This window comes from Pongo pygmaeus, chromosome 6 (assembly GCF_028885625.2).
Source record: "Pongo pygmaeus isolate AG05252 chromosome 6, NHGRI_mPonPyg2-v2.0_pri, whole genome shotgun sequence".
NCBI lineage: Eukaryota > Metazoa > Chordata > Mammalia > Primates > Hominidae > Pongo > Pongo pygmaeus.
Genome location: NC_072379.2, coordinates 13,956,027 through 14,025,495, shown reverse-complemented (window position 1 = coordinate 14,025,495; position 69,469 = coordinate 13,956,027). Strand labels below are relative to the sequence as shown.

At 54.7% G+C, this 69,469-nt stretch overlaps 1 protein-coding gene across 48 annotated transcripts; it reads left to right on the top strand.

Moving 5' to 3' along the window:
- Window positions 1–28,414: 28,414 nt before the first annotated feature.
- ELN (elastin) lies at window positions 28,415–69,230 on the top strand. Of its 48 annotated transcripts, none has more exons than XM_054495927.2 (33): window positions 28,633–28,819; window positions 35,958–36,008; window positions 37,165–37,194; window positions 38,336–38,368; window positions 42,608–42,700; window positions 42,978–43,037; window positions 43,106–43,171; window positions 43,896–43,943; window positions 45,230–45,301; window positions 46,490–46,519; window positions 46,997–47,068; window positions 47,975–48,016; window positions 48,439–48,498; window positions 48,800–48,853; window positions 51,658–51,747; window positions 51,832–51,891; window positions 53,108–53,254; window positions 54,664–54,717; window positions 55,968–56,132; window positions 56,369–56,410; window positions 57,070–57,156; window positions 57,328–57,384; window positions 59,450–59,632; window positions 59,724–59,768; window positions 59,959–60,084; window positions 60,684–60,722; window positions 62,710–62,781; window positions 62,867–62,926; window positions 63,177–63,251; window positions 65,271–65,309; window positions 65,521–65,574; window positions 66,312–66,356; window positions 68,207–69,230. In XM_054495927.2, the coding sequence occupies exons 1-33, from the start codon at window positions 28,738–28,740 to the stop codon at window positions 68,248–68,250; spliced, it is 2,277 nt and encodes a 758-aa protein (XP_054351902.1). In that variant the 5' UTR covers window positions 28,633–28,737; the 3' UTR covers window positions 68,251–69,230. The 48 variants fall into 48 exon arrangements, with proteins under 48 accessions (XP_054351914.1, XP_063523335.1, XP_063523338.1 ...); XM_054495928.2 differs by having other exon boundaries at window positions 28,636–28,819; window positions 43,121–43,171; XM_063667257.1 differs by lacking the exon at window positions 47,975–48,016 and having other exon boundaries at window positions 28,454–28,819; window positions 43,121–43,171.
- The last annotated feature ends 239 nt before the right edge of the window (window positions 69,231–69,469 follow it).

Here is a 69,469-nt window from a genome sequence, read left to right as displayed (position 1 = left end):
GAGGTTGAAGATAAGCTCCCTGAGCTGCTCACCTTTCGGGTGGCTGGCCTGGCCCAGCTTCTGTCCAGGAACCTCCTCAACCCCGATCCCAAGGGGAAATGCCAGCCCAGACCCCACTCTTCCTTCAGGCCAGAAGGGCCCCCCAAAACCCAGGCCCACCCTCCCCAGCAGCCGGGCCACGAGCCGTGTCCCGCCCTACCCAGTCCAGGGTGAGAATTCCGGCCACACGCCCCTGTGATGTGGTCACGTTGGAAAAATGTTAATCAAATATTCTCCTCCGTGTTTCTTTTCTTTCCCAGGCTGAATTCCTAGAAGACAGGAATTTATGGTGTGAGAGCTCCAGTCCCCGCAGACCTACTGCCAAGGTCAACAGCACGAGGCGGGCATCCCTGCCAAGTGGGGAGTGGAGTTGTGGCTTTAGGAGTTGGTTGCATGGAAAACCAAAGTACGTGCATTAAAAAAGAAAAAAAAAAAGAAATCCCTTCTCTCCCTCAAGTTCCCAAACTGGGGCTTAAACAAGGTCTCCCAGCATGGCCCGGGCAGGCCTCTGGTCTGGGAACAGAGTTTCCCTTGGAGACAGGGCCTGCGACTCTGTCAGGGGGCCGTCCCTCGGGTCCCTGGTGGGTCTGGAAGTTGCTCCTTCTCTCAGACCCAAGCTCAGCAGCTCAGCCTCACGGGGTGGGGGCAGGATCTCCGTGGTGATCCCACCTCTCTGGCCAACCCAGGGCAGTTGACATGAACACAACACATATCATCCTGGGACCTGTCACCAAGCCCCCTGAGGTGGGAGCCTGCTTCATCTCATCTCCCCTCTGCCATCTTGGTTTCGGGGTCTTGACTCTCCAGACAGCAAGCTCTTCGCAGACCTGGGCACCTAGGTCTCTGGCAGCAGAGAGACTGGGGATGCTGCCTGTGGTAGCAGAGGGGAGGTGAGGAGGGGGCTGGAGACCACCCAGACTCAAATCCAGATGACCCGATGCTGGGAAGATAGCCTTGGCCCCAGCCCCGAGCCCCACAGGTGTAACTGAGCATCCACGTGTCACCCATCTGCCTGACACGTACTGAGTTCCACTATGTCCCGGGCACCTGGAAAAAGGGGAAACCAAGGCGGAGGAGGCTTCACCGCTAAGTGGGGCATGGAGGAAAGACTGATGGAAAAATGGAGGTGACTGTCACATGAGAACCAGGGGGCTGGAGGGACTGTGGGTCCCCGGAGGAGAGAGTGGCCGCCCTGGGGCTGCATGTCAGGATGCTGGTTTGAGAAAGCTTTCTGAAGGGAGTTGCACCCTGAGAGGGGCCAGAGTTCACCAGGCGGACACGCAGTGGGAGAGGGGGCTTGCTTGGAAGGAACATTCCAGCTGAGGCCCAAGCATGTGCAAAGGCCCAGAATGTTTATACCTTGGTAAGACTTTTCATATAAATAAATTCTCAAATCCAAAAAACAAAACGGCCTCTGGCAAGCCACATGTCTGGGTTTCTTGCTTGGAAAAGGAAGCCCTGCCCTGCCCCAAGGCTGGGGACCTGACACCTCTCAGGTCCCTGCCCCCTTCCCTGGCAGCCACACACAGACAGCATCACACCGTGCACCCCCAAGAGAGTCCTCAAGCCCTGTTCTGTCTGTCCCCTCCTCACTGCCTCACACCAACAGCCTCCCCACCGTCGCCTCACTCCTGCTGGGCGCCTCCTCAGGCCCAAGCACCAACTCCAGCCTGTTCTCTGCCCTGTACCAGGAGGCTGGGGAGTAGACGAGGGGCAGCCTCCTGGGGTCCAGGGTCCTTCCAGGGTCTCTACTCCCTGGGTGCATGGGGTAGAGAGATTCAGAACCTCCAGCTTCTGTTTTATGTTGTTTTGGTTTGGTTTGGTTTGGTTTGGTTTGGTTTGGTTTGGTTTGGTTTGGTTTTCCCAAGACAGGGTCTCACTCTGTTGTCCAGGCTGGAGTGCAATGGCTCACTGCAACCTCTGCCTCCCGGGTTCAAGCAATTATCCCACCTCAACCTCCCTAGTAGCTGGGATTACAGTTGCCCGCCACCACATCTGGCTAATTTTTATATTTTTAGAAGCAGACCCTTAAGGGACCCTGGCCAGGCCCCAGGGCTGGGGGTGGCAAGAGGTTTGTGTCATCACAGTGTGGCCCGGTCAGGGGAACAGGGACAGGTGCACCAGGCCAGGGGAGAGAGGGCCCCAACCCCAAACACCTTCCAGAATCTTATTTCCAGGGGAGAGAGGGCCCCAGAGTAGAATCTCCGATCTGAGCCTGTCCTCACTCCCAACCCCTTCCAGAATCTTATTTCCAGACGGGGTTTCACCATGTTGGCCAGGCTGGTCTCAAACTCCTGGCCTCAAGTGATCCACCCGCCTCGGCTTCCCAAAGTGCTGGGATGACAGGCGTGAGCCACTGTACCGGCCTGTTTTAGTTTTTAAATCTCTTTTTAGCCCTGGAGTACAGAGGTTTTATTTATCTAGTCCCTTTTATTCCCATCATTCCTAACCCACCACCCACACCCACAGGCAAACTTTCCAATGCATTCAAGGTGTGCCCATTCATTCATGTGCATTCTTGTCAAACAAGGATCACTCATGGCTACTAATGGGGACAGGGCTTCCTTTTGGGGTAACGCACATGTCTCAGAACTAGATAGAGGTGAGTGTGCTAAATGCCACTGAATTGTACCCTTTACGAGTGGTTCATGGTTAACTTTATGTTATGTGAATTTTACCTCCGTTTCTTAATATGTGTATCACTGTTTTGGAGGGGTTTTGATTTACCCAAGTGGAACTGGGCTATGGATTATATTTCTGTCTTACTCTTTCTTCTCAGAGTCTGGTGTGTTTTTTTTATTTGTTTTGTTTTTCTGAGACAAGGTCTTGCTCTGTCTCCCAGGTTGGAGTGCAGTGGTGTGATCCTAGCTCACTGCATCCTTGAACTCCTGGGCTCAAGCGATCCTCCCGCCTCAGCCTCCTGAGTAGCTGGGACTACAGGTGCATGCCACCACACCGGCTAATCTTTTTAAAAATATTTTTGTAGACATAGGGTCTCAATACGTTGCCCAGGCTGGTCTTGAATTCCTGGTCTCAAGCGATCTTCCCACCTCAGCCTCCCAAGGCACTGGGAATACATAGCAAGACCTCATCTCTACAAAAATAAACAATTAGCCAGCTGTGGTGGCTCGTGCCTATAGTCCTAGCTACTTGGGAGGCTGAGGTGGGCGGATCACTTGAGCCCAGGAGTTCAATGCTACAGTGAGCTAGGTCACACCACTGTATTCCAATCTGGGCCACAGATGGAGAACCTGTCTCTAAAGACAAAAACAAACAAAAAAGTAAGATTCTGAAGTTGCTAGAATAGATTGTGGGAGAAGATCTTTTGACATAGAAGTGAAGGACTCCTGAAACAAAACCTCAAAAAATGCATAAACCAGAAAGCTTCCCCCGCCAGCCTCCTGCCTCACCCAGAGGAAGTGGCGTTTCCTCCCGGACGCCGGCCTGGGCGCTGCCCACCTGGTGAGTCATGGGCCACTCTCTTCCGAGGCTGGCGGCCTGGCCCGCCCTTCCCGTCAGTACCCAGGAGGGAGCACAGCCTGCAATGGCCGCCTTATCTCACCCTCGCCCATGGCCCCGCAGACATGAGGTCAGGGCCAGGGATGGGATGAGGGTGGGAGGTGGGAGGTGGGAGGCAGTGGAGGGTCAGGGAGAGGTCAGAGGTCGCTGGCAAAGCTGTTGCTGCACTTCGGAGGTGAGGGTGGGGGGCAAAGCAGACCCTTAAGGGACCCCGGCCAGGCCCCAGGGCTGGGGGTGGCAAGAGGTTCGTGTCATCACAGTGTGGCCTGGTCAGGGGAACAGGGACAGGTGCACCAGGCCAGGGGAGAGAAGGCCCCAACCCCAAACCTCTTCCAGAATCTTATTTCCAGGGGAGAGAGGGCCCCAGATTAGGACCTTCGATCTGAGACAGTCCACACCCCTACCCCTTCGAGAATCTTCTTTCCAGGGGAGAGAGGGCCTCAGATTAGGATTTTCTATCTGAGACAGTCCACACTCCTACCCCTTCCAGAATCTTCTTTCCAGGGGAGAGAGGGCCCCAGATTAGGATCTCCGATCTGAGACAGTCCACACCCCTACCCCTTCCAGAATCTTCTTTCCAGGGGAGAGAGGGCCTCAGATTAGGATTTTCTATCTGAGACAGTCCACACCCCTACCCCTTCCAGAATCTTCTTTCCAGGGGAGAGAGGGCCCCAGATTAGGATCTCTGATCTGAGACAGTAAGCACCCTCTACCCCTTCTAGAATCTTCTCTTGTTTCTCCAATGGCCCTTTGAGGCCAATCCCCTTCCGGCCAAAACACATGGCCAGACAAGAAAGCCATTGAGAAAACAAGCAAGGGTGTGTCTCTGCCCACTGGGGTGTCCCTAGAGCTCTTTGGGCATCTGTGTCTTACCCCTTTCGTCATCCGACAAAGGGTGACTCAACACCAGCGCCAGCCCCGCGCCTTCGTCCCGGGAGGGCTGAGTCCTTCTGCGGTGTTGGGTCTGGGTCCCAGGGCTTGCCGGTTCTGCCAATGCCTGTCACCTGGGTGCAAGCCTGTGTGTGGGCCCACGTGTGTGCCTGCAGATGTCTCTGCATGTGACATGTGCATGCCAAGTGTCCAGCTGTCTATCCCGTATGCTTAGTCTCTGAGTCTGGGCTGACTGTGCTGATGGCACTTTTTCCGAAGGTTCCTGGTAACTGGGACAAGTCAGTGTGTCCTCCAGCCTGTTGTCGGGGGTTCCTGGGCAATGCTAGGCAGCAGCTTGTGGGTGGGCAGTCAGTCGGTCAACATATGTTCATTTTGGGGTGTATATAGGCGGTCCTGGGGGCTTGCTGTCTGGTCTGCCTCCATCCACCGGTCTGCAGGGACTGCGAATGAGGACATAGTTGCCCCCTCTGGCCGGTGTTGCTGTGTGTCTCTGTAGTTAAAGGTGTACCCTGGAGCCCTTCCCCTTCCCCGGGTGCCTGGTTTGTGGGGTTTCTGTCCTAGGTTAGCAGGGGGCAGGGGGACCTAATCCATAGTCAATACCTCCCTCTACCTCACTCCCCAGCAGAAAACCCAAATGTGCATGCAGAAAGAGCACTGGCTCAACTGTCCCCAAAGTATAGAGACAGATGATTAACAGATGCATACATACATGTGTCTATGTATGTATATACACACATCCATCCATCCATATGCATACATACACACACATCCATACATGTACATACACAGATATGATATCACATAGAATAAAATACTCCAACTGATGTCTGAACTTTTAATTAATTTTAATTTTTTTTTTAGTATTAGTATTACTATTTTTTGAGACAGGCTGTCACTCTTTCACCCAGGCTGGAGTGCAGTGGTGCGATCTCAGCTCACTGCAGCCTCCACTTCCCAGGTTCAAGCGATCCTCCCACCTCAGCCACCCAAGTAGCTGGGACTACAAGTGTGCTCCAGCATGTGTGGCTAATTTTTGTATTTTTTGTAGAGACAGGGTCTCATTATCTTACCCAGGCTGGTCTTAAACTCCTGGGCTCAAGCAATGTACCTGCCTCGGCCTCCTAAAGTGCTAGGATTACAGGTGTGTGCCACAGTGCCTGGCCTGAACGTTTAAATCAAGATTTTATTTATTTATAATTATTTTATTTTATTATTTTATTTTATTTTTGAGGCAAAGTCTCACTCTGTTGCCCAGGCTAGAGTGCAGTGGCACAATCTCAGCTCTCTGCAACCTCTACCTCCTGGGTTCAAGTGATTCTCCTGCCTCAGTCTCCCGAGTAGCTCAGATTACAGGCGCCCGCCACCAGGCCTGGCTAATTTTTGTATTTTTAGTAGAGTCGGAGTTTCACCATGTTGGCCAGGCTGGTCTCGAACTCCTGACCTCAAGTGATTTGCCTGCCTCAGCCTCCCAAAGTGTTGGAGGTTACAGGCATGAGCCACTGCGCCTGACCTAAGATATTATTTATACAGAGATGTGCACACAGCATATGTGAACTTGCATCAAATCGAATGGGAATTTTCACAAACCACACACATTGCTGTTGACAGCACTCAGATCAACATACCAGCCCCTCTGACCCCCATTTCCCTTATTCCCCTCCCAGTCCCCAATCTCCCCCTGAGAATAACCACTGCTCTGACTTTACCATAGATTCCTTTTGTCATTTTTTGATTTGATGTAAATAGAATCCTAGATTATCTACCCTTATGTTTCAGATTCATCAAAGCTGTTGCATGATTTACTTTATTTTATATTATTTTAGCCTGTGCATTCTCACGACTCTGCCCCTCTCCCGCCGAGTTCTCAGGAGCCCACCACTGGGAAGAAAATCCTAGGGGAGGCCAGGCATGGTGGCTCATGCCTGTAATCCTAGCACTTTGGGAGGCCGAGGTAGGAGGATTGCTTGAGGCCAGGAGTTCGACACCACTGTGGGCAACATAGCAAGACCCTGTCTCACCAAAAACTACAGAGAAAAGTAACCAGGCTTTGTGGCATGCGCCTGTAGTCCCAGTTACTCGGGAGGCTGAGGCGCGGGGATTGCTTGAGCCCAGGAGGTTGAGGCTGCAGTGAGCTGTGATCGCACCACTGTATCCCAGCCTGCGCAACAGAGCGAGACTCTGTCAAAACCAAAAAAAAAAGAGAGACAGAGAGAAGGGAAGGGGAGGGGAGAGGAGACAGAGAGAAAGAGAAAGAGAGAAAGAAAGAGAAGAGGGAAGGAAGGGAGGAAGGAAGGAAGGGAAAAATTCTAGGGGAAGCCTTTGCAAGGAAACAAACATCTCTAGCTCTGTGAAGCTGTGATCCACCAGGACAGGATATGGCCACTGGGGCTTCTGTTGAGCTCCCAGATCTATGCCTCGGGCAATGGGGAATGACAGACCACAGGGACGGGTCTCAAGCTTCCCCAGACCTTCCTTCGTCCTTCCAGGAATGTGCCAAGCAAAAGCAAGCTAAGAGCAGGTGCTGGGAGCAAACAGCTGCCTTGCAGGCAGGACAAGGAGCCTCTTCAGTCTGCAGCCCTATTGGAAAGGCTGGAAGGGGAGAGCTCCCATGGATGGAGATGCAGCCTCAGACCCCCAAACTGTCTGCACCTCTCTCTAAGACAGGATGGTATCCGTGGGACAATCAAACCATGTGCTCTCTTCCCAAGCCCTGGGTCTGTACCATGCCCAGGGACACAAATGTGGGCCACATTCCACTGTCCAGACAACTTTCTTCTTCTCCTCTAAGGCCCAGATTGAATGACACCTCCCCTGTGATGCCAGCTTGACCCTCTGTCCCCATCCCCCCAGACCCCTGCAGCTCCTTCTCTAGGACTGCTGGTACCTGTTCCCGATTCTGTTTCTTACGTAAGAAGTGATGCCCCCAGGGTCATTCCAGGATGCAAATCTGTCCATGTCACCCTCTGTGGAAACCCCCCATGGCTCCCAATGACTTCCACAAACACACTCCTCCTCCTCCGTTCAGCAGGATCTGGGCCCCCTGGCCTTGTTTCTTTCCACTCTCCCCTCCCAAGCTCCCACCCCAAGCCTCGCCTGCTATTTCTTGTCTTTGTACTTTCTGGATTGGGGCCAGCTGATTGCAGTGCTCCCTGCCCGCCTTTAAACTAGCAAAGTTCTCTTTGTCTTCAAAGATTCGGCTGAAAATGCCTTTCCTCCAGGAAACCTTCCTCGATGGCCCAGGCATGGCTGGTGCCTCATCTGACCTCTCATACCCCCCATGCATGGGCCCACAGGGTCTGGGCTGGCACAGGACCCTGGTTGTGTCCCTCCATGGGGAGATGTCAGGGAGCCCTGGTCAGATGGCCCAAATGATGAATGCCTCCCAGGGATGTGCCAGCCTTTCCTCCATACTGGGCCAGCGGGTGTCAAGGCAGTGGTGAGGCTTTGGGGCCAAAGCCAACCTTGGATAGCTCCTCTGATCTGAGCTTCCTCTGAGCCCTCAACTGCCCCCCTACCAGGATCCCACAGCCCCCTAATAGGGCTCCCCACCTCCCTCAGCTCATTCTCCACTTGGCAAGCACAGAGCACCTGCTCACATGCAGATCTGTGATGCTCCCTGCCTCAAACCCTCCATGGCTCCCCAGTGCCTCAGGACAAAGTCTTGTCTGGTTCCCAGCGTCTGCTGCCCCATTCCCAGCCCTCACTCTATCGGAGAAAATAGGGGCAGGTCCCCAAACTGTCACCCCCTTGAGCCCTTGTCCCCGACACTGCCTCCACCTGGAGAATTCATCCTACCCAGCCACTGGCCGCCAGCACTCTATAAACCATTCCTGTTCTCTCTGACTGCTCCACCTCAGTCCCCCTGCAGTACCTCTTGCCACCCGTCCTGGGCCATGAGACACTTTGGGGCACTGCTTTTCACTTGTCTATCACCCACTCCAGGCTGTGGACTCAGGGCCAAGGCTCTACTTGGCTCATCTCCATGCCTGGGCCTGGCACACGGTAAGTGTTTGTTGAATGAATAAATGAACGCACCTATTTTATAGACAAGGCACATGAGTCCCAATAGAGCAGCGACAGTGACTCTGGGCCACAGTGGAGTGCAGGCACGGGGCTTCTACGAGACATCCTCTGAGGGCGTGAGCTGGTTTCTGGGCCCCCTGAGATGTGGGACCATGATCCACCCACTCCCACCTCACTCCGGGTCAGGCCCCAGCAGGGAACAGCAGAGTCGACCACCCCTCTAGGACCAGGAGGAAGGTGACCCCTGGAGCCATCTTTGGGGACCTTTGAGAACACTTCTAGGGCCTGGATCACCCGGGGCAACTGTTCTGCAGAGCCAGGAGCTTCTGGACAGGCCTCAGGCTAACCCCAGGGCCCCTCTCTGCCTCCAGGCAGGGCAAGGGGGGCAGCACCAGGAGGGTGGGGTAGGAGCCGGAGGCGTTGGGGAGAGGCCAGCCTGATTTATGAGGCAAGCAGGGATGGGATCACTTGGCAAGGTGGGCATGCACGACAGACCCTCAGAGATAAGACCCCGGAGGTATGCAAGTGATGTAAACAGCTGGGAGCAGGCACCCCATCTCTCCCGTACCAGCCAGAGACACCCAGACTGGGGAAGGGCGAAGCAGCCATCTCAGATGGAAGAAGGCCCCATGGCCTCCCAGGACCGGGCCTCACCCCCGCTCCAGCCAGCCTGGACCTCTTGTTCCACATCATCATTTCAACCGTGCCCAACTCTGCATCCTCTCTCAAGGAAAACCTAGTCTCAGAATTTTCCCTGAGTCCTTCAGGGTCCATCATCACTGCACCAGAGCAGGCCACCCCACCTCTCACCTAGACCACCGCTTCCATCTTCCAGACCTAATTGTGTCACTTTGCCGCTGGGTCCCTGCTGCCTTCAGGATGACACCAAAGCCCCTTAGCCTGGACGTGAGCCCCTCGTGATCAGACCCTGCCAGCCTCTCCTCCTTTGCAGTTCATCGTGGCCCTCCGTAAGCTCAGCCATCCTGACCTCCTGCACTTTCCTGAGTGTGCCCAGCACTTCTTGCCACCTCTGGGCCTTTGCAGACATGATGCCTTGGCTCTAATAGCCTTCTCTGCTCTGGTCTGCTGGCGAACTCCTATGCAACCTTCGAAACCCATCTCATAGGTGCCCTCCTCCAGAGTCATTCCTGCCTCTCTAAGGTAAGGTAGGGGCTGCCTTCAGCTCCTGCAGCACCCCCATCCCAATCCAGTCCTCTCAGTCATAGTACTCAGCATTCTTGCAAGCCTGCTACTCTCTTGATGGGGGCTCTCCAGGGCGAAGGCCTCAGGAATGCCCTCTGCAGGTCCCTGACCTCCACCTTGGGCTGTTGAGGACTCAGAATCTCCAAGTTCATGGCTGGGCGTGGTGGCTCATGCCTGTAATCCCAGCACTTCGGAAAGCAGAGACAGGAGGATCTCTTGAGCCCAGGAGTTCAAGACCAGCCTGGGCAACAAAGTAAGACCCCATGTCTACAAAAAAAGTTTAAAAAATTAGCCAGGTGTGGTGGTGTGTGTCTGTGGTCCCAGCTACATGAGAGGCTGAGGTGGGCGGATCACTTGAGCCCCGGAAGTCGAGGCTGCAATGAGCTATGATTGCACCGCTGCACTCCAGCCTGGGCGGCAGAGTAGAACCCTGTCTTAAAAAAAAAGAATCTCCGAGTTCAAAGCTAGAGGCTCCCACCTTTTGTGAAGAGGCCCTGCGCCAAGAGGAAAAAGATCCAACATCCAACATAGTCCTCCCCTCCACACACACACTCTCTGCAGTCTCCGTTAACTCAGCCCTGGGCCAACAGACAAAAGGACCCTGGCTATGATCCTTCCTCCTGCCTCAAGTCAGGTGGATTGCTTGAGGTCATGGCCACAGGCCATGTGAGGGGAATGACCGGGCCCACTGACAGAGGAGGAAACTGAGGCTGGAGGTGGGGAGACATATCTACGCACGCCTACAGCAAACAGTGGGAGAGCAAGCTGTTTGACTCCCTAAAGCAGCCCTTTGTCCAGAGTAGGTCGAGGACATACCCACTCCGGGGACATACCAGCTGGTGCCTGGGCAGGACAATTGGCAAAGCATGCTCAGTCAGGGGACTGGCAGTTGCATAGAAGGACCCGGAATGCACCACTGCCTGCCCAGGGCTAAGGACACACACGGGCGGGGTCATACCAGCTGTCCCCGTGGAGCAGGGAGATGGATGTACAAGCTGAGCGTCCTGGCAGGAGGCAGAACCAGGGCATGGGCTGTGTCATAGGCCGGGTGGCCACAGACCGCCTGTGTGGACGGGAACACAGCTGCGGGCCCACGGCACAGACACGCGGCGGTGTACCCAATGCAGACCCCTGTGATTGTGTGCGTGGCCCAGACTCCACTGCAGATGGTGGCAGAATGTGGCCAGTGTCACCCTGGAGGGAGACTAGGGGGTTGGGAGCAGGTGGGAGCACGTGACCCAGTCTGGGGTCCCTAGAAGCAAGCAAGTCCTGAGCGGGATGTAGGAACCACATTCTACCCAGGGAGAGTCAGGGAGCAGAAGCCCCTCCACAGGGGGAGGTGGAAGAGAGAGAGCCCCAGGAGTTCAGGGACCCCTACCAGACCCAAGCTGGAGACCCTCCCCCCAGGGGCTGGGCAGACGCACACAGCCCTCTGACACCAATCACCTCTGCCACAAAGCCCAGCAGCCACAAGGCAGGACTGTGCGTGCCGCCGCAAGCCCCCGACGCTGCAGACAGCTGTGACCCCCTCCACGCTGCCCTCTCACCGGAATGCACGACTTTGGAAGGAGACTGTGTCATCCAAGAAACATTCTATGTTTTCCTTGGTGCGTGCTCTGGGAACGGGGCAAGAACAGCCATCCACATGGCTGTTTGCATGCTTGGGCGGCTGCCGGGCCGAGGGCCACCCATGCCAGTCGTGTCCTCATTCTGGTGGGGCCTGGCCTCAGCAAAGCCACTCCCTGCACCACCTGCCTGGGAAACCTGGGGGAACATCTCTGGGGATGGGATCTAGAGGGAAAGAATTTGCAGGGAAGAGAGGTCACCCCCCACCCAGCCCCCAGCGCTGCTGACCAAGCACTGTCTTTGACAGAGAGACACCCTGGGAGACAGACGGGGTGCCATAAGCACAGCCCTCTGAGCCTCAGGCTTCCTCTCCATACAATGGGCCCCCTCAAGGCTCTGAGTCTCGGCAGTGGTGGGCTTCCTTGGGGACCCAATGGTGGCAAGGGAGAGAGTGTTAAGGATCGAGCAGCTGCCAGCCTTTCCCCCCACCGCCCCTCTGTCCCTCAGAAATGCCTCCCACCTAGGCAGCAGGTCTGGGTGTCACTGAGCCCAATGCACGAGGTGGCTGACATCGTGCACCCACCGACCAGCCAGTCCTGGATTTGCCAGCAGTAGAGCCTGCAGAGGGGTGGCGGGTGGTACCTGCCCCCCAGCCCCCAGCCCTGGCCGAACACCTGCTCTTCAGGGGTTAACTGCACACTCCAGCTCACTCCAGTTTTCAATTTGGACACGGTGGATGGACCAGGCTTAAGGATTTGCACGTTTCCTTGAACATTTCTGGGCTGGGGCCCGAGTCAGGCAGATTGCTTGAGGTCAGGAGTTCGAGACCAGCCTGGCTAACATGGTGAAACCCCCTCTCTACAAAAAAATACAAAACTAGCCAGGCATAGTGGCACACACCTGTGGTCCCAGCTACCCGGGAGGCTGAGGTGGGAGGATTGCTTGGACCCAGGAGGTTGAGGCTGCAGTGAGCTGTGATTGTGCCACTGCAATCCAGGCTGGGTGACCAAGAAATAATATTTCTTTATTTTCTTTATTTTTATTTATTTATTTATTTATTTTGAGATGGAGTTTTGCTCTTGTTGCCCAGGCCAGAGTGCAATGGCACGATCTCGGCTCACTGCAACCTCCGCCTCCTGGGTTCAAATGATTCTCCTGCCTCAGCAAAGTAGCTGGGATTACAGGTGTGCACCACCATGCCTGGCTAATTTTTTGTATTTTTAGTAGAGATGGGGTTTCACCATGCTAGCCAGGCTGGTCTCAAACTCTTGACCTCAGGTGATCCGTCCGCATAGGCCTCCCAAAGTGCTTGGATTACAGGTGTAAGCCACCATGCCCAGCCAGAATATTACCGTTATCAAGCCTCTAGATATAACAGCCAGCTTCTCAGAACACAAATAATAGAATTATATATTACTCCGGGGGGTGGATGGTGAAGCTCTGCCCCCAAGACCAGCAGCACCAGCTGCCCCTGCCTGGGTGGCCACTTTACAACAGCAAATCTGGGGGTTGTCCTGGCCCGTGGGCTCCCAATGGAGCCCAAACAGTGGCTTTCACAGATGAGGAAGCCGAGACCCACTGAGCAGAGGGAGCTTTCTTAATGCCAGGGACACCCGGTGCAGAGCCCAAGTGGGGAATGGGGAGCCCAGGGGACTTGTCTCTTGGTCTTCTGCTGAGCAGCTTTGAAGAGGGCGCATCTTCTGGGAGTTAGAGACCCAGGCTGGAATGGGCCCATCTCTGCATCTCTGGGCCTCGAGTCCCCTGCCATGCAGGCACAGGTGTGTATCTGGGGCCGAGGGGATACTGAGGCTATGCCCTTGGAGACTGGCTCTCTCCAGCTGGCAATCTCATTCAGGGATTCTGGGACTGAAAATCCTCCAGGGCTGGGCGCGGTGGCTCACGCCTATAATCCCAGAACTTTGGGAGGCCGAGGCAGGCAGATCACTTGAGGTCAGGAGTTCGAGATCAGCCTGGCCAACATGGTGAGACCCCCGTCTCTACCAGAAATACAGAAATTAGCCGGATGTAGTGGCAGCCGCCTGTAATCCCAGCTTCTTGGGAGGCTGAGGCAAGAGAATCACTTGAACCTAGGAGGAAGAGGTTGTAGTGAGTCAAGATCGTGTCACTGCACTCCAGCCTAGGTGACAGAGTGAGACTCCGTCTCAAAAAAAGAAAAAAGAAAAAGAAAATGACGCCTCAGTGCCTAAGATGGCAGCCCCCAGGTTCAGGCCCTCAGCTGGGACCCCTGCAGCTGAGAATGAGGTGTGAGGAAGGTGGGGCCTCCAGGCAGCTGGAGTCCAGGAAGGAGGCTGGGCTGGACCTGGGATCTCTGGACCCGCCAGGGCTGCCCGACCTGCCTGCCCCCTGCCCAGGGTATCTACCTTGGCCTGGCTCTCACCAGGTCAGTGGAGGCCCAGGGGCCTGGAATCAGTCACATCCGGCCCAGCCGTCTAAACAGGCCTGAGGCCCCAGAGCCTGCCAGGCCCAAGGGGAGCCCAAAATAACATCTGAGTCAGCATCCCTGCAGACACCCCCATCTGCCTGGGCCCGTAGGGAGGGGCCTAGAGGCGGCCCAGACGGGGACCAGGCCAGGTCAGGCAGCCACCTGCTCTGGTGGGGCCCAGCCAGAGGCCAGCATGGCCCAGGGACATTGGGACTAGCCAAGTGGGGAGAGGCAGACTGGGGAGAAGAAAGAGAAGGGGACAGCCCTGCCCGAGGTGGGCTCCAGTGTGAGAGAGACAGGGCTGTCTGCAGATGGTAGCTGTTCAATGCAGCCAGTTGGAGGGAGAATAGGGGTCTGGGAGCAGGTGGGAGCACATGGCCCAATCTGGGGTCCCTAGAGGCAAGCAAGTCCTGAGTGTGGGTTGGATTTGGACAGGACAGGGATGCGGGAACCACATTCTACCCAGGGGGAGTCAGGGAACAGAAGCCCCTCCACAGGGGGAGGTGGAGGAGAGAGAGCCCCAGGAGTTCAGGGACCCCCTACCAGAGCCAAGCTGGAGACCCTCCCCCCAGGGGCTGGGCAGACACATATAGCCCTCTGACCCCAGTCACTTCTGCCACTACAGCCCAGCAGCCACGGCCAGGCCTGTCCGCCCCACACTAGCCCTGCCAGACACAAAGGTGGCCCCAGCAGAAGGGACTCTGCACTGAGCCATCCACGTCATCCCACCCATCCCTCCAGGTGAGCACAGCCCCCAGGAGACCCAGAGGAGCTAAGATTCCAACACCAGGGCAGGGCAGGCCTGAGATCAGGGACGGGCCCTAGGCCACAGTCCTTCAGCATCAGTCCACGTGTTCTCCACTCATCCCCAGAGGCGGCCGCAGGAGCGAGCTGGTCCAGGCCACGCTGTGTCCTCAGGTCCCCGGGTGGGAGGCTCTGGTCAGTCCCTTTGCTTTACAACTGTGAGACCGCCCTGCCTCCCATGGCCAAGCTGGGGCAGAGGACGGATACCTGAGTCCCTGCTGGCCTCCCAGCTTAATCCCTCAGCTTTCCTGAGAATGGCTCTGCTGTTCTTGGCCAAGGGCCTCAGCTGAGCCTGGCACGGCCTCGGCTTGGCCCTCACCAGCGAGTGAGGGCTTGGCTGGGGCCCAGCCAGGGCGGTGGACATGATTGAAGCCTAGAACACGGGGCCTGGTGGGTAGTGGAGGTTCACTTGGACCCTAGGGAGTGGCTCTGCCGCAGGGTCGGGACTCACCTCCTGGGGCCCCTCTCATCCGACAGAAGCTGCAGGGCCTTCTCCGAGCCCACCTGGTCCAGAAAACATACAGATCCCGCTCCTTCACTCCCCTGAAACAAATCTGGGTTTTCCCACGGGGAAAGAAGCAGAAAGTTGAGAACAAAACCCTGGTTCTCCCTCCCGTTACAGGCCTTGATCGAGTCTCTACCACATCTGAGGCTCAGTGCAAAGCTCCACGTAGAGGATGCAGAAATGAATTTTCTGTGGATCCCCAGGACGTGGCCACACCTCTTCTTACTGCCCCAGTTTCTCCAAACGGCCCTGAGCCAGGGATCTGAGCGGGGCTGTAGCTAAGATTTTGCTGAGCAGCTATTTTGTGCCAGGCACATGCAATGTGCTTGAGCTCCCTGACTCCCTGCCACAACCTCTCTAAGAGATGAGGAAACTAAGGCTCAGGGAGGGTATCTTGCCCAAGGTCACAGCGCCCAAAGTGGAACAAGAGGGACTTGAACTTGCACCATGTGGACCCAGAACCTCTGCTTTTAACCACAGGGGTGTAGTGGGAAGGGTGTGTCTGGGGAAGAGTGGAAGGTCCTGAGGCCGGCTCAGAGGGAGACAGGCATTGCAGGTGGGCAGAACCAGGGCAGGACTGAATGGTGCTGAATGGTGCTGAATGGTGCCCGAACAGTCTCCAAGGACCATCATAGAAACCCAGGAGCCCCCCTGGTCCATTTCATTAGTGATTTGTGTTTTCACATCCTTTCATTTACAGGCCTTATTTGGGGACCTCTTTTTGCAAAGGTACTTGGATAGAAACATTACGACCTCAGAACCCCGGTTACCCACCAACTTCCTTTTTTTTTTTTTTTGAGACAGGGTTCAGTCTGTCACCCAGGCTGGAGTGCGGTGGCACGATCTCAGCTCACTGCAACCTCCACCTTCCAGGCTCAAGCGATCCTCCAGCCTCAGGCCCGCCAAGTAGCTGAGACTACAGGCACACGCCATTAAGTCTGGCTAATTGTGTGTGTGTGTGTGTGTGTGTGTGTGTGTGTATTTTGTAGAAATAAGGTTTTGCCATGTTGCCCAGGCTGGTCTCGAACTCCTGGACTCAAGTGATCCGCCTGCCTCAGTCTCCCAAATTGCCGGGATTATAGGCATGAGTCACCACACCTGGCCCCAAGTCCCATTTTTTAAAAATTTTACTATAATCCCACCCTAGGAACAGCTGGCTCACCAGATGGTAAGTGACTATCCCATGAGATGGCTCCATTAAGTCCATACATTGAATATTGGAGTCAAGGGAGAAACGCAGAACTAGGCAGACATAAGACTAGATAGGGTTCACCGTCATATTCTCAATGCTCAGCACAGGAACAGAAATTAGTAGTTGCTAAATCAATATTTGCTGAATAAACAAGTAAGTGCCTTTCTGTTAAATGGGTAATAGCCAAGCTTCTAAACTATCTTATTATCATTATTATTTTTTTTTCTTTTAGAAACAGAGACTGACTCTGTTGCCCAGACTAGTCATGACTCACTGCAGCCTTGAACTCCTGGACTCAAGTGATCCTCCTATCTCAGCCTCCTGAATGGCTGGAGTACAGGCATATACCACTATACCCAGCTAATTGTTTTGTTTGTTTTTTGCAGAGATGGAGGTTTCACTATGTTGCCCACGCTGATCTCTAACTCCTGGCTTCAAGGAATCCTCCCACATCGGCCTCCCAAAGTGCTGGGATTACAGGCGTGAGCCACTGCGCCCAGACAAACCATCTCTGTTAATTAATGCCTGAGTACCATTGAATGAATCATTTAAACTTTACTTTGGATTAATCCTAATAAGGGATTTAGGCTAGATCAGGGTCATTTAAGACACAAAGTATAGGCCGTACCGCCCACCCCTTGCTCCTAGCAGACATGACCCATTGACTGTGTGATTCCCATCTGCTGAGCCTGGATATCCTCAGAATCCTTCTTAACACCACTTCTGATGGCCATTGCCCATCAAACACAGTTGGTGACGGAACCTATCTGCCATCCTTGTTGGAATGAGCTCCCCCAGCCCGTAAGAGAGAGGCAGCAGGAGAAATCCAGGCTGCAGAGTGGGTTTAGGGAGGAGTAAGGAGGGACGAGATAAGATGCTCTTTTTTATTTCTTTTTTTTTTTTTTTTTTTTTTTGAGGAGTCTCCATCTGTCACCCAGGCTGGAGTGCACTGGCACGATCTCGGCTCACTGCAACCTCCACCTCCCATGTTCAAGTAATTCTCCTGCCTCAGCCTCCCAAGCAGCTGGGACTATAGACATGCGCCACCATGCCTGGCTAATTGTTGTACTTTTAGTAGAGACGAGGTTTCACCTTGTTGGCCAGGCTGGTCTCGAACTCCTGACCTCAAGCGATCCGCCTGCTTCGGCCTCCCAAAGTGCTAGGATTACAGGCGTGAGCCACCTGGCCCAGCCAAGGCTCTTTAGAGATTCCTAATTCCGGGCTGGGTGCGGTGGCTCACACCTGTAATCCCAGCATTTTGGGAGGCTGAGGGGGGCGGATCACTTGAGGTCAGGAGTTCAAGACCAGCCTGGCCAACATGGCAAAACCCCGTCTCTACTAAAAATACAAAAATTAATGGGACGCAGTGGCAGGCGCCTGTCATCCCAGCTACTCGGGAGGCTGAGGCAGGAGAATCACTTGAACCCAGAAGGCGGAGGTTGCAGTGAGCTGAGATTGTGCCACTGCACTCCAGCCTAGGCAACAGAGTGAGACTCGGTCTCAAAAAAAAAAAAGAGAGAGAGAGAGATTCCTTATTCCGGTCTGGGGACCCTCAGAGTTCCATGAATGGGTGAGCTTCTCCACCACCAGGAGTGGGAACACAAAAATCCACATGGAGAAAGGATGGTGGCCCCCAGCTTGCTGCCTGAATCCTAACAGGCGTTGGAACCAGCTCTCAGCCTGAAAACCACAGACAGCTCAGAGCTTTTATTAATTCCAGGGCCTGGAGGAAGGGCTGGGGCCCTCGAAAGAGGCTGTGCAGCTGGCGACCCAGGAGGGAAGAGTTTTTTTCCAAACGCTGAGGCCACCATGCTTTGGGAAGGGTGAGGGTAGACAGGCCAAGTCCTGGCTCTGGGGAGATTTAAAATGCTCTATGTCAACGTAGGTCATAGACCTAATTGTGAAAGGTAAAACTATAATGCTTCTAAAATAAAGCATAAGAGATTATCTTCGTGACCTTCGGGTGGGTGCAGATTTCTTAAACAGGACAGATGAAGCACTAACCCCTAGAGAAAAGACGGATACATTTGACTTTGTTAAAATCAAGGAATTGTAGTCATCAAAAGACAAGCCAAGCCGGGCATGGTGGCTCACGCTGATAATCCCAGTGCCTTGAGAAGCCAAGGTGGGGGGATCGCTTGGAGCCAGGAGTTCAAGGCCAACCTGGGCAACATAGCAAGACCCCCATCTCTACAAACAATCAAAATAAATATAAATAAAGGCAAGCCAAAGATTGAGAGAAGATCTTTCTCATACATATAGCTAACTGCAGAATTGTATCAACATAAAGAACTCCACGAATCATAAGGAAATATCAATCCCATTTTCAAAAATGTGCATAAGATGTAAAAAGTCACTTCACAAACAAGGATAATCAAATGCCCAAAAAGCACGTGAGAAAGTGTGTGCCATCATTACTCATCAGGGAAATTAAAGTTAAAATCACACGGGGAGCCCAACGCAGAGGCTCCCGCCTGTAATCCCAGCACGTCGGGAGGCCAAGGTGGGGGAATCACTTGAGGCCAGAAGTTCGAGACCAGCCTGGGCAACATAGTGAGACCCCAACTCCAAAATATTTAAAAAGTAGCAGGGCATGGTGGTGCACGCCTGTTGTCCCAGCTACTCGGGAGACTGAGGCGGGAGGATCACTTGAGCCCGGGAGGCTGAGGCTGCAGTGAGCTGTGATAGCACCACTGCACTGCAGCCTGGATAACAGAGCAAGACCCTGTCTCAAAAATAAATAAAATACTCTTATGAGTTGCATTAGCAGTTGCGTGAGCAGATGTCATCTGGAAAAAGTCAACATGACAACACGCACACACAGTGCCTCACATCCACAGATATACTGACACAGCAACACACATAGACACACTCACCCTCACTGCTACATCCCCAGCAGGCTTCAGTCTCCTCTGGGAGGGGCAGGGGGCAGCAGGAAGACCATCCAGGCTGCCCCGGTGATTTCAAGGATAGAGCACAAGGCAGAGAAAAGCAGTGTCTGCCCAGAGCCAAAAGCCAAAACCTGCATGAGGGGCCAGGGGGACCACCCCACTGAGCATGCTTCCTCCTCTGGGAGCTGGAAGGAGAGTTCAGGCAGCTGGATCTCCTCTGGATAAACAATGTAATGCAAACCCAGGGAATGAGAGCCTCAGACCCTGTAGGAGTAGACCCCGGGGTGCAGAGAAAGATGCAGACAGGAACACGTGGAGATGGACAGAGAGGAAGACGGAGATGGACAGAGAGGAAGCCAGAGATGCAGAGAGGGGTGGAGGCCGGGCGCGGTGGCTCACGCCTCTAATCCCAGCACTCTGGGAGGCGGAGGCGTGTGGAGTTCGAGACCAACCTGGCCAACATGGTGAAAGCCCGTCTCTATTAAAAATACAAAAATTAGCCGGGCATGGTGGTGGGCACCTGTAACCCCAGCTACTCGGGAGGCTGAGGCAGGAGAATTTCTTGAACCCGGGAGGCGGAGGTTGCAGTGAGTGGAGACTGTGCTACTGCACTCCAGCCTGGGTGACAACCTGGGTGACAGAGTGAGGCTCCATCTAAACAAACAAACAAACAAACAAACAAAAGAAAAAAGATTGAGGGGGACAATAGCACTACTCTGCTTGTCTGGAGATTAAACCAGTTATTGTAATAGAGGCCCCTAGCATGGTGCCTGACAATGGGTAGGAGGGCAGTTCAGGCTGAAAGCTAAAGCCATTTCTCGTCTCCTCCAGGAAGCCCTTCTGGACTGACCCCATCTGGCACTGCTTCTGCCTGACCTCCCGCCCTAATCCCCATTATCACTTTCAGGTGGTTTTTTTACACCAGTGAATTCACATACACAGTTCAGGGTAGGGGGACAAGGGCTCCCACCAATCTGGGCTGATGGAAGAAGAGTAGGTAGCCCAGCCTGAACGAAAGAAAGGGCCGGGGACAATCACATGTCCCCGGGCATCCTACTCAGACCGTCTAGTAACACAGTGTGACCGGGAAGGACCTCTTGAGAAGTCAGTGCAGGTGGGGGCTTTTCTCCTAACCAGGATATTTTGAATATGGATCTGGGAGGAGCCCCCAACTCCGGAAACCCACCCTTCCAGCCCAGGCACAAACCTAAACCAGAGAGGTTTGCTTTCAGGAGAGGGCAAGGGAAGGTTTGCAATGAGCGTGCTGATGGTTGAGAAAGGAATCAGGGCATCTGCTGGTCTTTGCTCCAGAATATTCCCTTACTGCACTTGGGGCTGGGAGGAAGAAGGAAGCCCCCTTCCCTATCCCAGGTTCCCACAAGCCTTCTGTTATGAGCTGAATTGTGTCACCCCAAAATTCACATGTTGAAGTCTTCTGAGTCCCCCAGGACCTCAGAATGTGACTGTATTTGGAGACAGGGTCTTTTTTTTTTTTTTTTTTTTTTTCTGAGACAGAGTCTCATTCTGTTGCCCAGGCTAGAATGCAGCAGCACAATCTCAGCCTCCCAAGTAGCTGAGATTACAGTTGTGCACCACCATGCCCGGCTAATCTTTGTATTTTTGGTAGAGACAAGGTTTGCCATGTTGGCCAGGCTGGTCTCAAACTCCTGACCTAAAGTGATCCACCTGCTGTGGCCTCCCAAAGTGCTGGGGTTACAGGCGTGAGCCACTGTGCCTGGTCCCGTCCTCGGGATTCTGAGGACCTCAACCCATTGATTGTCCCCCTGGGAGTCTGGAGGGCTTATGGGGCCAGGAGCAGACATGGCCCCACCTGAGAACCATGACCCCACCTGTGATCCAAGCTGAGGGCCCAAGACCTCAGCACCCAGCTCTTATCTGCTTGGCAGGAGACTGACCTGTGACCACCAAGGGGGCTAGAGAGGTGTGTAGCAATAGAGATCTCCCCCCATCCCTACTCATTTTTTTTCACTGACACATTCACTCAGCTGCATTGCAGATGCTTGCTATAGGAATGACAACAGCCCTCAGGGTAGACAGAGAGAACGATGTGTAAATAGTCATGGCAGCCATGCCTTTTAGACTTTTTGACAGTGCTGAGCAGAAAAACAATTCATCACGATCCAGTACACACATGGAAACACATAAACTTAAACAAAGGTGCAGGCCAGGCGCCATGGCTCATGCCTGTAATCAGGCCGAGGCGGGAGGATCGCTTGAGGCCAGGAGTTTGAGACCAGCCTGAGTAACATAGTGAGACCCTGTTCCTTTTTTTTTTTAATTAATTACTTTAAAAAAATTAGCCAGATGTGGTGACATGCACCCTGCAGTCCCAGCTACTCAGGAGGATCACTTGAGCCCAGGGATTCGAGGCTGCAGTGAGCTATGATCGTGCCACTGCACTCCAGCCTGGACAACAGAGCAAGACCCTGTCTCAAAAGATAAGAGAAAGAAGGAAAAAGAAAAAGCGTGAGAGACAGTGCTAAATTTGATCTCTTGTGTTTATTCTATTCTATTCTTTTCTATTCTATTTCACTCCATTCCATTCTATGACAGCCCATCCCATCTGAAAATCCTGTTCCTGGCCGGGCGCGGTGGCTCACGCCTGTAATCCCAGCACTTTGGGAGGCCGAGGTGGGCAGATCGCTTGAGGCCAGGAGTTCGAGACCAGCCTGAGCAACATGGTAAAACCCTGTCTCTACCAAAAAATACAAAAATAAGCTGGGCACAGTGGTTCCTGCCTGTAATCCCAGCCATTCGGGAGGCTGAGGTGAGAGAATCGCTTGAACCCGGGGGGCAGAGGTTGCAGTGAGCCGAGCCTGGGTGACAGGGTGAAACCCTGTCTCTAAATAAATAAATAAATGAAAATGTCATTCCTGGCCCACTAAAGTGATTCCAAGCCCCACTAATGGGTCACAACCTGAAATTTGAAAGGTGCTGATTGAGTGAAGATCCTTCACAGGAGCTCTGAGGTGACCTGGGCCGAGTAGGAAGGACCAGCATCCTCTGAGAGTCTGTTACTGGCAGGCTTTAAGCAGGGCGGGGACACGTGGGGTCTGTGCTCTCAGAAGCTCCCTGCAGGCGGCCGTGTGGGTGGGCACGAGGACAAAGGCTGGGTGCCTGGTCAGGGCTGCCTTCAGCCTTCCTGCTTTTGCGTACACCACCGGAAAGCAACTCCCTTTGGGAGACAGGAACAGGATTCAGTTCCGGCATCGACTCCTCCAGGAAGCCTTCCTAATTGCCTCCCCTCCTGCAGGCTCTGACCCTCCGTTCCCAAGACTGCAGGTGCTGGTGTCCTCTATGCCTGTCTCCCCTCCCCAAACCCAGTGCCTGCCAGAGCAGGCCACCCAGAAATGTGGAGAACAGAATGAACAAGGGAGTGGATCACCCCAGGCCCAGCGGGAGCCCCTGGCCCAGCCTCGCCTGCCTCCCACCCAGCATCCTGGCAGCTGCCCTGCCCGCCCTGCAGGACCCGCCTGGCGCCACAGGGATCAAGCCAGCTGAGGGTTCCGGGCATGGGTGGAGGGCTCTGCCCAGGGCGGGGAGCAGCCGAACGTGGTGTGGGGATGGAGACGGGCAAAACCAGGAGGAAGAGAGCTCCCCCGACCCGGCAGTGTTCCCGGCTCAGGCGCTTGGAAGGGCTCCTGAGCACGGAGGGCTGCGGGAGGCCAGGGCTCGAGGGAGGGCACTTGGGTGGGGTAAGAGCTGCAGCAGCTCTGCCCACCGGTTCCTAGAGCCAGCTCAGGGGAGCAGGCAGCTCAGCCCTGGGTCCCACAACGTGTGCAGCCCAGGGAAGAGAAGGCTCTGCTTTCCAGGTGTGGAGCTGAACGGAGACTATCATTTCACCCTAAAGCAGTGTGGCTGGAGGAGTGAAATACCCTAGAAGCTTGAGCTCCAGGTCACAGTGCCTTTGGGTGACCTTGCGCCGGTCACATGTTTCCTCAAGGATCCGTTTCCTCACCTGTGTGACAGGCTAGTTTATTGAGTCATGAATATCTGTGCTTATCCGTCCTGTAACCCTCCCCTCTTGCCACTTTCCAAGCGGCTCTCCAAGTTGCAAGCAAAAAGCCGCCGGAAGTCATCTTTGAGATGAGAGTGAGTATCTTAGACTGGGAGCGTCTCCTGCCAGCCCGGAGATGACAGAATGTCCTGCAGGCCACTCCCTTGGAAGCACCTCTGGAGGTGGTCCAACCCCGAGCTTCCCAGCCTCAGATTCCAGCACAGTCTTGGGGTGCACACGAGCACACAGGCTCCAACAAGGGAGTCAGGGAGTCAGGGCCCCTACTATCTCCAGGCTCCATTTAAGATGCCTGGATTTTGGTGGGGGGTGGAAGTGGAGGAAGACAGACCCAGCAACTGGGATGGAATTCACTGCCACCTACCCATGTGACATTGGCTTAAATTAAACAGATCTAAGGCAGACACCAAGATGCTCTTTCTGGTGGGGCCGAGTTTATAGACAGGACTCCTAACCCTTCTGCTTGTTAACCGGGATAATAATATCCCCATTGGAAAATGGAAGTGTGCTTTGTAAACGGTCAAGTGTCAAACAAACGAGAGGCGTGCTCTGGACTCCTCCATCCCGGGTCCCATGGGAAGGGGGTGCACAGAGGAGGGCCGGCCCACGATGTTCCCCTCCAGATGGCAACAGACAGCCGGTGAGGCGCTGTAGGAACAGCACAGGGCAGAACAGCCCGTCCGGGACACCCACCTCCCCACCCCCGGCTCACACTGGCCAAAGATCCAGACTGACAAATGACTCAGACACACAAACACCCGGGGCTAAGAGGAAACACGGCATGGCCCGGAGGTTGCAGAGGGCAGCACTCACAGGGATGGGGTTTTCTCCTATGCCTACCCCTCCGCCCAGCCATGATCATTGGCCTGAAATGGTGTCATGGACCCCCTCCCATGTTTGAGCACTTGCTGTATACCAAATTCTTACAGATATGTTTGTACTCTTAAATGGTTATGAAGATCCTGTCTTCATAGGATGAAACCAGGGATTCTAGGGGTTAATTACTGTTGATGTCACCATCCTTCATTATTATTAGATAATCTGGCCAAACTCATACACTAATCAATATCAGTCCCCATCACAACCACAGTAACGACTGCTGACCCTTCCAAACCCACTCCCAGCCTGGGGGGTTGCAGAAGCACCGAGTTCCAGAATTTCACCCTCCCTCCCACAACGTCCAACGCACCCCTTCGAAGCACAGCCTGTCCATCTTTTGGGCTGGCTCTGTGTGATGAAGGGACACCCAGCAAATGGCCCAGACCCATGGGCATTCGATCTATTTTCGGCTGCAGTCCCTCTACCTCTGACACCTGTGCCCGCGCCAGACCCCTTCCTTTCCTGGCTGGCCATCCGAGGGGTCCCTGGTGGCCTCTGGGAAGAGAGGAGCTACAGAAGTCCCTTCCATTTTCCAGCTGAGGTGCTGGCTCTGGGCCGATGCTGCCGGGCACCCCACAGGAGGTAGCCGCCCTCTCTGGCTCAGTCACCAGCACAAGGGCAGGGCCTCTCCTTTGGGGCTGCTTGTCACGGGTGCCCTTTGCCAGCCCCCAAGCACATCCCTCCTTCTCTGTCCCTCTCCCCTGTCCTCAAGCCCCGTCCCATTTTGAACCTCTGCATAGCAGGATCCAGATTCCCCTCCAAGCGTGTCAGAACTAAAGCTAGCTCTGGCGAGGCATGGTGGTTCATGCCTGTAATCCCAGCACTTAAGGAAGTCGAGGTGGGAGGATCACCTGAGGTCAGGAGTTCAAGATCAGCCTGGCCAAAACGGAGAAACCCCGTCTCTACTAAAAATACAAAAATTAGCCAGGCATGGTGGCGCGTGCCTGTAATCCCAGCTACTCAGGAGGCTGAGGCAGGAGAATTGCTTAAACCCGGGAGGTGGAGGTTGCAGTGAGCCAAGATTGTGCCACTGCACTCCAGCCTGGGCAACAGAGAAAGACTCCCTCTCAAAAAAGAAAACAAACCACCAAAAAAGAGCTAAGGCTAGCTCGTCTCACCAGTCCTTTACGGTCTAAACCAGTGCTGTCCCGGTGGCAGCTACTGGCCACATGTGGCTAATGGAGCACTTGAAATGTGACAAGTCCAAACTGAGACGTACCCTCGATGCAAAATACACACCAGTTTTAAGACCTGGTACAAAAAAGAATGCAAGATATCTCAATACTTTTTATTTTGATTGGATGTTGAAAGATTATACTTTAGATATGTTGTGTTAAATATATTACTAAGAATAGTTTTACTTATGTTTTCTTTTATTTCATATGGCTACTAGTAAATTTAAGATCATAGGAGGGGCTGGACGCGGTGGCTCACACCTGTAATCCCAGCATTTTGGGAGGCCGAGGCGGGCGGATCACCTGAGCTCAGGAGTTTGAGACCAGCCTGGCCAACATGGTGAAATCCCATCTTTACTAAAAATACAAAAATTAGCTGGGCGTGGTGGTGTGTGCCTGTAATCCCAGCTACTCGGGGGCTGAGGCAGGAGAATCGCTTGAACCCGGGAGGCAGAAATTGCAATGAACGGAGATCACACCACTGCACTCCAGCCTAGGTGACAGAGTGAGACTCTGTCTCAAAAAAGAAAAAGAAATCTGAACTTTGTCTAGATAGCGACTGAGGGTGTCTGAGCAAAGCATGACATTCTCAGAGCCATCCAGAGACTGGACCGTCCTTCCAAAATGGGTGCACCTAGAGGAGCTGGAAGATAGAGATGGTCTATGGGTGACTCATCTGGTTGCCCCTTGGTAGCACTGAGCCAGGCAACAAGCGGGCAAGGCTTGTCAATGATAACAGCAAGACCAGTGATCACCAGGCAGCCAGGTGCACCTGGTAGCCCTCCGTGGGCAATTCTGCATGTATGACCTTATTTAGTCATACAGCTAGGCAAGGAGGTGACACTAAGCAGTTGAGCACTGATGGGGTCTTGAATGGACAAGTAAATGAATGAATGGATGGATGGTGGCCGATGACTGTCATCTCCAGTTCTTACATTATGTATTGCATGCATCAGACTACATGGCACGGATATTCAGTGCGATGGATTTGATTGTGAATTGAGGCCCCCTTTTGCAATCTCGTTGCATGTATGTTCGTGGAGCTCCTGCAATGAGCAGAGGCTGCTAAGCAGAAGCAGCACACAGGCTGGGGGCAAGACACAGGGCCCCGGGCCTCGGGGGAGAGGTCTATTCCAGCCGCCTCAAGTCTATTCCTGTGAGTGCCCCTCCACACCCCTTCTGGATCCCCCCACTGCAAGCTCTCTCTCCCTGGCTCCAGACTCTCTCCCCGTCCTGGAATTAATAAAAACTCTGTGCAGACTGCGGTTTGCAAGTCTGAAAGCTGGTTCCTGCCCACGTCACTGCCTCGAGAGGAGAGGGGTCCAGCTCCCCACAGTACCCCCTGCCTTCCTCCTTCCCAGGAAGGTGGAAGCACCAGATATACCACTGACTTCCCCTCCCCTGCAGCAGGCACATCCTGGGCATCGAGCTTCAGACCCTGCCCCTGAGCAGCCCTTACCCCCACCAACAAAGGGTGGCTTGGGGGGGCTTTCACCCCCAGCATAATCTCCATCAGCTACCCTCAAAGCACCCCCAAATAAACACATACCGTAAGTAAGAGCTGTACACTGGCTGTGTGTGTACATCTTTGAGACAATTCTCCCGGCATGCCCCTACCTTCCAAAATTCCAAAGCTGCTCCCTTCAAAGACCCAGGGAAAAGGTAGGGTTTGTCCAGGGTCCTGGGGTGGCCCCATATAGATCGAAGCCTGATAGCTGTCCTAGAAGCAGAACACTTGCAGAGCGAGTGATGGCAATCATGGTATTGACACCAGTCCTAGCACTGGCTGAACACAGAGCATTTTTGATCTAGCACAAATACAGGAACATGTTGTATTTGTCTTTGCAATAATCTCTTAGCTAGGAATACTGATCACCTGCAGACAGATGAGGAAACTGATGCTCTATGGAGAGGTTATCCCACCAGAAAGGCTAGAGCCAGAAATTTACTTCTAGGTCCACCAATACCTGCCTTTGACCAATGCCTACATTTGACCTTTCCACGCCGAGCCACCCCTGCTGGCCCTCCAGATGCCACAGTGCTCCTGCCTGCACAAGGGGCCTTTAACTCATCCCTCGGAGCCATTGTGGTGCAGGGAAAAGCCCACAGGGCATGTGGCTTCCATGCTGTCCCCTGATCAGCTGTGACTTAGGACAAGGAACAAGTTCCCCTCTCCTATTCTCTAGGTCTCACATTTCTTCTCCTCTAGCAGTAGTGGGAAGTGAGGGGTGGGGGACACGACCCTCCCCTGTTCCATCCCACACTCCAACCCCAAAAATCCCCCAGGGTCCCCGTCCAGCTCAGTCCTGGGGGCAGAAATGCAGAGTTCTCCAGGAATGTGGTCCCTGCTGTTTCAGTGCATGCCGCCCCCTCCTGGCCACCAGAGGAATGTCAGCCTTCCCAGAGGGGCTGGGAGAACAGCAGTCCACAAGCTCCCAGACTGGTGTGGGCGCTAGCTGTGCTCAGCGTGGGGATGGGAGGTGACCCAGTGATAATGGGAAGCTGGGCTGCCTGTCAGTCTGCGGGGGGCTCCCACCTCCCTGTTCCCCGACAGGGCACCTGGGGATCCAGCCTGATTTTTGCCAGACCCTGCGGCCTGCATGGGGCTGGGTATAGGGCTGTGACTTTGACCCACGCAGAATAGAACCCTGTGTGTCGGGATCCTCCATGTGCTCCAGATGCCCCTGGGGACAGCACCAACATGGCCTTAACTCCCAGGCCATTCCCCTGCCTCTAACCCCCTGGCGTCTGCAGGCATCCACCCCAGACCCACCCAACACCTCCTCCCCAGCCTCAGGCGCTAGGCTGAGACCTTGGACCCTGCAGAATGCAGCCCTGTCCAGGGTCCCCTACCTTCCCCCCAGATCCCTCCCAGAGCAATACCAACCCGATCCTACCTTCCAGGCCATTCAACCTGCAGCCCCCCGGCCTCTGTAGACATCGCACCCCCCAAACCCCCAGACCTGCCCAATGCCTCCCCTCCCCAGCTTTGGGCAGAACCTGTCTCTAGCCAGGCCTGGGGGTGTTGGGGAGTCTGGAGGGCCGGGGTGGGGGCTGAGGCGCGGGACAGCTGGCCCGTGTCCTCACACTGGGCCCGGGGCCCAGCCGGAGGGGCGGGGGCCTGGCCACTCGGGCCTTGGCTGGGGCTGGGATTTTTGGCCTGGCCGCCAGGCCCTCCCTTCTGCTTCCTCTCCCGAGGGCTGTCCTGGCAGAGGCCCCCCTCGCTCTTTCTGGCGGGAACAGGGCCAGCAGCGAAAGAATAGTCGCAGAGGGAAAGCGGGAAAGAGATGGGGGAAAGTGTGTGTGTGTGAGTGTGTGCTGTGTGCATGTGTGTGCGTGTGTGTGTCAAGGAAAAAAGCTCGCAGTCCAGCAGCCCGGGCCTGGGAGGCTGGTGAGCCGGGCCTTTCGTAATTGTCCCCTCCCCGCGGCCCCCTCCCCCAGGCCTCCCCCCTCTCCCGCCCTCCCGCCCGCCCTCTCTCCCTCCCTCTTTCCCTCGCAGCCGACGAGGCAACAATTAGGCTTTGGGGATAAAACGAGGTGCGGAGAGCGGGCTGGGGCATTTCTCCCCGAGATGGCGGGTCTGACGGCGGCGGCCCCGCGGCCCGGAGTCCTCCTGCTCCTGCTGTCCATCCTCCACCCCTCTCGGCCTGGAGGTAAGGGCCCCTCGCCCCTGTCCCCAGAGCTGCCCGCAGCTGCGGGCCCTTTGGGCCAGGTGACTAGACGCTCAAGGGGGAGACCTTCATCCCTGGGAACTGCAAGGGGTCCCAGGTGGAAGCCTCTCAGCCACTGGGTCCTCGGAAATGCCCGTCCCAGGAGCCAGCCCTGTGCCCAGGAGGAACCTGTCAAACAGACACCCTCGACTCAGAAGAGTCCCAACCCGGCATCCAGGCTTTGCTGCCCTGCGAGGGCTGAGGGGGCCCCTGCTCAGGTGCCCTGGTGCCCGCCCTGTAGGGGAATCAGAGCATCCTGGGGGAGGGCCCAGTGGGAACCCCTGGGTCTGGAGACACCACAGTCTGCACACCTGTGGACACAGCTGGGGTGCACACCAGCCCTGGGGACAGGGAACCTGGGCTTGATACCAGCTCAACCGCAGTGAGCTGTGTGACCTCAGCAGGTTCCTTGACCCCTGGGAAGCCGGGATCCCCCCGTGAGGAAGGTCAGGGCTCCGCTGAGGATCGGTTTGCAGGTTGGGAAGCTGCTGCTGTGTTCTCCCTGCTGAGGCAGGCAGGGACTCGTGGTATGCATTTGTGTGTGTGTGTGTGTGTATGTGTGTGTGCGTGCGCACAGGAATGAGCGTGCTGTGTGCTCGTGTGTGTATGTGTGCATGCACAGGTGTGCACGTGTGCAGATGCCCAGCTGTGTCACTAAACAGGGGAAGGGATTTCTGGAGGGGTACATATGCCTGCTCACAGGTTCATCCTTAGGCAGGTGTATGCGTATGTTTCGAGGAGGTATATGAAGCTGCTCCTTAGTGTGTGCAAAAGTCTGCCACCTGACAGACATGTAGACATGTACACATGTAGACATGGGCGATCTGGCATCCAGGTGTGACACTGGTATGGACTGTCACTGTGTGTGTTATGGAGTGTGTGCATCCGTGTGTGTGAATGTGTGTGCGATGTGGCACGCAAGCATGGAAAGGCGGGCTGGAGAAGGTGTCTGTCTCCTGGCAGAGGCAGTGTGGCTGAGACAGAGGCTAGAGTGGATCCTGGGGCACTGCTGGGCCATCTGCTATGTGTCCCAACCCAGGCACAGTTGGTTATGGGGTTTGAGGGTGCCCCCTGTGGGGCTGCTATGCCACGGCCAACGGGGGAGGACTGAAGATGCTCCCCGGGCGTGGGAAAAAAGGAGGGCATTTGGTAGGGGGGTCTGGGTGGAGTCTGGTTTCCTGGGGAGTCCTCCTTGCCATGAGAACCAGACGTTGAGTTGGGGGCAGGAGGGTACAGGGTGGAGTCAGGGGCCTGGGCAGGAGCTGCAGCTGTTTCCGTGAGATTGAACAGCTTCCTGTACAGGGTCCGCTGCTGGACCTGGACGAGGCCAAGGGACATGGGTACCCACAGGCGGGGTCCGGCAGGGGCAACGAGCCAGGGCCTGAAAGCAGCAGCCCTGGGTCCGTCTCAGCCTCCTCCCCAGGTATAGCCCCCAAACACCCAGCCACCCTCCTTCCCAGATGGGGCCACCACCTATAGGGTGGCAGTTCATCATCAAGGAACCTTGAGAATTAGAAATTATTATCATCGCTTGACAAACAAGGAAACTGAGGCTCCGGCAGGCTAAGGCAGTCCCCGGGGGTTAGTATCGGCCAGCTCTCTGCCCCAGGTCAAGGGGCGAGGGGGTTAGGAGTGAGCTAGCAGGCAACATTTGGGGAGGGGAAGGCTTGGGGCTGAGTCCTTTAAAGCGGGCATGCCCTAGGCAGAATCAGCTCTCTCCTTGTGTCCTCAGTGACACCGCTAAACACCCAGCTGGCGTCGCACTTTGCAGAGATCAGTCTCAGCTCTGTCCCAGGTGGCTGGACTTGCTAGGTCCAAATAAGGGGTGTGTGAACTGATGAGCTCGTGTGGGGTTTTGCACAGAGGTGCTACTGAAGTCTGCAGAGGTCAGGGAGCCAACACAGGGAGTGGGGCGCTCAGTCACATGCTCACCGCCACTCACCTGGCTGTCCTGGGGGAGCCTGGCTTCTCCCTCAAGGAGGAGGGTGTCACTTATGCAAGTTCAGTGGCTCCAAGGAAGGAACCCTGTTGCGGGGGTGGGGGAGCAGGAGGAGGGGACAAGCCGCCCAGCCCCCAGGCTGTTTCAAAAGTGAGCATGAGAAATTAACCCAGGGATAATTCTTCCCCATCCCCCAGAAATAGTATCAGGGATTTTTTTTTTTTTTTTTTTTTTCCTGATTTCAGAACTGAAGATGGTTTGGAACAGAGGTTTCCTTTTCTTTTATTTTCCTTTTTTATTTTTATTTTTTTATCTTTTTTTTTTTTTTTTTAAATTGAGACAGGGTCTCGCTGTGTTGTCCAGGCTGGTCTGAATTCCTGGGCTCAAGTGATCCTCCCACCTCTGCCTCCCAAAGTGCTTGGATTACAGGCATGAGCCACTGCCTCTTTTTAAATATTTTTTTAATTATTTTTTTCCGTCCTTAAGTAGGAACAGGGGTTTTCAACCTGGCTGTTAGACTTCCCACCCGAGAATCCCTGCTTGCTTTGGTTGCAGAGGGACCTGGACACAGACTTTTCAGGCTCTCCAGGTGACAGTGGGGTCGCCAGGGCCAAGAAGCACTGGTTTAGAGGTCGATCCCACTCTGTGTGTCTGCCGAGGCCCCGGCATGAGGGCAAATGTGCCCTGTGTGGGAGGGGACACAGTCACCCAGTGGAGGACAGCTTGTTTTTGAAAACCCTTGGCAGCCTTCTGCATTGCAAACAACAAACAGCTTCATGTGGTCTTATCTGCTCCCCAAGCCAGCCCCCTGGACTTTGGTTTGGCAAAGCCCCCTGCCAAGGCCGGCTGGCCCCAGGCTCGCTCCCAAACAGGCTGCTTCCAGCTCTTTGAACCTGGAGCCCAGGGCCCAGGCAAATGGCCCTACATGTGACTTGGGGTCAGCTGGGGGTCCCAGACCACGCTCTTCAGCTCACTGGTTCTCCATTTCCTTGGCTGCAAAATGGGGAGAAATAGCCCTGCCTGAAGTATCTCCTAGGGCCAGTGAGAGGTTCCAGCAATGTAATATCTGGGGGGAAAAAAAAGCATCAAATAAAAGGACCGTGGGAATGGGCGTTTTTTAAATAATCTATTCTCTTATTCAGAGTCTGCTAATTTGGGCTCATGGATCCTTGTAATTAGTGCACATTGCTAAGGTTTAATACTCTCTCTCGCTACTTACACCATGTTTTGTCTAGTGGAGGGGCAGCTAATGTGTAAACAGATGTGCAATGATGAAAGAAGCAGACAGGACTTGGTTGGGGGTGGCCAGAAGGAGCCTTGGGAAATCCAGGAAGGCTTCCCAGCAGAAGTGACATTTGAGTTAGACCTAAAGAGAAAAGTAAATGGGGCTAGGTGCAGTGACTCATGCCTGTAATCCCAGCACTTTGGGAGGCCCACGTGGGCAGATTGCTTGAGCCCAGGAGTTTGAGACCAGCCTGGGCAACATAGGAAGGCCCCCGTCTCTATTTAAAAAATAAATAAATGAATATTTAAAAGGAAAGAGAAAGAAAGAGAGAGAGAAAGAAAGGAGAGAGAAAGAAAGAAAGAGAGAGAAAAAGAAAGAAAGAAAGAAAGAAAGAAAGAAAGAAAGAAAGAAAGAAAGAAAGAAAGGAAAAGAAAGAAAGAAAGAGAAAGAAAGAAAGAAAGAAAAATGTTGGAGGAGCTGTCGGTGGATGAGGGGTAAGTCCCAGACTACAGGCCCTGGCAGGCAGAACTGAAGAGACAGAAGAACAGATTCTCCATCGGAGGAAGCCCTGTCTGCAGTTAGTGCTGACAGCATCTGGAGGTGGTGATTTTCCCGTCATGGGAGGTATGCAAGCAGAACACGAAGGATGTTTGCGGAAGGAGGTCCAGCCCAGGCCAGAAGACTATTATGATCCCTGAGAGTCTAGGATCGTGATTCTAAGATGCAAGAGACAAGTTCCACCCTGGGCTAGTCGGTGAAACATGCCAAAACCACATAAAACAAGACAAGTGTTCTCCAGGCCAACTGCTTAGGGCCAGCTGAGCAGAACAGTCAGGGAGAGCCGTGGGCTCGGGAAAGGCAGGCGGGAGAGTCTGAGCTCAGCCCTGGTGCGGGGGTAGGGCTTGGACAGAGGCAAGGACATTCCTGGCAGGAGAAACAGCTTGTGCCAAGGAGTGGAGGGAGAAGTGAGGATGCCCCGCAGGGCCTGGGGAAGCGGCTGTTACCTTTTCAAAGCCCTTTCCAATTTCCAGCTGCTGTCTAATTTTATTCTCACCTCTCTCACTTGCAGAGAGGCAGGAATCCTTCACAGCCCCTAAACCTTCTCCATTTCCTCATTGCAAAATGGAGATTAAAACCTCGGGCTCCCCAGGCCGTCACGGTTCAGGCATGAAGTTTGGCAAATGCCACCATCATCAGGATCTGAACGGTGGGGGTGGAGAGTGGGGACAGAGGAGATCTGGGGGAGAGGAAGCTAAGTCTTCCCCCCAGAAAATGCCTGGGGTGCAGGAGGGCAGAACCCCAGGAGAAAGGAAGTCAGGCTTCAGCCAGGCCCGGGAGCTCAACAAGCCCAAGGCAGGGGGACTCCCAGGGCAGATGGGGATGAAACAGGTTAGAGCCGGATTCACAGACAACCTCCCTGCCACCCCTTCACTTAATTCACCCATCATGTATTGAGTAACTACTGTATACCTGGCCCGGGGCCACAGACTGTGCAGTGAAATGGGAAAAAATGAAACGTAAGGGCCACTGTCTTTGTATTTTTGAGCAATTACTGTGTGCCAGGTCCAGAAGAGGACATAGCCTGTTACTTGAACCCTTTTACAACTCGCAGCAACCTTGCAACAACCAAGTGATTATCTGCCGCATGTCACAAAAAAGGAAACCAATGTTCAGAGAGGTTGAGTGACTTGCCCAAGGTCACACAGATGGTAAGAAGCAGCGAAGGCAGAATTAGAAGCCAGAGGGGTCTGTTCTGAGCGCTTTGCTCTTCCCCCCACCTCCACCACACTGTTCCCTGCAGTCTGCTCTGGAGCCGGAGAGTAGAGAGGAAGGGAGAGAGGCACGTGAAGAACGAGGGACGGGGGAGAAAGAGGAGGAAGGAGAGAGGCCGAGGCAGAGAAAGACGCATAAGAGACTGTTGAGAGATGGTGGCCGGAGCCAGGGAAGTCATCAGAGGCCCGAGGCGGGCCATGTGTGTGCTTGGCAGCGGATGACAGGGCCCAAGTGCTCCTTCCCAGCAAGCCCAGCCCCCCTGGGGCCACCACTCCGAGCCTTGAGGTTCTGACCAGATTACTTGCACACTTCAGGCCGGATTGCAGTGCCTGAGGAGCCACAAGCCCTGGGAGGGGGTGGCGCCGGGGTCTTGGCTCCGGTGGCTGTGACAGCTCCACAGCCCTGACCCTGCTGGGCTGCAGCTGAGGCTGACAGGGCCCTGGGGCCAGCAAGCCCAGCTGTGCAGCGTCGCCAGGCCTCAGAGGCCAGACGTCTGGCCGCGAGGCCTCCCTGGACACATTGCAGAGACACCCGTTCCCCCAGCCCCGCCCATGCCCCACGAGGCTCCCGGCCCCTTTCAGCAAAAGCGGTGAGGGAGGGCTGGGCTGGGGCGTTGGCAAGGTGGCTCATCAAGCTCAGAGGGGGGCCTTCTGAGGTGGAGACAGGGCCCCCGGTTTGGGACCCGGTCTGTTGCCATGGTGATGGCTCAGGCAGGGTCTGGATCCAGCATCACAGCGTTCCCCAGTGAGAGCTTCACTGGTCCATGGGGACTGAACTCGTGATCCTGTCTGGCCGGTGAATTCGCTTTTCCTTAGGAAACTATTCACTGTGCTCATTCATGGCGTCCCCCTGCGGCCCCGGCGCCTCCTAAGACAGCCCGTGTCAGACGGCCAGAGCCCCACCCAAGCTCGGCTGCCCAGTGGCTGAGGACGCTGACCTCACGCCGTCCTATCAGTGTGGGAATGGCTGCATTTGTGCTGGCAGCTGCACCTCCTTAATGCTCGCTGTAGCAGCCCGGCCTGCTCTTCCCAAAGCTCTGGCCTCTATCCGGCAGCTCAGCTCGGGAAGGGAGTGGGCTGCCTGGTGAGAGGTGCTGGAATGGGCTGCCTGGTGAGAGGTGCTCAGACCCAGTGTCTTCCACCCCAGGCCCTCTCCCTGACTCCAGGGAGAACCAGGTAACACAGCAAGAACCATCATACTCCAAGGACTGGCAGCAGGGCGCAGAGGCCTGTCATCCCAGCACTTTGGGAGGCCAAGACAGGAGGATCGCTTGAGCCCAGGAGTTCCAGACCAGCCTGGGCAACATACTGACACCCCATCTTTACCAAAAAATCAATTAGCCAGATGTGGAGGTGCACGCCTGTAGTCCCAGCTACTTGGGAGGCTGAGGCAGGAGAATCGCTTGAACCTGGGAGGCGGAAGTTGCAGTGAGCTGAGATCTTGCCACTGCACTCCAGCCTGGGTGACAGAGCAAGACTCTGTCTCAAAAATAAAGGACTGGCCTGAGCTTGAATCCAGGCCCCATCTCTTTCCAGCTGTGTGGCCCCAGGCATGTCCCTTAACTTCTCTGAGCCTGATTTCATGTCTTAAGATGATAGTCTCTGGGAGCGGTGGCTCACACCTGTAATCCCAGCACTTTGGGAGGCCGAGGCAGGCAGATCACTTGAGGTCAGGGGTTCGAGACCAGCCTGCCCAACATAGTGAAACCCTGTCTCCACTAAAAATACAGAAGTTAGCCATGCATGGTGGCATGCACCTATAATCCCAGCTACTCAGGAGGCTGAGGCTGGAGAATCGCTTGACCCGGGGAGGCGGAGGTTGCAGTGAACTGAGATCCCGCCACTGCACTCCAGCCTGGGTGAAAGGCCAAGACTCCGTCTCAGTCTCAAACAAAACGAAATGATGGTAGTAAGCCCTGCCCTTCCAACTTCACAGGCCGATTTGAAAGAGCAAGAATGAGAACACGCTTTGTAAACAGAAACTGCTCTGGAGACAAGCAATGTCATTATTGCCATCAGCATCATTCTTGTTTCCACGTAATTGTGGGTTTTGCCATTGAAAGTAATGGCAAAAACCGCAGTTACTTTTGCACCAGCCTAATAGTTCTGGCTCCTAGAGGACTGACTCTACCTGTTTCCTTTCAGGGGTCCCTGGGGCCATTCCTGGTGGAGTTCCTGGAGGAGTCTTTTATCCAGGTAATGTACATGAAACTTCCACACACCCATGTCATGCAGATGATGATGATGTCCATAATAGATGCACATTTTAACACTACAGAAGGTAGGAACATTGACACACCTACCAGAAGTCACGCCCACTTAAAAATGCAATTAACAAGACACTGATTTACAGCTATTAAGAGCATACAGGCTGGACATGGTGGCTCACGCCTGTAATCTCAACACTCTGGGAGGCAGAGAAAGGAGGATTGCTTGAGGCCAGAAGTTTCAGACCAGCCTGGACAACATAGTGAGATCCCCCTCTCTACACACACACACACACACACACACACACACACACACAAATTTAAAATTAGCCATGTTCTACATTGAGAAAAATGAAAATGAAGTATAGAAATTAAAAAAAATTAGCTGGGCATGGTGGTGCATGCCTGTAGTCCTAGCTACTGGGGAGGCTGAGGCAGGAGGATCACTTGAGCTTAGGAGTTCAAGGCTACAGTGAGCTATAATCGCACCACTGCACTGAAGTCTGGGTGACAGAGTAAAACCCTGTCTCTAAAAAGAAAAAGGGAAAAAAAGAAAAGAAAAATCAAAAGTAATACTTTCAATACTTAAAAAAGTATTTGAGGCCAGGCATGGTGGCTCAAGCCTGTAATCCCAGCAGTATGGGAGGCCGAGGCAGGCAGATCACAAGGTCAGGAGATCGAGACCATCCTGGCTAACACAGTGAAACCCTGTCTCCACTAAAAATACAAAAAATTAGCCAGGCGTGGTGGCGGGCGCCTGTAGTCTCAGCTACTCAGGAGGCCGAGGCAGGAGAATGACATGAACCCAGGAGGTGGAGCTTGCAGTGAGCCAAGATTGCACCACTGCACTCCGGCCTGGGCAACAGAGGGAGACGCCGTCTAAAAACAAAAACAAAAACAAAAACAAAAAAAAAGCATTTGAGCGTACAAAAGTGACATGGAAGTGGGGAGAGACACCAGCACTCCCCCAGATACACACTGGCACTGGACTTCTGGCCAAGCAGAAGAGGAAACTGAGGCTTGCAGAGGGCAGGGCTTGCCCAAGGTCACGTAGTTAGACAGGGGTGGATTCAGCCATAGCTAGGGGCAGGCAGCGGGCTTGCCTGGCAGGAGTACCAATGCTCTCTCTCTCTCTCTTCCCACAGGGGCTGGTCTCGGAGGCCTTGGAGCAGGAGGTGAGCTCAGAAACCACACTTGTTCCTCACTGAAGGGGCCTGGGTTTCACCCGAGCCACACGCATCCTCAGACCTGAGAACCCTGGGAGACCCAAGCATCAAGGACTCCCTCATTTCACAGACAGCATCCAGGCGGGGGGAAGAGGCTTCCTTGAGAACCAGAACCCACTGGCCTTCCCAGTCCCTCCCCTAGACTTTATCCCTGGTGCCCTCTGCCTTCCTATTTCTTCTTCTTTTTTTTTTGGTGGAGGGGGTGGTGGGGGGACAGAGTCTCATTCTGTCGCCAAGGCTGGAGTGCAGTGGCGCAATCTCAGCTCACTGCAACCTCTGCCTCCCAGGTTCAAGTGATGCTCCTCCCTCAGCCTCCCAATTAGCAAGGACTATAGGCGTGTGCCACCACGCCCAGCTTATTTTTGTATTTTTTCTAGAGACAGGGTTTCATCATGTTGGCCAGGCTGGTCTCGAACTCCCAACTTCAAGTGATCTGCCTGCCTCGGCCTCTCAAAGTGCTGGGATTACAGGCGTGAGCCACCTTGCCCGGCCCCTTGCCCGGCCCCTTCCTATTTCTTTTGATCCTCAAAAACCTCCCTGCCAAGCCAGCTGAGCAGGCACCATCATCTTTTTTTTTTTTTTTTTTTTTTTTTTTTGAGACAAAGTCGTGCTCTTGTCACCAGGCTGGAGTGCAGTGGCGCCATCTCAGCTCACTGCAACCTCCACCTCCCAGGTTCAGGTGATTCTCCTGCCTCAGCCTCCTGAGTAGCTGGGATTACAGGCACGTGCCACACGCCCGGCTAACTTTTGTATTTTTAGTAGAGACAGGGTTTCACCATGTTTGCCAGGCTGGTCTCAAACTCCTGACCTCAGATGATCCGCCTGCCTCAGCCTCCCAAAGTGCTAGGATTACAGGCGTGAGCCACCACCCCCAGCCCATCATCCCATTTTGAGGCTGAGACTCTGGGACTCAGAGAGTATAAACCACGAGTTAGAAGTAGAGCTAGGTTCCCAGGGGCTCCAAGTCTGAGGGGGAGGACCTGGGGCGTGAGATTCCACACTGCCCACACTTTGCCCGGGACGGGGGTTGGATAAGTAGTAGATGGATAAGCTGGGCCACCCCATTCACTATCTTCTCTTCCCTTTGCAGTGCTGGGGCCTGGAGGCAAACCTCTTAAGCCAGGTAAGACCCAAGGCCTCAGAGCATTGAGAGACCGAGAGGGAGCTGGGGAGGGGGGAGCCTACCCAGCTGGGAACGGGACAAGGAAACCAGGAACGGGGCAAAGAAGCCAACGGGCAGGAGGAAGGAGGGAGGTGTGGACACCGATTAACCTCCCAAGGATGAGTAGGCCGGGGCCAGGTCCCAGGGCTTCCAGGAACAAGAGGCTGGAAGCAGCTCCATGTCCTCCCTGTGTGAGGGCGTCTAACATCTACCCTACACATGCATGTGTGTTCACCCAGCTGTCCAGAGACTCCTCTCTGCAAAGGAGAGGCTGTTAGCGGCAACATCAGGGATTGCTCCGGTTGCAGTGGCCTCCAAGCCCTACATGACCGTCGGGAGCTCAGACACAGATCCTCAGCCCCAGACTTCCCCTGAGTGGTCCCCTAGCCCTTGACCCCAGACCAATACCCCAGGTCGCCCTGACCTTGATGCCATTCTGAGCCCTTCTCCTGACTCCAGACGGAGCACCGGTCTCAAGCCGCAGCTTAGCCCCTGCCCAAGCCCTGAGCCTAATCCCAGGCTGAACCCTGACCCTGCTGACCCTGGTCCCACAGGACCCCCAATCCTGGCCTCAGGCCAAGCCCTGACCCCAAGCCCAAGCTGAGCACCGACCCTGGCCCCGGATAAGCTCCCCTCCTAATCTCAGGCCCCTTCCAGCTGTGTCCAGACCATGGAGTTTTCCAGTAAGAAGGTGTGGCCGGATCTATCCTGGCCTCGCCCAAGGGGCTGGGATCTGCCACAAGGGTCCACTCTCAGCTCTGGGGAATGCACCCCCAGGAAGGAGGGTGGGGCAGGTCCCTCCGGGAAATACTGGCGGATAAGGAGCAGGTGGAGGAAACAGCGTCTCTGTCCAGATTGATGGCCCCTCGGCATGAGACGCTCCACATGTGACTTTGGCCGCCCCACACCCTGAGCTGTGTTGCCCTGGCTCAGAAGCCCAAGTCTCCAGGACACAGTTTAGATGTCCAAGAGCTCTTATGAAATCCTGATCGTTGATAATCCAAGTGCAAATGAATCTTCAAGACCCAGATTCCCCTGCGCTAAAAGTCCATCTGGGTTGTGAAACACCAGGGCTGGGGCCAGGAGAGGCGGGAGAACGGGGTGCCTGGGGTCTACAGGGCTCTGCAAGGCCAGGAGACCCTGGGAGCTTGCCACTTATCCCCGCCAGCACCTATACCCTGTCTTCCTGGAGCAGGTGAGGGTTCTTAGCAGGGTCTTTGATGGTGGAGAGAGGACAACGGAGATGGTAGTGGCGCAGAGGTGTGGAGGTAGGTCTGTGCTTGGCCTAGAAGACCCAGATTGAGGAGGTTGTGCCTGCAAAGCTGGAGGGTACATTCATTGATCCCACTAGCAGCAAGAGACACATAGCAGGTTGTGGTTAAACACCAGAGGAAAGACAGACAACTCCCTACGAAGTTCCAGGATGTGTAGTTGCAAAAGTGAAGCTTTTATTAATGAAAGATTTAGGTTAGGCTTCTGAAAGAACTTCCAGCTCAGGGTGAAGGAGTCAATCCAAAGGAAAGTCAGAGCATCTCCTTCTGATAAAAAGGGCAGTGTTTCCAGGCAAGGGGCTGAATTCCATGACCTCCCTGAAGACTCAGGGCTACAGAAGGGTCGGCAGAGCCCCCTTGGCACCCCCAGGGAAGCCCCCACATCCGGGCTGCTGGGACGTCTGGGCCTGCCCAGGCAGGATGGAATGGAGCACAGGCAGCGCGTGTCATGCTTGGGAACAATTAATCCCTTGGTGACAGAGGGTGGGTGGCCTGGCAGCTGCTTTTCCACGTGGGTGCCACCACAGGTCCAAGCTGGCCCTGCCCTGCCTCAGCTCTCAGCGGGGGACCGGGCAGCTGGAAGCCTACATGCCCCACACCCTGAGCACTAGCCAGAGGCCAGCCGCCCACTGAGAGGGGCACAGGCAAGGACAAGAAGGAGCTGGGAGCACCCACTGTGCGCCCTGGGTAGGTTGCACACACTAGGTGCTTTCTGCACACATGCTCTCTGGTCCCAGGAAGGCAGGCGATATAATGGCCATTTTGTAGATGGCAAAAACTGAGCCTCATCGGAGAGGCAAATTGACCTGCTTGTGCTCATGGAGGCTGGGTAGCAGCAGCAGGGTCTGAATCTAGAACTCTCTGACTCCAGAAAGAAGGAGGATGGAGCTGGCCAGGTCCCTGGACTCCCAGCTGTGGTCAGCCCCTCCCCGCCTTCTCCTCCTTTCCAGATGCTGGAATCCTTGGGGCATTTGGGGCAGATGAGTGCAAAGGACGGAGGGCAGGCAGAGACGGAAGTGGTCAGGCCACAGGACAGGATGCTCAGGCTGGGATAATGGGAAAAAGGAAGGTGGCCCCAGAGAAGCCGCCTGTCCCCCACTGCAGCTCCAGCCTCTTCTCACTTCCTGTGCAGTCCTCAGCTTCCCCTCCCAGCCCCTCTGTGGACAGGAAAGGTCTGAGCATGTCCCTTGCCCTCTCAGAGCTCAGGAAACAGGCCTGGCTTGAGAGAAGCAACTGCCAGAGCTGGTGGGGCAGGGCCTGGGTGCTGGGAAGTGACTCCTGCCTGATCGCCAGGCACTCCCGCCCAGAGGCAAAGATGCTTCTTACATGAGGCTGGCTGAGTTTCACAGGGGTCCAGCTCCCACTAGTAGGAAATGAGGGACGAGGAGTGGTTAGTATCGGAGACCACACCCAGGGAAAGCCAGGGGGCACCTCTCCAGGGTACAGCAGGCTCCATGTTTGGGATCCATCCCCGGAGAGGACTCGCCCCTGAGGCTCAGGACTAGCACTTGTAGGACAGATCATCACATAATTAGAAACAAACCTGGCATGGTTGTGAACTCTGACCTGATGGCCCATTGGTCCTGGCCAAGGCAGTGGAATGTCTCCCGCAGTGGGAGACGAAGCGATTGGGCCCAGATGTGGGGAGGAGAGAGCCAGAGGGACCCATTTGGTGTCTCATAAACATCTTAGCAAGGAGGCTCCTGGGCTGCAGAGCAGGCTGGATGGAAGGACAGATGGGTAGTGGGGACACAGGAGTTCCCCGATGCAGGTGAAGGGGAGGGGATTGAGTCAAGAGATATCTGCAAGGAAGCAGAAGAGAGACCTCACTGGCCTGGGTGAGGTCTCACTCACAGACTCTGCTCTGTCCCGGCCCTTGCTGAAAGCCCTGCTGAATCCTGTTAGCCAGCAGGGCTTCTAGGAGAAGCACAGGCCTGGCCCAGGCTTGTTAGGAGGCTGAGGCTTCAGAGAGCTATGATCATGTCACTGCACTCCAGCCTGGGCGACAGAGAAAGACTTCATCTCTGTTGTTGTTGTTGTTGAAACAGAGTCCCTCTCTGTCACCCAGGCTGGAGTGCAGTGGCTCAATCTCAGCTCACCACACCTGGTGCAGTTGATCTCAGCTCACCACAACCTCCACCTCCCGGGTTCAAGTAATTCTCGTATCTCAGCCTCCCAAATAGCTGGAATTACAGGTGTGCGCCACCACGCTCGGCTAATTTTTGTATTCTTAGTAGAGACGGGGTTTCACCATGTTGGCCAGGCTGGTCTCGAACTCCTGGCCTCAAGTGATCCACTCACCTTGGCCTCCCAAAGTGCTGGGATTACAGGCTCAAGCCACCGTGCCCAGCCGCAAGACCCCATCTTTAAAGGAAAAAAAAAAAAAAAGAGCCATGCAGTTTTGTTAGAGCTATCTGACACATTAACCTCGGCACAGAATCTAGTTCTGGTACTTAGGCGCGGTGGCTCACGCCTGTAATCCTAGCACTTTGGGAGGCTGAGACGGGCAGATGGCTTGAGCCCAGGAGTTCGAGACCAGCCTGGGCAACATGGTGAAATCTTGTCACTACAAAAAATACAAAAAAAAAAAAAAATTTGCCAGGCACAGTGGCACGCACCTATAGTCCCACCTACTTGGAAGACTGAGGTGGGGAGGATTGCTTGAGCCTGGGAGGTTGAGGCTACAGTGAGCCAAGATCGCGCCACCGCACTCCAGCCTGGGTGACAGAGTGAGACCTTGTGTCAAAAAAAAAAAAATCCAGTACTGGTGAGCAGTGCTCACATCGATGTCCTGCAGGCATTCATGTCTGGCAGAGAGCAGAAGAGCCTCCAATGTGCTTCTGGAGTGGGGCACGGCCAGGCAGGGCCAGAGCGTAGGAGTCTTCATAGGTGTGGTAGCTCAGGACCTCATCCCATCCTCCCTCCGCAGGGCTCGGCACCTTCCCTGCAGGTACCTTTCCGGGGGCTCTGGTGCCTGGTGGAGTGGCTGACGCTGCTGCAGCCTATAAAGCTGCTAAGGCTGGTAAGTGGTGCTCTTTGGGACATGCCACAAGCCCTCTGGCTTCCATGGGGCCCTCTGCTTTGCAAAGAACCTTCCCTCAACTCAGGCTTGGGAGCCAGGTGGGTGGGATTGTCAGTTGCAATCTACTGGGGCTCAGGGAGGCAGCTAACTGTGCCCAGTCTGAAGGTGAGTTAGTAACGGGGCCAGACCTCAATGCTGGGCCCTCAGCATGCAGCCCCGGGCCCTTCTGCCTCCCCACTGTTCCTTATGCAATGCCTCACCTGTCCTGGCTCTGCAGGCGCTGGGCTTGGTGGTGTCCCAGGAGTTGGTGGCATTGGTGGCTTAGGAGTGTCTGCAGGTACGATGGCTATCCCCGAACTCCCTGGGTCAAAGTCGCAGGCCTGGGTGGAGCTAACTCTGATGCAGCCCCTTCTGTGCCAGGTGCGGTGGTTCCTCAGCCTGGAGCCGGAGTGAAGCCTGGGAAAGTGCCGGGTCAGTGCGGAATCCCTGGGGCTGGAGGACAGAGGGCAGGGAGGGGCAGAGGGCAGGGAGGAACAGAGCCCACTCCACGCCACTGCACTTGGGGAGGAAGGGCAGGGCCTGGCTTCAGTCGGGCACAGAAACTAGCCAGGCTGGTGCCTGTGTCTGTGAAATGGGGAGGAGGGGCCTGGCCTACTTCCCGGGCCCTTCTCCCAGGATCTTGGGGTAGAAAGAGAAGCTCTGTGGCAGGCTGTCGGGCGACAGATGGGGAAACTGAGGCTCAAAGAGGCGAGTCAGTGTGGAAGGGCCTGCAGCGAGTCCCGGCAGAGCTGGGGGAGCCCTGTGTCCTCTGACTCCCCATCTGGTACTCGTTCTGCCGTTCTGCCATTCTGCCGCACCAAACCCTTTAGGAAGTGACTTCAGGTTAAACAAAAGACTGCCTGAGTCTACACAGCAGGGAGGGACATCTGGAAGCTGTTAGCCAGAGGTGGGCTGGCCCAGCCATGTAAACAGGCTCCAGGAGACGGAGATAAATCCACACACCGAAGAGTTTGCAGATGACTTCCGAAACTCGTGGGAGGAGGGTTGTGGCCACCCCACGTCTGTCCCTGGCTGCCCCTGTTGGGCACAGAGGCTGTGGGTTTGAGGGCCCTGGAGCTGCCTGGGTGGGAAGGGCCGGGGAGGGGTTCCTGGAGGCTGAGCTGCTGCTCATAACTTTGCTTTCTTTTGGCCACAGGTGTGGGGCTGCCAGGTGTATACCCAGGTGGCGTGCTCCCAGGCGCAGGTGAGGGCAAGGAGGGAAACAGGGACTCTATAGGAAGAAAGCAGTGGCTCACACCTGTAATCCCATTGCTTTGGGAGACCGAGGCAGGAGGATGGCTTGAGGCCAGGAGTTTGAGACCAGTCTGGGCAACATAGTTAAGGCCCTCGTCTCTACAAAAAAATTTAGCCAGGCATGGTGGTGTGCACCTGTAGTCCCAGCTACTCGGAAGGCTGAGGTGGGAGGATTGCTTGAGCCCAGAAGGTCCAGGCTGCAGTGAGCTACGATGGTGCCACTGCACAGCAGCCTGGGTGACAGAGCAAGACCCTGTCTCAAAGAAAAAGAAAAAGGAAAAGAAAAGCAGCCCCCTCAGCCTCCCTAGTACCCCCCTCGCCTCCCCGAAAAGCAGAGGCCACCAGAAGCCCTGGGTCCTGACCTGAGCCGTTTCCCCAAACTCCAAAGCTCAAGCTAACAGACACAAGGTCCCTGGCAGTCCGTCCATCCCATAAAGGTCAATCAGCCTTCCTGCACCCCACCCAAGCCCTGATCCCAGGCACAGACCATCATCACAGCCCGAGGCGGGCCCCTGAGGACAGACACCAGTGTGACCAGCTATTTCCCAAAAGCTGTGAGTCACCAAGGGGCCACCCAATGAGTCTGCCCTGCAGGAGACCCTAAAGAGCTGCCCCTCACCCTCCTTTCCCCTGCCAGGGCCTGACCACCCCACCCAACATGTGACCTCCTGAATTCCCCCAAAAGCCCAGATTTAGGCTGTTATGTGGGATTTGCTAACAGAGTGGCCCTTCCTCCCTCTCTCCCCTGCTACGCTGAAAGCCAAGGCTGCCCAGCCCCAGGAGAGACGGGAGAGGTGGAAGACGCTGGCATGGTCCCAGCTGTAGCTGGATGGCTGCTTTGGGGGCCTGGGTTATGAGCGAGAGCCCCACAGAGCACGGGCCTCCCTGGTCTACGGGCGAGTGGTACCGCACAGCAGCTGTCCCTCTCTTTACCTTTTCTGCGGAGGGTGGTCGAGACGGCTTTTGTGATTAACTCCAGCATAGAGATGAGGCTGACTGAGGCACAAGCTCACATGGCTGGGAAATAGGATTAAAACTCAGATCTTCTGACCTTGAGCCAGACAGGGAAAGAAAGTCAGCACTAAACAGGTCCTTTCTCCACCCACCCCGTGAGCCGTGCCTGTCACTGACAGTCGGTCCCAAGGGAGGTCAGCTGGAGGACCCAAGGAGGGGAGGGGTTCCCAGCAGGGCCTGCAAGGCCTGCCTTCCTACACTCACTGCTTTGTCCCCCGGCAGGAGCTCGGTTCCCCGGTGTGGGGGTGCTCCCTGGAGTTCCCACTGGAGCAGGAGTTAAGCCCAAGGCTCCAGGTATGCAACTGTCTGGACAGAGGGCTCATGGCAGGGACTCTCCAACCAACCTCTGGCCCCGGGTGTGAAATGGGGTGGGATCCTGGACTGGCTCAGGGCCCTCTGGGTGACACCTTTTATGTTCCAGCCCTGGGCAGCCTAGTGCTGAAAAACCTCAGAGTGTGGCTGGGTGCACCAGCTCACACCTGTAATCCCAGTATTTTGGGAGGATGAGCTGGGAGGATCGCTTGAGCCCAGGAGTTAAAGACCAGCCTGGGCAACATAGCAAGACTTTATCTCTACAAAAACATGATTAAAAAATTAGCCGGACGTGGTCACACACACCTGTGGTCCCAGCTACTCAGGAGGCTAAGACAGGAGGATCTCTTGAGCCCAGGAGATGAAGGTTGTCGTGAGCTATGATCACACCACTGCACTCCAGCCTGGGCAACAGAGAGAGACTCTGTTCCCCCCCAGAAAAAGAAAGAAAAGAGGACCAGATGCAGTGGCTCACGCCTGCAATCCCAGCACTTTGGGAGGCCAAGGTGGGCGGATCACTTGAGGTCAGAAGTTTGAGAGCAGCCTGGCCAATATGGTGAAACCTCGTCACTACTAAAAATACAAGAATTAGCCAGGTGTGGTGGTGTGTGCCTGTACTCCCAGCTACTTGGGAGGCTGAGGCAGGAGAATCTCTTGAACCCGGGAGGCAGAGGTTGCAGTGAGCCAAGATCATGCCACTGCACTCCAGCCTGGGCAACAGAGCAAGACTCCGTCTCAAAAAAAAAAAAAAGACTGGGTGCGGTGGCTTACACCTGTAATCCCAGCACATTGGGAGGCCGAGGTGGGCAGATCACTTGAGGTCAGCCTGACCAACATGGTGAAGCCCTGTCTCTACTAATAATACAAAAATTAGCTGGGGGTGGTGGCACGCACCTGTAATCCCAGCTACTTGGGAGGCTGAGGCAGGAGAATCGCTGGAACCTGGGAGGCGGAGGTTGCGGTGAGTTGAGATCATGCCATTGCACCCCAGCCCAGGCGACAAGAGCGAAACTCCATCTCCAAAAAAAGAAACCCAAGTTCATGTGAGGGCAGCACGCGATGACTGGTCTGGGAAGAACTGGCCATTCCTTGGGCCTCCTGGCCCCTTGGTGCTGTCTGGCCCAGTGTCCACAGTGCCAGGGCTGCAGTGACAGCTTTTTATCATTACAGGTGTAGGTGGAGCTTTTGCTGGAATCCCAGGTGAGGCAAGGCTGGTGGGAGAAGCAGGGTGGCCAGCCAGGCAGAGGCTCTTGCCTTGGGAGGGGTTGGTCACCCAAGATCCCATCCAAGCCTGCCCAATTTCCCCCATGCCTCCAACACCAGGCCTTGCAGTGGCTGTAGCACAAAGTGGCACCCATCCCAGGCCTGCTCCCCACACTGGCATAGCAGCCCAAAGTCCAAAGGAGTCCAGAAAACCCTCCAGCCTGTGCCAAGGGCTGCAGGCCCGAACTGGGGCCCAGGACCCAGGAGGGAGAGAATCCCGTAGCTTCCTGGAGGAAGTGGCCTGTCACTGGGAATTTCTCAACTGACCCATGATGGAGATTCAGGGAGTCCCTCGAAGCAGGATGGTTTCTGGATGCTGTAGCAAGCTCCTTCTGTCTAAGCAGAAAGCGGAGTGGATGGTGGAGGGTTGGAAGGGTTAGCTGGGACCTAAACTTGCTGTCTTTATTCCCACAGGAGTTGGACCCTTTGCGGGACCGCAACCTGGAGTCCCACTGGGGTATCCCATCAAGGCCCCCAAGCTGCCTGGTAAGTCAGAGGGATGGTTCAAGATGCACCACTCGGCTGGGTGCGGTGGTTCACACCTGTAATCCCAGCACTTTGGGAGGCTAAGGCGGGCAGATCACTTGAGGTCAGGAGTTCAAGACTAGCCTGGCCAACATGGCAAAACCCCGTCCCTACTAAAGATACAAAAATTAGCCAGGTGTGGTGGCATAGGCCTATAATCCAAGCTACTGGGGAGGCTGAGGCAGGAGAATCTCTTGAACCCAGAAGGCAGAGGTTGCAGTGAACTGAGATCACGCCACTGCACTCCAGCCTGGGTAACAGAGTGAGACTCTCCTCCAAAAAAAGAAAAGAAGAAAAAAAAAAAATGCACCACTCATTGTGCCTCCTTGCACAGAAGTCAGCCTGGGAACAGGTGTCTCTGGTGGCAGGGAAGGGGTATTGAAGCCCCTGTATGGTCACCAGCCAAGGAGAGCATGGGAAAGTCATCTGCAGGTATTGGACTCACACACACATGCTCATGCAGAGACCCATAGTCCCGATCTGAAGCTATTATGCTGATGGAAGGGAACACGGTTCATTGGAAAGATCCCTCTAACATCCACCCACTCGTGCTTCCGCCCCTACCTCTGCAATCAGCTTAGACAATAAGGTGCTTTCCACTGAGGAGGGAGTGTAAGGAAAATACTCAGACTCCAGGGCCATGATGGGGCTTGAATTTGTAGGGGAATGGGTGTTCCATGGGCCTCGGGGGCAGAGGTGTTCTCTCCCTCCTCCACCCAGCACCTTTGCTCTCCTGGGAGCAGCTCAGGACCCTAATGTGGGAGGTCTCAAGCCTCAGCACCTATGGGGGCAGATCTGTCCACCCAGGTTGGTGGGAGCCCAGCAAGGCATGGGGCAGCCCCTGAGTTTGCTCTGTCCTCTCTCCAGGTGGCTATGGACTGCCCTACACCACAGGGAAACTGCCCTATGGTGAGTGAGACCCTTCTAGACTGTGGGCTTCCAGCTCTTTCCCTCTCCAGGGTCCTAGCAAGGGTGCTGTGCTTCCAGCCCTGGGCCAGGAGAGCACCTCGCTGGGGCAGGGTTGGGGCCTTGGAGTGGGAATCTCAGAAGGAAAGGGCATGGAATTTGGACTCAGCATGGGTCTCCATCCCTGCCCTCCCACCTATCAATGAGACCTTAAGTGAGCTGTGTTGCTTCTTTGAGCCTCTGTGTTCTCATCTGTAAAATGGACATAACAACTCCATACATGTGTTTGTATTTGTTTTCACTCTGGCTGGGGGTGACAGGTGCAGACTCAGGACAGCTTGGGCCCCAAGGGCAGAGCAGGGGGAAGGAGAGGGCAGCAGTGGTGACGTCTGCACAGATGACCATCAAGCCTCTCTGTTTTGCAGGCTATGGGCCTGGAGGAGTGGCTGCTGCAGCGGGCAAGGCTGGTTACCCAACAGGGACAGGTAAGGAAAGCCTCACGTCACTTCCAGCCAAGGGAGCACTGATTTTCCGGGCTCCAGAGCCCTGGGGTGGGTGAGGTTCTCTCCTGAAAGCAGCAGCCCACCCTGCATCCAGACCCTGGTCCAAACCTGGAGCAGGATCCTGGGGGAGGAGTGGGGCAGCTCCGTCAGCCTCTGCCTACTCTGAAGCTCTCATGTATACCCACATGTCAGTGGATTGGCTCTCTCGGGGCTAGGAACAAGTGGGCTCTGGAGATACAGGAACACTGTTTCAAAGTCTCTCCCCTCTGCTTCCTTCCCCCAGGGGTTGGCCCCCAGGCAGCAGCAGCAGCGGCAGCTAAAGCGGCAGCAAAGTTTGGTGAGTGCCCCTGGAGTCCCCACCTGGTGGCCTCCAGCCCCCTAGCCTCTCCATTCCCATTACTATTGAGAGCCTGCCTCCAAAGTGGCCCCTACTTACCCCCATTTACTCAAAATTTTCAACACCACCCATCTATCTATCCCTCCCTCCAACCATTCTTCCATGCATCCATGCATCCATTCATCCTTCCATCAATCTATTACTTTCTCCATCCCTCCCTCCATCCATTCCCATTCCTCCATGCATCCATCTATCCATCCATCCATTCATCTACTCATCTACCCATCCATGCATCCATCCACTCATCCACCCATTCATTCATCCATCCATCTCTCCCTCCATCCATTCATCCATCCATACATTCATCCATTCCTCCATGCATCCATCTATCCATCCATCCACTTATCTATCCATGCATCCATCCATCCATCCACTCATCCATCCACTCATTCATCCATCCATCTCTCCCTCCATCCATTCATCCATCCATCCATTCATCCATCCATCTATCTATCCATCCATCCATCCATCTATCTATCCATCCATCCATCCATCCATCTATCCATCCATCAATTTCTCCATGGATCCATCTATCCATCCGTCTGTCCACACATCCATCCATCCATTTATCCATCCACCCACTCATCCATCTATCCATTCATCCACCCATCCATCACTACCTCCCTCCATTCATCCATCCTCCATTCCTCCACGCATCCATCTATCCATCCATCCATCCACTTATCCATCCATCAATCCCTCCCTCCATCCATTCTTCCATCCATCCATCCACGCATCCATCCATTCCTCCATGCATCCATCTATCCATGCACCCATCCATCCATCCCCTCATCCATCCATCCATTTATCCATCCATCACTCCCACGCTCCATTCATCCATCCATCATCTATCCATCTATTCCCCCATACACCCATTCATCCATCCAACTATTCCTCCATGCATCCATCTATCCCTCCATCCATTCCTCCTGGCACCCATCCATCCATTTCTCCATGCATGCATCCATCCTTCCATCCATCCGTCCATCCATCCATCCACCGTCTATTCCTCCATGCATCCATTCATCCATCCATCCATTCCTCCATGTATTCATCCTTCCATCCATCCATCCACCCATCAATTCTTCCCTCCATCCATTCTTCCCTCTATCCATCCACTCAGCCATCCATTCTTCCCTCTATCCGTCCACTCATCCATCCATTCCTCCATGCATCCATTCCTCCATGCATCCATCTATCCATCCATCCATTCATCCATCCACTCATCCATCCATCCATCCATCCATCCATCACTCCCTCCATCGATTCTTCCATCCATCCATCCATTTCTCCATGCATGCATCCATCCTTCCATCCATTCATCCATCCATCCAGCCATCCATTCCTCCATGCATCCATCTACCCATCCATCCATTTCTCCATACACCCATCCATCCATTTCTCCATACACCCATCCATCCATTTCTCCATACACCCATCCATCCATTTCTCCATGCATGCATCCATCCTTCCATCCATTCATCCATCCATCCAACTATCCATTCCTCCATGCACCCATCTATCCATTTCTCCATGGATGCATGCATGCATCCATCCATCCATCCATCCATCCATTCCTCCATGCATCCATGCACCCATCCAGCCATTCACCCCTGCATTCATTCATTCATTCATTCTTTCCTCCATGCATTCATCTATGCCTCCTTCCTTCCCTCCCTCACTGCCTCCTCCCACCCATCCATATCAGAGATCAGGGACAAACAAGAGTTCTCTTAGAGAATATAGCCACTGTTGTGGGAGTTGAGAAATGGGAGGCATTTTTTCTACCTGAGGAAAGTTAGAAAGGCTTCCCAGAGAAAGTGACATGTGATTCAGGCCTTAAAAAATAAAGATGGAGCTTACCATGTGGTTAAAACAGGAAAGAGGAGGCCAAGCAGAGGGAATGGGTACCACGGTGGTTAGAAAGATAATTTTAGGTGGTGCATATATAAGCATTTAAAATATTTAATAGTTATGTATCAATTTAATGTGTACTATAAAAATGTCAACTCACTGCTCAGGCCAGTGAGTTCTTGGCTAGCATGGCTGCAGATGGAACGTGGTATTCCTGTGCCCGTGCAGTGGGTGGAGTGGGCATCTGTCCCCTGCCCCAGGTAGTGCCCACCTCAGGGTCAGACCACTAGGGCTGAAGTCCTCCTTCATCCTCAGCTCCAGGGAAGCCCTTTCCTTATCTCCCCACCAGCCCGAAAGAGCGAGAATGTGGGGAGAAGCCTGGAGCTGGGCCTCCCAGTGGAGGCCCCACAGGCCCCCCTCCCAGCACCCAAGGCTCCTTGGCCCCAGCGGCTGGTGCGGACGGCTGGAATGTGGGAGCGGGAGAGCAGGGCTGTGAGGGGCTGCCAGAGCCAAGCAGCCAGGCGCTTGGATTACAAACTTGGCTGCATCTTCGGAACACAGGGAGAGGAAGTCTTGAACATTCCTGCAGGGGCCCCTCTGGCCCAGGGAGCGGCCACTTGTGGTTTCTCAGTATGTGGCAGTGATTAGAATGGGATTTGTCTGAAAACATACAAGTCCCTTAATGAGTGTGTTGAAATGGACACTTTGGGGGAGAGTCAAGGAACAGTGGAGTGGGGTGGGGGCCTCCCCAGACAGGCCCATCTGGAGACACCCAGGCCCCATTCCTGGATAAGATCACACTGGTGAAAACACCAGCGTCTAACTGGCCATACTGCCTGTCCCCAGGAGGGTCCTTGGGAAACTACATTGCACTGTCCCCATCTCAACAGGTGCTGGAGCAGCCGGAGTCCTCCCTGGTGTTGGAGGGGCCGGTGTTCCTGGTGTGCCTGGGGCAATTCCTGGAATCGGAGGCATCGCAGGTAACATCTGTCCCAGCAGGGGGCGGGTGTGTCCTTGAGATGGCCACAGGGCAAGGACCTCACCCTCTGTGGCTGTGTTTTCAGGCGTTGGGACTCCAGCTGCAGCTGCAGCTGCAGCAGCAGCCGCTAAGGCAGCCAAGTATGGTGAGTGCCTCCCGGGGTGGCAAGTCCAGGGCTCAGGCCCCTGCATAGACCTTGGAGACCCTAGCCCTAAAGCCAGATGGCCTTGGCCTTTGTCCCTTCCCAAATATGCACTGTTCATGCCTCCTTACCTTTGCTCCTTCTGATCACTCTACCTGAGATGCTGTCTCTATTGTTTTGCCCTGAGGAGGGGACCCTGCAGAGGGGACCTGGCTCCTCCCACTCCATCCCCTCCGGGGCCGGCCCACAGGTGTCTGCTGCATCAACTAAATGGGTGCCCAGTGGCGAGAATTCTGACTGTGCTTTAGAAATAGATCACATTCTAGCTATGCACAGTGGCTCATGCCTGTAATCCCAACAGTTTGGGAGGCTGAAACCAGGAGTTTGAGACCAGCCTGAGCAACATACTGAGACCCCATCTTTCCGAAAATTATTTTAAAATTATCTAGGCATGGTGGCACATGCCTGTGGTCTCAGCCACCTGCCGGGCTGAGCTGGGAGGATTGCTTGAGCCTAGTAGTTCAAGGCTGCAGTGAGCTATGGTCATCCCACTGCACTCCGGCCTGGGTAAGTGAGAATTTGGTTCAAAAAAAAGGAAAAGAGAGACAGAAAGAGAGAAAGAGGAAGGAAGGAAGGAAAGAAGGAAGGAAGGAAGGGAGGGAGGGAGGAAGGGAGAGAAGGAAGGAAATGAAGGGAGGGAGGGAGGGAGAGAGAGGCAGGAAGGAAAGAAAGGAAGAAAGGAAAGGACAGGAAAGAAAGAAAAAGAAAGAAAGAAAGAAAGAAAGAAAGAAAGAAAGAAAGAAAGAAAGAAAGAAAGAGAAAGAAAAGAAAAAGAAAGAGAAAAGAAAAAAGAGAGGGAGGGAGGGAGAGAGAGAGGGAGAGAGAGAGAGAGGGAGAGAGAGAGAGCGGGAGAGAGAGAAAGAAAGAAAGAAAAAGAAAGAAAGAAAAGAAAGAAAGAGAGAAAGGAAGGAAAGTAAAGAAAAGAAAAAAAGAAAGAGATCACATTCCTCCAGCCCACAGATTCAAATCCCTAGAGCTCTTTAGGGACCCTCTTAGTCTCTCTGCATCTCTCTGATGAGTAGGATCCATGCAGGGGAAATGTCAACCCAGCTGCAATCCTGCACTCAGAACCAACTGTCACTTCCGTACTCTATTAACCACCCTTGGAGCCCCTCTGAGGTTCCCATAGGTTAGGAGAACAATGCTTTTTCTTCCACAGGAGCTGCTGCAGGCTTAGTGCCTGGTGGGCCAGGCTTTGGCCCGGGAGTAGTTGGTGTCCCAGGAGCTGCCGTTCCAGGTGTTGGTGTCCCAGGAGCTGGCATTCCAGTTGTCCCAGGTGCTGGGATCCCAGGTGCAGGGGTTCCAGGTGAGCTGGTGTGTGTGTGTGTGTCTGTGTGTGTGTGTGTGTATAAGAGAGAAATACTGAGACAATTGCCAAAATTTTTGCATTCTCCCTAACACTGTAACCATCTGCCCATACCCTTGACCACGTCTCATCCCCTCATCTTCTCTTCCTTGGGCTATACCAATCTCCTAATTAGCTTCTAATCAGTATCATATTTTCCAATTGACCTTCTGGCTATCAGTGTTCTCTGGGGGCAGGAACCATGTCTTTTTCAACTCCATGTTCCTAGCCCTTAGCTGAGTAGGTGTTCAGTTTATGGTGGATAAAATGGTAAGTGGGTGGATAGATGGATAAGTGGATGAATGGGTGGGTGGATGGATGAATGGGTGGGTGGATGAATGAATGGATGGATAGATGGGTGGATGAATGGGTGGGTGGATGGATGGATGGGTGGATGGGTGGGTGGGTGGGTGGATGGATGGATGAATGGGTGGATGAATGGATGGATAAGTGGATGGATGAATGGGTGGATAGATGGGTAGGTGAGTGGATGTGTGGGTGGATGGGTGGGGGATGGATAGATGAGTGGATGGATGGGGGCATGGATGGATGGGGGCATGGATGGAAGAATGGATGAATGGGTAGATGGATGGGAGGCTGGATGAAAGAACGGGTGGATGGATGGGTAGATGGATGGATGAATGAGCACATGGTTGGAGGGGCAGACAAATAGATGGGTGGGTGGAATGGTGGGCAGGCAAATGAAAAATGGATGGTTGGCCAGATTGTTAGATGAATGGATAGAGAGGCAGATGGGATAAGTTGGTAGATAGATGAGTGGACAGAGAGTTAGGTGGTTCGGTGGGTGGATTAAGATGCAAGGATAGACAGACAAATGGACGGCCGGGAGCAGTGGCTCATGCCTGTAATCTCAGCACTTTGGGAGGCCAAGGTGGGTGTATCACCTGAGGTGAGGAGTTCAAGACCAGCCTGGCCATATGGTGAAACCCCATCTCCACTAAAAATAGAAAAAAATTAGCCAGGCATGGTGGTGGGTGCCTGTAATCCTAGCTACTTGGGAGGCTGAGGCAGGAGAATTGCTTGAACTGGGGAGGTGGAGATTGCAGTGAGCTGAGATCGCGCTATTGCACTCCAGCCTGGGCGACAAGATTGAGACTCTATCTCAAAAAAAAAAAAAAAGACAAATGGACAGGTATAGAGGTGGGTCATTGGGTAGATGGATGATGGGGGTGGCTGGGTATACAGATGGGCAGGTGGGTGGACATCAGTGTATAAATGGATGTGTAGCCAACTCTATGTTGGCGTGAAAGGAGATGGCCCAACACACAGATGGGTAGACAGAGGGATACATACTACACAGCTCTCCTCCAATCTCTCCTGAGCATTTGTGTCCCTCTTGGTCTCTCCAGGGGTTGTGTCACCAGAAGCAGCTGCTAAGGCAGCTGCGAAGGCAGCCAAATACGGTGAGTGCTACGCTGACAGCTCTGCCCCACCCTGTCCCGGCCTTTACTTGCCAGAACTAAAGGATTCTCCTCTACTTTCCCAGAGAAGGGAAGTGACTTGCCCAGGGTCACCGAGTAAGTCACCAGCAGGCCTCAGGACAATGTCTCCCCCATTTGTCTCCCACCACAGGGCCATGGGGCTGAGTGGCAGGAAAGTCCCAGGATGGCATTCCCAGTGGTGACAGTGACCCTGAGCCTCCCTGCTCTGGCCAAGGCCCTCTCAGAGGAGCCCAAAACTGCCTGGGGATGTGGATTCTGCCAATAGTCTCTCTGCATCCAACAAAGAGGGTCTTCCCGAAGTGCTCAGAGGTCGAGGCAGGAGGGTTGCTTGAGGCCAGGAGTTTGAGACCAGCCTGGGCAACATAGCAAGACCCCATCTCTACAAAAAATAAAAAATAAATTAAAATTTTTAATTTTTTTTCTTTTTCTTTTTTCTGAGATAGAGTCTCACTCTGTCGCCCAGGCTGGAGTGCAGTGGCATGATTTTGGCTCACTGCAATCTCTGCCTCCCAGGTTCAAGCAATTCTCATGCATCAGCCTCCCAAGAAGCTGGGATTACAGACATGCACCACCATGCCTGGCTAATTTTTGTATTTTCAGTAGAGACGGAGTTTTGCTGTGTTGGCCAGGCTGGTCTCAAACTCCTGGCCTCAAATGATCCACCTGCCTCGGCCTCCCAAAGTGCTGGGATTATGGGCATGAGCCACTGCATCCGGCCAAAAAAAAAAAATTTTTTTTTTTTTGAGACAGAGTCTCACTCTGTCACCCAGGCTGGAGTGCAGGGGCGTGATCTCAGCTCACTGCAAGCTCCGCCTTCTTGGTTCAAGTGATTCTCCTGCCTCAGCCTCCCATGTAACTGGGATTACAGGTGCCTGCCACCACGCCTGGCTAATTTTTGTATTTTTAGTAGAGATGGGGTTTCACCATATTGGCCAGGCTGGTCTCGAACTCCTGACCTCAGATGATCCACCTGCCTCAGCCTCCCAAAGTGCTGGGATTACAGGCATGAGCCACTGCGCCCGGCCCCACATTTTTTTTTAAAGGCTTCATGGTGGAGGCTGCTGGGGACCCAGGCATCCCAGTTTCCTGTCTTTTATGGACAAGGCCTGGGGGAAACTTACATCCTCTTTCCCAGTCCATCAGCATCCCTCAGAGCCCGCCTAGCCTCTCTCACTGAGCTTTTTTTCTACTTGGCTCCCTTCCCTCTGCAGGGGCCAGGGCCGGAGTCGGAGTTGGAGGCATTCCTACTTTCGGGGTGGGAGCTGGGGGCTTTCCCGGCTTTGGTGTCGGAGTCGGAGGTATCCCCGGAGTCGCAGGTGTCCCTAGTGTCGGAGGTGTTCCCGGAGTCGGAGGTGTCCCAGGAGCTGTCATTTCCCGTGAGCCTTAGTCACATCTGGGGACATGGGTTGAGAAGGGATGGGGGCTTCTTGTCTGCTCGGCTCTGCAGGGGCAGTGGGGACTGTAGATTGGGCTTGAATGTGCTCAGGGAGGAGTTGGGGGAGAAGAAGGGAGGTCGTATCCATGCCTTACAGGGCAGAAGAGCTTTAAACACGGCTGGGAGGACACCCAGGCAAGGCCTCTGAGGGTCTCTTTCTTTCTCGTTTCCTTGTAGCCGAAGCTCAGGCAGCAGCTGCCGCCAAGGCTGCCAAGTACGGTAAGTGCCCCTGCCCTGCCTGTCCCCAAGCCCTGCTCTCCCACAGGGCTCAGGGTCCAACCTCAGGGTAAACTGGCTCCCAGGCCTCCAGGACTGAAATGGCCTGGACCAAGGTCATGAGGCCCCTGCCCCATCTTCCAAAGCCACACTCCACTCTTACTGTCCTTTTCAGATGCCCCCTGTTAAGACTGTTGGTGACCTGTTCATCACCCCACCCCCAGAATTGAAGGTGCCTGGCCGGGTTGGGTGGCTGACGCCTGTAATCCCAGCACTTTGGGAGGCCAAGGCAGGTGGATCCCTTGAGGCCAGGAGTTCGAGACCAGCCTGGCCAACATGGTGAAACGCTGTCTCTACTAAAAATACAAAAATTAGCTGGGCATGGTGGCGGGCAACTATAGTCCCAGCTACTTGGGAGGCTGAGGCAGGAGAATGGCTTGAACCCGGGAGGTAGAAGCTGCAGTGAGCAGAGATTACACCATTGCACTCCAGCCTGGGTGACAGAGCAAGACTCCAACTCTAAAAATAAAAAAAATAAAAAGAAAAAGAATTGAAGGTGCCAGGAAGCCATTCTCTTCTTCCCCCGATTCTCCCACCCACCCTTGCTCCCCCAAAAAGTGAGCACTGGGAGGGGCGAGGCTGAAAGTTCTCCACGCCCCCAGGTGCTGCAGGAGCAGGAGTGCTGGGTGGGCTGGTGCCAGGTGCCCCAGGCACAGTCCCAGGTGTGCCGGGCACGGGAGGAGTGCCAGGTGAGCTGTGTCTCCAGCCCAGAGATGGGTTTGGTTTGTCTCATGGAAAGGTCCCTGGAGTTGACCAAGGTCGACTGCACCATTTTATAAATGGGAAGACTGAGCCTAGAGATGGGAAGCAGGGAGGGGTGTGAGAGACCACTCCCTCACCCCTTCTCTTCACACCTCCAGGAGTGGGGACCCCACCAGCTGCGGCTGCTAAAGCAGCCGCCAAAGCCGCCCAGTTTGGTAAGTCCCCCTCACTCCCGCCATTGGCTCATGGAGAACTGCTTTCTCCTGTGCCCTGCTCCTGGGGTCTGACCGCCCAGCTCCCTGTTCCTTTCCACTCCACTTAAGCTGTCACATTCTGCGGTGGGCCCTCCTTAGACCTTTTGGCCCACTGATGAATGACCTCTAGGAGTGTGGGTGACGTTTCTGATTAGGGAAGCAGGGTGAGCAGTGTGAGCCTCCCTGTTCCTAAAGCCCCTGGTGCCTCCCAGGCTATTGGGGACCTGACCTCAGGCTGAGCTCCAGCTTCCCTTGAGGGACTCCAGTTCTCCCCTTTCTCCTTCTCTTTCTCCTTCTCCTTCTTCTTCTTGTGCTCCTCTTCCTTCTTCTTCTTCTTCTTGTGCTCCTCTTCCTTCTTCTTCTTGTGCTCTTCTTCCTTCTTCTTCTTCTTCTTCTTTCTTCTCCTCCTCCTCCTTCTCATTCTTCTTCTTCTCCTTCCTCTTCTTCTTCTTCTCCTGCTTCTTTTCCTTCTCCTCCCTCCTCCTCCTCCTCTTCCTTCTTCTTCTTCTTCTTCCTCTGCTCCTTCTTCTTTCTCCTCCTTCTTCTCTTCTCCTCCATCTTGCTTCTCCTCCTTTTCCTCCTTCTTCTTTCTTCTCCTTCTCCTCCTTTTTTCTTGAGATAGGGTCTAGCTCTGTCACCCAGGATGGGGTACAGTGCCACATCATAGCTCATTGTAGCCTCAACCTCCCAGGCTCAAGCAATCTGCCTGCCTCCACCCCCCAAGAGCTGAGACCACAGGTGCCCACCACCATGCCTGGCTAATTTTTTAATTTTTTTGTAGCGACAGTGGTCTCACTATGTTGCTCAGGCTGGTCTCAAACTCCTGGGCTAAAGCGATCCTCCTGCCTCTGCCTCCCAAAGTCCTGGGATTACAGGCGTGAGCCACCACATCTGGCCTGCAGTACTTCTTGTTCCCCATCTCTTGCTACATTTGAGGGCCACCCTGGCAGCCCCAGGTGCCCACACTTTTCTGAACATGGCAAATTGTGGCAGCACCAATTGTAGAGCTCAACTGTATGTCAGGCCCTGGGCATGGGGTCTGTAGGCCTTGGCCCTAGGGACCTGTGGGCTGAAAGGTTCAGATCAGAATCTCTAGGACTGAATAGGCCAGAGAACATTTCAACTGCAGGTCTGCTGAGCCCCAAATTCTCACACACAGCAATCTTTATTATTTATTTATTTGAGACAGGGTCTCACATTGTCACCCAGGTTGGAGTGCAGTGATGCCATCATAGCTCACTGCAGGCCTCAAACTCCTGGCTTAAACGATTCTTCCCCCTTAGTATCCCTAGTAGCTGGGGCTACAGGCACATGCCACCATGCCCAGTTTAAAAAAAAAAAAATTTGTATGCGATCCTCCCATGTTGGCCTCTCAAAGTGCTGGGATGATAGGCATGAGCCAACGTGCCTGGCCTACAAACAATCTTATAGTGTTGATTTTATTTTTCCCATTTTACAGGTGTGGAAACTGAGGTTCCTGGAGCTTAAGTAACTTGCCTACAATTGCACAGCTAAATGGTGGCTGAGCTGAGATTTGAACCCAAAGCCTTTCTGTCTTACAAAGCCCCTTATATAATATAAATCTGCCTCCATCAGCCTCAAATCTCCAAGGGGTCCTTGTCACTGAAAAGGTTAAGAACTCCTGGCCAGATGCAGCAGCTCACAACTATAATCCCAGAACTTTGGGAGGCCGAGTCGGGTGGATCACCCGAGGTCAGGAGTTCAAGACCAGCCTGGCCAACATGGTGAAACCCTGTCTCTACTAAAAATACAAAAAAATTAGCCAGGCGTGGTGGTGCGCACCTGTAGTCCCAGCTACTCAGGAGGCTAAGGCAGGAGACTCGCTTCTGAGCCTGCACGCACTTCATATTAGGGATGAGGAAGCTGAGGCCCAGCAAGGGAAAGTAACTGATCCAGGGTCACACAGCAAATCTATGCCAGTGCCGAGGCTCCAGCCCTCTTTCCATAAGCTTCTGTCCTCTTTGATCAGGTCTTGGTTAGTGATCAGCTCTTCTCAATCTTGCAGGGTTAGTTCCTGGTGTTGGCGTGGCTCCTGGTGTCGGCGTGGCTCCTGGTGTCGGCGTGGCTCCTGGTGTCGGTGTGGCTCCTGGAGTTGGCGTGGCTCCTGGAGTTGGCGTGGCTCCTGGAGTTGGTGTGGCTCCTGGAGTTGGCGTGGCTCCTGGAGTTGGTGTGGCTCCTGGCGTTGCAGGTGAGTTGCATGACTCAATGAGCCTGAGGGGCCCCCAAAGTCTCCATGGGCCCCGCCTCCATCTCTAATCCCCTCTCTCTCCCTCCCTCAGCTGCAGCAAAATCCGCTGCCAAGGCGGCTGCCAAAGCTCAGCTCCGTGAGTGCCTCGCCCACCTTTCTCTCCTTTCCCCAATGAGCCCAGAGCTGGTTAGGGGCAACGGCCAGGGCAGAGGCCGCTGCTTGGATCTGGGCCCCTTCCTTTGGGATAGGCTCAGCTCCCTGGGCAGGACACCTCCTTAGGGGCACGCTCCCTGCCTGCTGTCACCACCACTGCCCTCTGTCTGCAGGAGCTGCAGCTGGGCTTGGTGCTGGTGTCCCTGGACTTGGAGTTGGTGTCGGCGTCCCTGGACTTGGAGTTGGTGTTGGTGTTCCTGGACTTGGAGTTGGTGCTGGAGTTCCTGGCTTCGGGGCAGGTGCAGATGAGGGGGTTAGGCGGAGCCTGTCCCCTGAGCTCAGGGAAGGAGATCCCTCCTCCTCCCAGCACCTCCCCAGCACCCCTTCATCACCCAGGGGTGCATAGTAAAATCCTTGTTAGGTTCTCCTAAGCATCTGGGGGTAACCGATAGCGGGAGGAGGGCAGACCAGGCCAAGGGACCCCAGGCTGCCCAATTGCAGAGTATCTGCCTCCTCAGTAGAGGGGTGGCAGGGCTCCAGACTGAGAAAAACCCTGCCCTTCGCCCAGGGAAGGAGCAGGTAGATCAGCCTGGCTCCCCTTCAGCAGTGCTCTGTGGCCAGAGGACCACTAGGAACTCCAATTCTTCACCCGCTGGTTACTGAGCCCCGCTCTGTGCCCAGCCTCAGGCAGGCCATGCTAGGCCTGGGGAGAGAAGGAGGGGGCAGACGGAAGGCAGAGGCACTGTTCAGCCCTAAAGCTCTGTGCCTGTACAGCTTCAGGGCTTTGAGGAAGCAATAGAGGCCAGGGAAGTCAGGGAGGGCTCCCTAGAGGAGGCGGCAGAACTCCCAGGCACAGAGCTCGGCTCCTGACCACCCCCCAACTTTTCTTTCTCCCCAGTACCTGGAGCCCTGGCTGCCGCTAAAGCAGCCAAATATGGTGAGTGCACCCCACAACCACCTGTGGCTCCCTTGCCACCACACCATCCCTGACAGCACAGGACTGGGATGGTGTTTCGGCCGGGCGTGGTGGCTCACGCCTGTAATCCGCACTTTGGGAGGCTGAGGCGGGCAGATCACCTGAGGTCAGGAGTTCCAGACCAGCCTGACCAATATGGTGAAACCCTATCTCTATAAAAATACAAAAATTAGCCAGGCGTGGTGGCGGGCGCCTGTAATCCCAGCACTTTGGGAGGCCGAGGCAAGCGGATCACCTGAGGTCAGGAGTTCCAGACCAGCCTGACCAATATGGTGAAACCCCATCTCTACTAAAAACACAAAAATTAGCCAGGCGTGGTGGCGGGCGCCTGTAATCCCAGCTACTCGGGAGGCTGAGGCAGGAGAATCGCTTGAACCCAGGAGATGGAGGCTGCAGTGAGCCGAGATCGCGCCACTGCCCTCCAGCCTGGACGACAGAGCGAGACTGTGTCTCAAAAAAAAAAGAAAAGAAAAGAAAAAGAAAAAGGCAGTTTCTAGGACACATTTATGACAGTTTAAAAACCTGGCCCCTGCCCACTAAATGCTTATGGTGCCTTCAACCCCTGTGAGCACCAAAAACACCCTTGAAATCCCAGTTGCCCCCCAGGAGGCAATTCCACTGTCCCTAAGCTTGCTCTGACCCTGACAGTTTCATGGTCCCTGCGTCCAGGACGGCACTGGGCCTGCTGTGGGTATGAGGAGTCTGGGCAGTCTCTGCCTCCACCCCAGCTCTCTGGCCCGAGCAGAGGAGCTGGTATTCCTCATCTGGTCACCCCCGGCCCCCGCCCGCCTTCCTGTCCTGCCAGCAGGACTGCTCCCGCCACGAGCCAGCCCAGAGGACGTGGCAGTCCCACAGCCTCTGCACTTGGCGCTCTGGCAGCCCTGCCTGGCCAGACCCACGCTGTCTGTAGCCCCTGCATTCCTGGCCTCCTGTGAGCAGAGTTGGGGGGAGGTGGAAGACTCCCCCACGGATCCACCAGCCAGCCGGGCAGGTCCACTTGGGGCCAGTTTCTACCTCGGAAAATCCTGGCTTCCTCAGCGCCGACCCCCAGTGGGCCTGGCCTCCTCCCCTGCTCACTGCTGACTGCTTGGCAGGCCTGAGTCAACAGACATTGCCAGGGAAACAGAGTGACGTAGTGTGGTGGAGCCGCGAAGGGCGCAGGCTCCCCAGCCACTTCCCGTCCCTGAAGCCCTGAGCACACTGCTTAACCTCTGCTCTGCCTCAGCGTTCTCATCTGCAAAATGGGAATGACAATAGTGCCTACCTTTCCTGCTGCAATGCATAAAAAATGGGCTGCTAAGTGTGAAGCACTCAAAATGTTAAGTGCCTGCTGTAGATACTATTGCCGTTGTTTGTTTGTTTGTTTTGACAGAGTCTTGCTCTGTCGCCCAGGCTGGAATGCAGTGGTACAATCTCGGCTCACTGCAGCCTCCATCTCCTGGGTTCAAACGATTCTCCTGCCTCAGCCTTCCAAGTAGCTGGATTACAGGCACCCGCCACCACGCCTGGCTAATTTTTGTATTTTTAGTAGAGACAGGGTTTCACCGTGTTGGCCAGGCTGGTCTCAAACTCCTGACCTCAGGTGATCCACTAGCCTCAGCCTCCCAAAGTGCTGGGGTTACAGGCGTGAGCCACCGCACCCAGCCTACAAAAGAACTTTTAAGGCCAGGCACAGTGGCTCACACCTTCGGGAGGCTAAGGCAGGAGGATCGCATGAGCCCAGGAGTTGGAGGCTGCAGTAAACTATGATTGTACCACTGCACTCCAGCCGGGGTGACAGAGCAAAACCCCATCTCAAAATGAAACAAAACAAGGACTGGACTTCCTATCCACTGCTCCTCCACGGTGTCACATGGCCCCTGCCACCTGTCTGCTTGCCTTGTGTCCCTGGGGCAGGGAGACCCATCATTCAGAAATGGAACACTCATTTTCCCTCCTCTCCCCGCAGGAGCAGCAGTGCCTGGGGTCCTTGGAGGGGTTGGGGCTCTCGGTGGAGTAGGCATCCCAGGCGGTGTGGTGGGTGAGTTGAAACCCCAGGAGGGGTAGGGTGAGGAGGGAATCTAACCAGTACAGAGTGCCTCCCTGAACTCGGTCTGTGTTCCCAGGAGCCGGACCCGCCGCCGCTGCTGCCGCAGCCAAAGCTGCTGCCAAAGCCGCCCAGTTTGGTGAGCACTGGGTGGAGGTGGGAGCTGCCGCCAGGCCCCCAGGCCCCCAGGGTGTGGGAGGAGCTTCTGACCAGGCACTGTAGACTCAGACTCCCTGCCTCAGACACCTCCTGGCCCCACTGTGCCATCAAAGGCCAGGGGAGAGCTCAGGCTCCACCTGGGTCCCCAGAGGACACCTCCACCCTCCACAGGCTGAGGCTTCAGTCCCACCTTTCTGACCAGCGGAGTTTAATGCTCAGCTTCTCCACAGGCCTAGGGGGAGCCGCTGGGCTTGGAGGACTCGGAGTCGGAGGGCTTGGAGTCCCAGGTGTTGGGGGCCTTGGAGGTGAGAGTTGTTCCGAAATCAGTGAATGTGTGGGGTGTGCATATGCGAGACAGAGATGGAGACAGAGACAGAGACAGAGACTTTCTTTCCCACCCCTGCCACGTCTTTGCTCAAGATGTCCTCTTGGCCAGGTGTGGTGGCTCACGCCTGCAATCCCAGCACTCTAGTAGGCCAAGGTGGGTGGATCACTTGAGGTCAGGAGTTTAAGACCAGCCTGGGTGACACGGTGAAACCTCATCTCTACCAAAAATACAAAAATAAGCCGGGCGTGGTGGTGGGCACCTGTATTTCCAGCTACTTGGGAGGCTGAGGCCAGAGGATCGCTTGAGCCCAGGAGGCAGAGGCTGCAGTGAGCTGAGATGGTACCACTGCTTCCAGTTTGGGCAGCAGAGTGAGACCCTGTCATATTAAAAAAAAAAAGAAAGAAAGAAAGAAAGAAAAGAAAAGAAAGAAAAAGAAAAGAGGCCAGGCATGGTGGCTCACGCCTGTGATCCCAGCACTTTGGGAGGCCGAGGAGGGCAGATCACGAGGTCAGGAGATCAAGACCATCCTGGCTAACACAGTGAAACCCTGTCTCTACTAAAAAATACAAAAAATTAGCTGGGAGTGGTGGCGGGTGCCTGTGGTCCCAGCTACTCGGGAGGCTGAGGCAGGAGAATGGCGTGAACCCAGGAGGCGGAGCTTGCAGGGAGCCGAGATCGCGCCACTGCACTCCAGCGTGGGTGACAGAGCGAGACTCCATCTCAAAAAAAAAAAAAAAAAAAATATATATATATATATATATATATATATATAAAAATTAGCTGGGCATGGTGACACAGGCCTGTAATCCCAGCTACTCAGGAGCCTGAGACAGGAGAATCGCTTGAACCCAGGAGGCAGAAGTTGCAGTGAGCCAAGATCACGCCGCTGCACTCCAGCCCGGGCAACAGAGCAAGACCTCATCCCAAAACAAAATAAAAACAAGAAATGTGGCAAACAGGAGCTGGGGCTATCCCTTGCCGCCAGGGCGCCAGTCCCCCTCTCCTCTCTCTTTCAACCCACTTGAGCACTGCGGTGGGAGTCAATTAGGAGAATGATGGTTATGCCAATTCTCCAAGAAAGAAATCAAAGCTTGGAGAGAAATTGCCTTCTCTAAGTCTCCACCATCGTGGCCGACCTTGTGTGGCCGTTTCCCCCTTTCTTGGGGTGTCATTGTGTCTCCCCCTGTAAACCAGCCTGCATAGCTCTTCCTGTGAGTGCCACAAGACCAGACACACAGTAGGAGCTTAACAATTAAGAATTTTGGGGCCGGGCATGGTGGCTCATGCCTGTAATCCCAACACTTTGGGAGGCTTAGGTAGGTGGATTGCTTGAGGCCAGGAGTTCAAGACCAGCCTGGACAACATAGCAAGACCTCCCCGCCCCAACCATCTCTACGAAGTATTTAAAAATTAGCTGGGTGTGGTGTGTGCCTGTAGTTTCAGCTACTCGGGAGGCTGAGGCAGGAAGATCACTTGAACCGGGGAGTTCAGGGCTACAATGAGCTGTGATCGAGCCACTGCATTCCAGCCTGGGCAACAGAACAAGACCCTGGATAGATGAAGGAGAGATGGGGGGATAGACACTGGGAGGATGAGTCCATGGGCAGACGGTAAAGGGCGAGTAGGTCAGAAGACAGGGCCCAGCCAGGCGCAGTGGCTCACACCTGTAATGTCAGCACTTTGGGAGGCCGAGGCAGGTGGATCACCTGAGGTCAGGAGTTCGAGACCAGCCTGGCCAACATGGTGAAACCTGTCTCTATTAAAAATACAAAAATTAGCCAGGCGTGGTGGTGGTGCCTGTAATCCCAGCTGCTCAGGAGGCTGAGGCAGGAGAACCACTTGAACCCAGGAGATGGAGGTTGCAGTGAGCCGGGATTGTGCCACTGCACTCCAGCCCAGGCAAAAGAGTGAGACTCTGCCTCAAAAAAAAAAAAGGAGACAGGGCCTGACAGGTGGCATTGGCATTCCTGAGCCGTCATGTGCCTCATCTCCCCAGGTGTGCCTCCGGCTGCAGCTGCTAAAGCAGCTAAATACGGTGAGTTCCCCTCTGATGCCTTCCTGCCAGTGGCCTGCACCCCCTGCCATGCCCATCGCCACCCTCCCCCAACCCAGCTCAGGCCTCCCTCTGGCTCCCCCTACCCCTGAAGATCTTGTCGGGGACATTCCTTACCCCAGAACCCAGCAGGGCTATCAGGGCCTCCTCCAGATGGGGGTGCCTTATCCTGACCCCACCTGCCTCTTCTCAGGTGCTGCTGGCCTTGGAGGTGTCCTAGGGGGTGCCGGGCAGTTCCCACTTGGAGGTAGGGGCGGCCAGCTCTGCTATGTAGTCCTCAGCTCTGTCCCGATCTAGAGGGCGCCTGTCTGTCTAGCAGTGGGGACTCCCAGAGCCCATGTCCACACAAGGACGGGAGACTGGGGCTGGCGAGGGCACTTTAGGATCGCAGAGGTACTGAGCAAACGGGCAAGCTATAAGATTGGGGACAGTGCCAGGCTGAGCTCAGGGTTGAGGCCATGAGGTGCCACACCTGGTTGCTAGGTAGGGGCATGTTGTGTTAAGAAAGCCACTCTGGCTGTAGTTGGGAGGATTGGCTGGGTGCACTGGCTCACATCTGTAATCCCAGCACTTCGGGAGGCCTAGGTGGGCGGATCACTTGAGGTCAGGAGTTTGAGACCAGTCTGGTCAACATGGTGAAACCCAGTCTCTACTAAAAAAAAAATGCAAAAATTAGCCAAACCTGATGGACGCCTGTAATCCCAGCTACTCGGGAGGCTGAGGCGGGAGAATCACTGAAGCCTGGGAAGCGGAGGTTGCAGTGAGCCAAGATCGCACCACTGCACTCCAGCCTGGGCGACAGAGCAAGACCCCATCTCAAAAAAATAATAATAAAATAAAATATAAAAAATTATATAGTGGGTGGGATGGAAAGGAAGTGATCCCAGACAGAGGGTCTTGGGTGAGCCAGTGCAGGCAGAAAGTGATGAGGCTGGAGTCAGTTTCCACCCCTACCAACCCACCAACCTGAAATCTCTCCTGCAGGAGTGGCAGCAAGACCTGGCTTCGGATTGTCTCCCATTTTCCCAGGTATGCCAGGCTCCCTGCCCTGGAGCTCCAGCCACCTCCTCCCTCCTCTCCTGTGTCATCTCCTGCTCAGAAGGGCTGAGCCAGCACCCAGGGGTGGACCCCACAGCCTCAGGTCACACAAGGCTGGACCCCAAGCTGAACATAGAGCCCCCCTCCTTCTTGCTGACCTCTTACAAACACAGGGAACATTCGCTTTTTAAAAACACAGTTCATGGCCAGGTGTGATGGCTCACACCTGTAATCCCGGCACTTTGGGAGGCCGAGGAGGGCAGATCACCTGAGGTCAGGAGTTCAAGACCAGCCTGGCCAACATGGCGAAACCCCATCGCTATTAAAAATACAAAAATTAGCCGGGCATGGTGGCTCACGCCTGTAATCCCAGCACTTTGGGAGGCCAAGGCGGGTGGATCACGAGGTCAGGAGATGGAGACCATCCTGGCTGACACGGTGAAACCCCGTCTCTACTAAAAATACTATAGTCTTCTTTTTTTTTTTTGAGATGGAGTCTTGCTCTGTTGCCCAGGCTGGAGTGCACTGGCACGATCTTGGCTCACTGCAACCTCTGCCTTCTAGGTTCAAGCGATTCTTCTGCCTCAGCCTCCCAAGTAGCTGGGACCACAGGCATACACCACTACACCCCGCTAATTTTTGTATTTTTAGTAGAGACGGGGTTTCACCATATTGGCCAGGCTGGTCTCGAACTCCTGACCTCGTGATCCGCCCGCCTCGGCCTCCCAAAGTGCTGGGATTACAGGAGTGAGCCACCGCGCCCGGCCGTCTCTACTAAAAATACAAAAAATTAGCCGGGCATGGTGGCGGGCGCCTGTAGTCTCAGCTACTCGGGAGGCTCACGCAGGAGAATGGTGTGAACCCAGGAGGCGGAGCTTACAGTGAGCCGATTGCGCCACTGCACTCCAGCCTGGGAGACACAGCGAGACTCCGTCTCAAAAAAACCAAAAAAACAAAAAAACAAAAATTAGCCGGGTGTGGTGGTGCACGCCTGTAATCCCAGCTACTCTGGAGGCTGAGACAGGAGAATTGCTTGAACCCAGGAGGCGGAGGTTGCAGTGAGCTGAGACTACACCACTGCCCTCTAGCCCGGGTGATGACGGGGCAAGATGATTGCGTCTCAAAAAAAAAAAAAAAAAAAAAACTTCAGAGGCAGATGTCTCTTCCTGCCGTACTCTCTGCTCACTGCCACCAGGTGGCGGTAAGGAGCCAAATCTGGCTCAAGCAGGGGTAGGAACTACTCCGGGCCGCGCTACTGGACAATGGTGCCTTACCTAACACAGACTGATGATGCCTTGAAACAGGGTTCACCCATCAGACTATTCCCAGGTGGGGGTAGGAATCCTGGGTTTGAGTCCCAGCTCAGACACTATGTGGATAAGACCCTCTCTCCCTCTACTGGGCCTTGATTTACTTATCTGATGCCCTCTCAGATGTATGGGTCCACCCCACTCCCTGAGAGGGCATCTCCTGCAGACACTGACTCTCTCTTCATCCCGTGTTCCTTGATGGAGCTGCTCTTAGTCTTTCCCCGAAAGGCTTCTTGGAGCTGTGGAGCCAGGAGCCAGTGCCAGGCCCTGTCCTTCCCCAGCCAGGCCCCATGACCTGCCCCCTTTCCTGCGAGCGTTGGTTTCATCCAAGTAATATCTTGGGGGCTTCTCCCGCCCCATCTGTCCAGTGGAAGTTGATGGCATGGATCAGGTCTGAGTTTGGCCTGGGGCCGCGACTTGGCTTCTCGTGGCTTCTCGGAGCCTCCATTCGAGTGGGTCAGAGCAGGCGGGGATTAGAGCCAAAACTGAGAGGGGCCGGACTCACAGTGATGTGCACCTCCTCCTGTCCAGGTGGGGCCTGCCTGGGGAAAGCTTGTGGCCGGAAGAGAAAATGAGCTTCCTAGGACCCCTGACTCACGACCTCATCAACGTTGGTGCTACTGCTTGGTGGAGAATGTAAACCCTTTGTAACCCCATCCCATGCCCCTCCGACTCCCCACCCCAGGAGGGAACGGGCAGGCCGGGCGGCCTTGCAGATCCACAGGGCAAGGAAACAAGAGGGGAGCAGCCAAGTGTCCCGACCAGGAGGCCCCCTACTTCAGAGGCAAGGGCTGTGTGGTCCTGGCCCCCCACCCCATCCCTTCCCACCTAGGAGCTCCCCCTCCACACAGCCTCCATCTCCAGGGGAACTTGGTGCTACACGCTGGTGCTCTTATCTTCCTGGGGGGAGGGAGGAGGGAAGGGTGGCCTCTCGGGGAGCCCCCTCCCTGGGGCTCCTCTAAAGATGGTGCAGACACTTCCTGGGCAGTCCCAGCTCCCCCTGCCCACCAGGACCCACCCTTGGCTGCCATCCAGTTGGTACCCAAGCACCTGAAGCCTCAAAGCTGGATTCGCTCATAGCATCCCTCCTCTCCTGGGTCCACTTGGCCATCTCCTCCCCACCGATCGCTGTTCCCCACATCTGGGGCGCCTTTGGGTTGGAAAACCACCCCACACTGGGAATGGCCACCTTGCTCTTGTAGAATCCATCCGCCCATCCGTCCATTCATCCATCCGTCCATCCATCCATGTCCCCAGTTGACCGCCCGGCACCATTAGCTGGCTGGGTGTACCCACCATCAACCTGGTTGACCTGTCATGGCCGCCTGTGCCCTGCCTCCACCCCCATCCTACACTCCCCCAGGGTGTGCGGGGCTGTGCAGACTGGGGTGCCAGGCATCTCCTCCCCACCCGGGGTGTCCCCACATGCAGTACTGTATACCCCCCCATCCCTCCCTCGGTCCACTGAACTTCAGAGCAGTTCCCACTCCTGCCCCGCCCATCTTTTTGTGTCTCGCTGTGATAGATCAATAAATATTTTATTTTTTGTCCTGGATATTTGGGGATTATTTTTGATTGTTGATATTCTCTTTTGGTTTTATTTTTGTGGTTCATTGAAAAAAAGAGAAATTTTTTTTTTCTGATCCGGGGAGCTGTATCCCCAGTAGAAAAATCATTTTAATCACTCTGATATAACTCTGGATGAAACACACCTTTTTTTTTAATAAGAAAAGAGAATTAACTGCTTCAGAAATGACTAATAAATGAAAAACCTTTAAAGGAAACTGTGTCTTA

What these genes read in the sequence shown, in the direction of transcription:
- ELN (XM_054495927.2), top strand. Translation starts at nt 28,738, where the DNA reads ATGGCGGGTCTGACGGCGGCGGCCCCGCGGCCCGGAGTCCTCCTGCTC. An exon ending in TGGCGTGCTCCCAGGCGCAG is followed by an intron (nt 43,944 to 45,229) that starts GTGAGGGCAAGG and finishes GTCCCCCGGCAG; the next exon opens with GAGCTCGGTTCCCCGGTGTG. An exon ending in TGCTAAAGCAGCTAAATACG is followed by an intron (nt 65,310 to 65,520) that starts GTGAGTTCCCCT and finishes GCCTCTTCTCAG; the next exon opens with GTGCTGCTGGCCTTGGAGGT.